Source organism: Cololabis saira, chromosome 21, assembly GCF_033807715.1.
Source record: "Cololabis saira isolate AMF1-May2022 chromosome 21, fColSai1.1, whole genome shotgun sequence".
In the NCBI taxonomy this organism is placed as follows: domain Eukaryota; kingdom Metazoa; phylum Chordata; class Actinopteri; order Beloniformes; family Belonidae; genus Cololabis; species Cololabis saira.
The window spans coordinates 4,922,849-4,992,154 of NC_084607.1; the positions used below are offsets into that span (position 1 = coordinate 4,922,849).

The 69,306-nt window shown below is 40.2% G+C and overlaps 2 protein-coding genes across 2 annotated transcripts; both read left to right on the forward strand.

Moving 5' to 3' along the window:
- Positions 1–21,440: 21,440 nt before the first annotated feature.
- On the forward strand, positions 21,441–43,533 carry LOC133422407 (ectonucleotide pyrophosphatase/phosphodiesterase family member 7-like). Its single transcript, XM_061712383.1, has 6 exons — positions 21,441–21,810; positions 24,158–24,303; positions 27,433–28,062; positions 35,443–35,677; positions 41,967–42,081; positions 42,984–43,533. Exons 1-6 carry the CDS (start codon positions 21,564–21,566, stop codon positions 43,039–43,041), a joined length of 1,431 nt encoding a protein of 476 aa, XP_061568367.1. The 5' UTR covers positions 21,441–21,563; the 3' UTR covers positions 43,042–43,533.
- Positions 43,534–49,295: 5,762 nt separating this feature from the next.
- LOC133421831 (chromobox protein homolog 2-like) lies at positions 49,296–60,474 on the forward strand. Its single transcript, XM_061711611.1, has 5 exons — positions 49,296–49,371; positions 49,464–49,507; positions 56,800–56,865; positions 57,015–57,084; positions 58,871–60,474. Exons 1-5 carry the CDS (start codon positions 49,300–49,302, stop codon positions 60,140–60,142), a joined length of 1,524 nt encoding a protein of 507 aa, XP_061567595.1. The 5' UTR covers positions 49,296–49,299; the 3' UTR covers positions 60,143–60,474.
- The last annotated feature ends 8,832 nt before the right edge of the window (positions 60,475–69,306 follow it).

Below are 69,306 nucleotides of genomic sequence, written 5' to 3' on the forward strand. Positions count from 1 at the left end.
CCATCAGGATTTGTCGTTTAAACCATATGTCAATCAGGTTTGTAAAATAGCATTTTTCCATCTCCGTAATATTGCAAAAATTAGGAAAATCCTCTCGCAGAGCGATGCAGAAAAACTAGTTCATGCGTTTGTATCTTCTAGACTAGATTACTGTAATGTGTTATTAGCAGGATGTCCAAGTAATTAGCTAAATATCCTCCAGCTGATCCAGAATGCAGCAGCGCGAGTGCTGACAGGAATCAGCAGGAGAGACCTAGTCTCTCCAGTGTTAGCGTCGCTCCATTGGTTACCCGTAAAATTCAGAATCCAATTTAAAATTGTATTACTTGCGTATAAAGCCCAAAACGGCTTAGCTCTGCATTATTTGCAAGACCTGATAGTGCCTTATGTTCCTGGCAGAGCTCTCCGTTCTCAGAGTGCAGGTTTACTCGTAGTTCCTAGAGTATCTAAATGTAGATTTGGAGGGCGGGCGTTCTGCTATCAGGCACCATTACTATGGAACCAACTTCCAATCTGGGTTAAGGAGGCTGACACCACCTCCACCTTTAAAACTAAACTTAAAACATTTCTGTTTAGTAAAGCTTATAGTTAGTGTTTAGTGAACCTCTAGTTGGTGTTGGTAAATCTCTAGGTAGTGTAAACTCTAGTGTATTAGAGTCGCTCCTGTAGTTTCTTGTGCTGGCCCCTCCTTCTCTCTTTTTTCTCTTTTGTCCATGTTGCAGCATCCTCTGCCGGTGGCGAAGAGCGTAGAAATTAAGTACATATAAATATGAGGAAACTGGATTTGTGGACAAATATTAATGTCCATGGACCACTGGTTCTTCGTAACTGTACCAAATATTAAAGTCCACTGGTTCTTGGGGTAACTGTACGGGTCACTGTCAAGTCAAACTGCCTTTAATTTAAGCCGATAATCAGCTGTTATCCCGTCTTCTCCACTAGTTACAGCTGTTTTTGCTGATGTTTTGCCACTCAGAGAGAGTAAGGGGGCTGGTCCAGCGGGGAAGTGACGTCAATGCAGACCCTCTATGGATTTCAGGTCAGTCCTGTTCTTCTTCTCTTAACATGATCATTCTAATTTTAAACATTTAAAATAAACAACTAACGCTGAGATAGTGGAGCTAAACTTTGGGTCAAAATGACCTAATTCTCCTGTTCCTTCCTTCTCCCTTGCTCCTTCCTTCCTTCCTTCCTTCCTTCCTTCCTTCCTTCCTTCCTTCCTTCCTTCCTTCCTTCCTTCCTTCCTTCCTTCCTTCCTTCCTTCCTTCCTTCCTTCCTTCCTTCCTTCCTTCCTTCCTTCTTTTTTCCCTTCCTTCCTTCTTTCCTCCCTTCCTTCATTCCTTCTTTTTCCCTTCCTTCCTTCCTTCCTTCCTTCCTTCCTTCCTTCCTTCCTTCCTTCCTTCCTTCCTTCCTTCCTTCCTTCCTTCCTTCCTTCCTTCCTTCCTTCCTTCTTTTCTCCCTTCCTTCCTTCTTTCCTCCCTTCCTTCTTTTCTCCCTGCCTTCCTTCTTTTCTCCCTTCCTCCCTCCTTTCCTTCCTTCCTTCTTTTCTCCCTCCCTTCCTTCTTTTCTCTCTTCCTTCCTTCTTTCATCCCTTCCTTCCTTCTTCTTTCCTTCCTTCCTTCTTTCCTCCCTTCTTCCCTTCCTCCTTCCCTAACCCGAAGACAGCACAAGGGTTAAACACCGTTACACATCAGTGCAGCAGTGGGAAGGGTGAGCGGTGCTGATGTGGGGATGTTTGATGGGAGAGGATGAGAGGATGAGAGGATGAGAGGATGAGAGGATGAGGCCTCGCCGCCCGTCTGAGTCACGGCGGTATTAAAGCCTCCCACGTGGTTACGGGTGTTGAACGGCTGCAGAGCGACCGGCGACGGTCCCGGACACGCCCACGCCGGCAGACGTGGGAACCACCGGCGAGCCGGAGCATCCCAGAGTTCATTGATGCTATTAGATTAAATAACACTCGGCTGATCCCCGAGGGGGAGCAATAACGCCGGGTGAATAATAAAAAGATAAGGTTAAACCTTTAGTCCAAGTGACATTTTGGATTATTGTGAAGGATGTAAAGGCCACGGGGATAAAATCTGCTCATCACAGACGGAAATAAACTCAAGTGAAGAATATGGACATTAACTGCAGTTAATTAGGCCGCGGCGATGCCTTCAGGTACGCGCTAGTTATGTGAAAAAGAGGAAATTAGCTGTGGAACAGGGGTTACAACAAAAGGAGCCCAGCAGGAGGCCAGGCTTTGTTATTCTCTTGAATCCTTCAGCCGGCGGAGGCTCGGCGAACTCGCCGTTATCTCAAGTGAAGCAGCCACACAGCGTTTAATCTCCAGTTTAAATGCAGCAAAATAAATGATTGAACGTATAGCGGCAGAATGGAAATGTCACTGATGAGCACTTTTTTTTTTTTTTTTTTTTAAGCTTTGTGTAAAAACATAAAGGCAGAAAGGGAAATGTTAATGAATTGTCTGAGGAGTGGAAGATCAGAGCAGCCAAACGAATTTCATATCACACCTAAAGACCTGGCATTTAATTAAAGTGGCCTGAAAAATGGCTGCTTGCTTGGCTGACAACAGCTTCTCTTCAAGCAAATTAAAGAAATCAATTACTGCCGTGTGAAAGTGTAATGCCAGCACACTGGAGCCCCACGGCGGCACGGAGAGACAGCAGGCCAAGACGAGGGGGCCGGGGGGGGGCAGGTTCATCACCTGTTACAGCCGCGGAGCCTGAACGCCCCACCAACGTCAGCGTCGCCGCCTCCGACTGTCACCACCAGTACTCGAGTTGTAAAAAAAAATCAGGGGGGATGGTGGATTTGATCATATGGGGACAGATAATTTGTGCTGATTACAAATAATATAATATATTACAAATAATAGCAGTGACCAAAACACCTGCAGAAATACTGCAGGAATGACATAGCAGCAGTTAAATGCAGCCTTCTGTAAGCTTTAAATATCCACTGGGCTTACATCAAATACATCAAAACACAACAATAAAAAACACTTTTCTGAACTTATCAATATGACTCTGTCCTTCACAGGATAAGTAAAATGGATCACTGCAAAAACTCTAAATCTTAACAAGAATATTTGTCTTATTTCTAGTTAAAATGTCTCATTTTAGTAAAAAAAATCTCATTACACTTAAAACAAGACTCATCACTGGAAAAAACAACAATTTTCACCTGTTTCAAGTAGATTTTCACTTGAAATAAGTAGAAAAATCTGCCAGTGGAACAAGATTTTTTTGCTTGTAATAAGAAGATAAATCTTGTCCCACTGGCAGATTTTCCTACTTATTTCAAGTGAAAATTTACTTGAAACAGGTGAAAATTGTCGCATTTTTCTGGTGTTATTTTTCTGGTGACTGGGGGGGGCAGGTCTGACGAGCTGGGCTGAGGGTTCATCACCTGTTACAGCCGCGGAGCCTGAACGCCTCACCAACGTCAGCGTCGCCGCCTCCGCCAGCCCGGACCTCCTCCGCCTCCTGCTGTCACCACTTCAGCTGGGACCGGTCGGGCGCTCCGCCCCCCCGCGGCCTCCGGGGGGCGCCGCCAACCCCGCCCAACATGATGCCTTTAAACCAGTGGTTCCCAAACTTTTTTTGCCAGGCCCTCCTTTTGTACGTAACAGAATTCTTCTGCATTCAAATGCGACTGCAATTTGTTTCATATATTGAACATATCTGTTAAAAAACTGTCCATCTCTGTAAAAATAGATTTTCAACCTGACCAGCTCACAGAAATTGAAACAACAACAATACAAACAACGGCCAAAATCTGAACATTTTCTCTACAAAAATTACACCTTTAATCCCCACATCTTTCCAGTGATGAGTGGGCTTGCTTCATGTGTGCACACACACATTTCTTTTTTTTTTCCTTTTTACTGTACAATACTACGACGGAGTATTAGGGCCAAACTAAGACAAAAAAAATTGGAAATTACGAGAATAAAGTCATAATATAATGAGAATAAAGTCGTAAAATTACGAGAATAAAGTCGTAAAATTACGAGAATAAAGTCGTAATGTTGCGAGAATAAAGTCGTAATATTATGAGAATAAAGTCGTAATATTATGAGAATAAAGTTGTAATATTATGAGAATAAAGTCGTAATATTACGAGAATAAAGTCGTAATATTATGAGAATAAAGTCGTAAAATTACGAGAATAAAGTCGTAACATTACGAGAATAAAGTCGTAATATTATGAGAATAAAGTCGTAATATTACGAGAATAAAGTCGTAATATTACGAGAATAAAGTCGTAAAATTACGAGAATAAAGTCGTAACATTACGAGAATAAAGTCGTAACATTACGAGAATAAAGTCGTAATATTACGAGAATAAAGTCGTAAAATTATGAGAATAAAGTCGTAACATTACAAGAATAAAGTCGTAAAATTATGAGAATAAAGTCGTAATATTATGAGAATATAATTTATGAGAACTCTAACAGGAAGAGCATCTTCTCCCTGTGTTAAAATGAGGAATATTGAGCATCTTGTGAAGTTATATTTATATATTTATAATATATTACGACTTTATTCTCGTAATATTATGACTTTATTCTCGTAATTTTACGACTTTATTCTCGTAATATTATGACTTTATTCTCGTAATTTTACGACTTTATTCTCATTACATTATGACTTTATTCTCGTAATTTCCTTTTTTTGTTTTTTTGTTTGGCCCTAATACTCCGTCGTACAATACAGTATGCATTACTTTCAACATATTTTTTTTCCAAAAATAACCAGCTCCCTGAGGAAAAAAACCAGCAGCAACAGCTAAACAAATAACCAAAATTTCAACAATTGCTCTGCAAAAATGTCAGAGATTACCACATGCATCTTCCTTCCAGTAGCACCGGGTAGTTGTGGCGCCTGAAGCAGCAGGTCCCCGGTTAGATTCCCGCCGGCCAGACCATTACTTCATGTCATTCCCCTTCTCTCTTCCCCATATGTCCTGTCTCTCTCTCACTGCACATATGTGTTGAAGGCAAAATCTTAAAGAAATAAAAAATCTATTTATCTACCTTCCAACCTCGACGCGCCGCCCCCCAGTTTGGGAACCACACCACTGCTTTAAACAAAGAGCGGCTCGTCCGTCTGCACGAGTTCTGATTTGGCGGCTCGGAGGTTTTAATTAAGCCTCCAGAACAATCTCCAGACCAGTCGGATCAATGTGCACGCGGCGCTTCAAGGGAGATGTATCATTCCCATTTTTCACCAGTTGACATAATGAAGGCCTTAATGAACTGCTGCACGGCACGCTTTTGGTCGGAATACGAGAGACGGATCGGCTCTGTTTGAGATTCGGTCCAGACTCATGTTGTTTTTGTCAAACTGTTACTATTTTAGTTTGAGTCTAGTCTTTGGGTCAAGCTATCATTTTAGTTTTTATTCGTTTTAGTCACGTTCATTCTCCTTTTAGTCATGTCAAGTTTCAGTCGACTAAGAGTCTGAGCATTTTAGTCAAAGATTGTATTTAGCCAAACCCATTTTACAATTCAAACAAGGTTATCTTATTATTATATTATTGTTACCTTATAGACTCAAGATACATTCATTCCAGATATAGAAAACTCTTGAGTTTACAACATATTTATTTTTCCCCATCAGCATTTCTCCCCATCTTTTTCTTTTCCGACGACACATTGGGTTTTATTTTCCACGTCTATGTAGGAAAGTGTATCCAAAGATGGTTCTTCTTCTTCTTCTTCTCCCCCCCAGAGCAGATCCAAGAGACAAGAGCTTTAGATGATCCAACATGGCTGGTCTGGTATCACTTCCAAAAGGTTTTTGGGACTAAATTTAAAGTATTTGGACTATTGGACTTGGAGATGTTTTTTGGGGCTTTTAGCAGGACTTTGTTGGACAGTGAGGAGGTCGCAGTTTCAGTCTCATCCTGCAAAGTGAGAACTGTTTGTTTTGGTGACCCGCGTGTGCGTGGCGATGTGTCGGCGAGAAAACATGACGATATTTTGAAGTCGACACGTCAACATCATTGACGCATCGCTGCAGGCTCGGAGAAGCACGACCACATGGGGCGTCTCCACGTAAAACACCTTAAAACGGCCTGAATACCGTATTTTCCGCACTATAAGGCGCATCCAAAAGCCTTTAATTTTCTCAAAAACCGGCAAAAAAATAAATAAATAAAAACCATTTTATATATGATCATTTCGGTAATTTCTGTTGCTGTCGTCAGGGGGATTGTGGGTAATGTAGTTGGTGTCGCCGAAGTAATGGCGCTAAAAACGTCAGGAATCGTCACAGACGTTCAAGACAACAGCAGCGACGCTGACTCGCATAATGGAGACTTTGACGAGACGGAGCAAAGCTGGTTTTTATTTTGTTAATAAGGTTTGACATACCTTAATATGTGTTTTTTTTTGCATTTGCTGTAGGATTTTGTAGCATTTCCTGTAGCGCAGCTCCATCAGGTAGATGCTAACTCAACTCCAGCCACTATAGTCGGTATTTTACCAGATATTTAGTGCGCCTTATAATGCGGTGCACCTTATATATGGACATTTTTTTTAAATACGTCATTCATTGAAGGTGCGCCTTATAATGCGGTGCGCCTTATAGTGCGGAAAATACGGTAGTTTGAATTTCGTGTGTTGTGTCGCGCCAAAAATAATTCCCACTGAAAATAATTAAGAAAAGAAAGTGAACCCCCCTCAGAATCCCCGGCGCCCGTGCAGCTCGCATCCGCCAACAGAGACGTGTCTTAACTGCAATCTCAACATGACTTAAGGCCACAATGAGCCGGGAGGTAAAAGTGCATATGCCAGGCGACCGCTGCACGTTTACGACCATCATGCGTCTTTAGTCGGGCCGATCATTGACCAGGAATCATATTCCTGCCCGTCGTGATGCATGGCTTAATAACCGCCGGTCACATGACCTCTGAGAGCAACAAATAGAGACGGAGCATGTATATTTGATACACTCTTCACGGGTTGAAGAGATAATAATTACATTCTGCTGCCGTGCTCTGCCGGCGGAAGAGCTACTATATTATGGGAATATTTGTTGTCACTTTCCTGCTGTTCAGTTTTAATAATGTATGTTATGTGTGGCGGGCTGTGCGATCCGGGCGGAAATGACTGCCACCCTCTCTATATGTTAATCTCACTGTTATCAAATCAATGTCAACGCACATTACAGGAGCCGCATTCATATATAAGCTTTGTTCAACTGCACAAGCAGCCGCTCAAGGTCAGTCTTGGTTTGAAGAAGCGCTGACACGGACGTTAACGCTCCCCGTCGCCGCGACGACGACTCCGGATTTGAATGACAAGGAGTTTATTTAAAAGCAGCAGCTCTGCTTGTTTGTCCGCCCCGCGGCACCTCTGGCCCTCGGCCCGCCGCCGCCACCGCTGTTTAACATACGGGGGAACACACACACACGCACGCTCGCACGCACGCACGCACGCACGCACGCACGCACACGCACGCACACACACACACACACACACACACACACACACACACACACACACACACACACACACACACACACCTGGAACGGCCTTCGCTCCTTCACGGCCGGCGGCTCAACCATCAGACAAGATATTAGTCACTAAATTTACAGTAAAGTTGCTTTCGTCAAAGAAAATTATGACTAAATATTGTCGTCAACGAACTTTTATCACCTGAGGAAAACGAGACGAGATGCAACGAAAATGCTGGTCATGTGACGATAACGATAATTAAATATATAATGCAATATTGTAGATGGACAAAAACAAACTAAAATGTAGATTTCAAAATAAAAACTCAGCTAAAATGTGTCTTCCTTTTTCAAACTGCGTTACATCGGACGTTCTCTGTCCACACTGAACGCGTTATGGCCCCCACATTATTTTGATTGACAGCTGAAACTCGCTTTTTAAAAGGCTGATTTATGGTTCCGCGTTACACCAACGCAGACCGTACGGCGTAGGCTACGCGGCGCACGCACCGAACGGTGCGCGTCGCCGCGTACCCTACGCCGTAGGCTACGCCGTAGGCTACGCCGTTGATTTAACGCTGAACCATAAATCAGCCTTTATTCACCGCACTACCCGCGCGTGCGCTCCTGAAAGAAACTCCTAAAATAACTCCTAAAAGAGTAAAGAGACAAGTAAAAGATGGGCGAGTAATCTTCCTACGTTTGTAGTTTCTAAACAGAAAACAAGCTTGATATTGTGATATTTAAATGTTCGTCTATTTTCTTCCTGTCGCTCGCGTTGAAAGCCGGTTGAAAGCGCTGTAGGAAACGGTCATGGATGAGGAACGGCTGATACAGTTAGTTGAAAACGAAGTTATCTCTATGATTCCTCCTCATTTCACTACAAAAACCTCAATAAAGTGGCAGAAAGAAATATTATCCTATTATTATCTTATTATTATATATTATCTTATTATCTTATCAGAACCTTCCAGCTCCCTGGCGATCTCCCTCCAGCAGCTGCCACTTTATTGAGGTTCTTGTATTGAAATTATGTTTTTGTCGCTGACGCTCGCTCGCGTCGCATGCAGTTAGGACACGGTGTTACAACAAAAATCCTTAATATCCATTTTTTGAGTAGTTTCCTCTGGTTTAGTTGCTGCTGCTGGGTAACGTTACGTCCTCAATGTTCTCTCTACCCTTTCACAATAAGAGCCCACCTTCTGTTGTGAAACGCATACCTGTACATCTTATGGTGCTTTTCCACCAGCACCTACTTAGCTCTACTTGACCTATCCTCGTAGGAAACCGATAGTGTTCAGAAATAAAAGCAAGATCGCAGGTCGTCAACGTCGTGTTTCTGCTCCGCTTTAGTTTTGTTTTTGGGTTTTAAAACTCAATTTTCCTACAAGTCATCGCAGCGCAGTGAGATGGATTGATTCCTTCTGATCGGCTTGCTGGTGATCAGATGTCAGAGATCCGAACTTATGGAGCTAGAACAGTCTCATAATTCACAAATGCACAGGACAAGTTTCACGAATGCACAGACCGATTTGCAAATACACAAACGTTTCACACGTGCACAGAACAATTCACACGTGCGTAGGACAAGATATACAAATGTATTTTTGATGCACACACAAATATAACCTGATTTACAAACGTTTTTTGTCTGTGACCTGCGCTGGATTTGCGTGTGACTTTTGAAACTCCCCTGACGTGACTCGATCCACAAATACGATTTTTTTAACACAGAAGGATCTGCAACCAATCAGATGTCTTCCTTTGTTTCAGCCAATCATAAGAGCGCACCCCACATGGGGGACGCAGAGCAGTGGATAAAACACGATTTACTCGTAAACCAATCAGATTAAAGGGGCGGATACACCTGCTGTTTGAACTGCGTTAGCGCCGTTTGCTTAGAAAAGTGATTAATATTTCGAGTTGGTGGAGTAAAGATAAATAAACAGCAACAGCGCAGCTCACAGACAAAAAAACGTTTGTAAATCAGGTTATATTTGTGTGTGCATCAAAAATACCTTCGTATATCTTGTCCTACGCACGTGTGAATTGTTCTGTGCATGTGTGAAACGGTGTGTGCATTTGCAAATCGATCTGTGCATTCGTGAAACTTGTCCTGTGCATTTGTGAATTATGAGACTGTTCTAGCTCCAAACGAACTGATCCGTCTGACTGTTGTACTCATCCAGTAGCCAATCAGGGACCAACCTGAGTACACAGATAAGTAGATAAATAAGAAATCAACAGGGTTTCAGCAGGTCTTTACCGTCCCATGATTACGTCTGAATAACTCTCCTGTGTGTGATCGTATTAAAAGTCCTGCGGACCCGTTTCTCCCTCCATCCCCGCGACTCCCACGTCCTTGTAAATTGAGAGGGTGGAGCAGTTTTCTCCCTAATTAACATAAACACACGCCCCAGCAGTCCCCATTAAAGTGCATGAGGCTGCGGGTCGCTGTGCACACACAAGTCACTCAAATTAAAAAGAAAAGTTGACAAGGAAGTCAAGATAAATTAAACATGTTTAATCCTGCCTCATCCGCGTTTTTCAGAGGAATTAATAAGAACATATTCATGTTAAACTAGTAGAAAACAGCCAGGTCGTTTCTTCACCGTGATGCATCTCTCTCTTGATATTAACAGCTCGTTGTAAATAATCCTGCAGTAAAAGTCGTTAATTTTAATTGATCTGCTCATAAAGGAGTCGATATAAGGGGTCTCTTGCTGGAACTTATAATTAATCAGAGATGCGTAACAGTTCGCACCCGCGACCTCGGGGTGGTTGATGAATTATGGGAACCGACGTGAGCAGGTAAATGCAGCGTTTGGTTCAGCGACGGTTGAGCGAGGCCGGTTCTGACCAGGTAGGTGTTTCTTTTTAATTTACCGTATTTTGTGGACCATCAGGCGCAACATCAATTAAAACAGGTCTATTTTCATACATAAGGAGCACCGGGTTGTAAGACGCACGATGAAACATATAAAGAGAAACGTTCAGTTGTAACTAAAACAGAAAAATACTTTCACATTTTAAATCATTCGTCCATGAATCCACCAATAAAAAGAGGAGGAGCTAAGCGCCCTGTTCTCTGATTGGTTCATCGTTGCCAGCGATAGCAGACACCTGAAGTTAGTATGAGGTTGGAACAACGTTGTATTCTAACATTTGATTATAACTGGATTATGATGTAGATTTGAAAACTGAGTTTCCTTTAAAAACCTGACGTTGAGATCTGATTACAGTAAAGTAACGTGGACTAGATGTTGGATGATGGTTGCTTGCAGCGCTACATAATTAGTTATCTAACATTGTCTGACGTTGCAACCCATGTGTGTGTGTGTGTGTGTGTGTGTGTGTGTGTGTGTGTGTGTGTGTGTGTGTGTGTGTGTGTGAGCGTGTATACAGTATGTATGTGTGGCTATGTGTGTGTATGTGTGCATGCCTGAATGTATGAAAATGTATATGTGTACGTGAATGTGTATATGTCTATGTGGCTTTGTGTGTGTGTGTGTGTGTGTGTGTGTGTGTGTGTGTGTGTGTGTGTGTGTGTGTGTGTGTGTGTGTGTGTGTGTGTGTGTGTGTGTGTGTGTGTGTGTGTGTGTGTGTGTGATGGTCCTATCAAAGCTCCACCTGAAAGTGTATCTATAGTGGGGGAGGGGGGGAGGCAACCCCACCACCCGCGAGACCAGAGGCCGGCAAGGAAGAACCACAAAGGCCCCGCCAGCGAGGCCCCCACGGCGCGGGAAGAGGCAGCCAGGGATCCGGCGGCGGCGGACCGCGACCCAGGCAGTCCCCTGCCACCCGGTCCGGGCCGGACACGTGGCCAGGAGGCCCTCACCTTTCAGGCCAACGACCCCCACCCGGCAGGAGGCCAGCCTGCCCGGAGAGACAGAGCCGCCCCGGCCGCCGACGCGGGCAGGAGCACCCGCCCCCACGAAAGTGGCCCTCCAAGACCAGAGGGGCGCCGGGGGGGGGGAGACGGGCCCGGACAGAGGGAACCCCTGGCTGGGGTCCAGCTGGGGTCCAGCCGTGGAGCCGTGCAGCCTGGGGTGCCTTCTGGCACCCCAGGCTGCACGGCGAGCCCCGCCAGGCCCGGGCATCGCGACCCACCTATCCCAGGCCGGCGAGGGAGCGCGGGTGACGTGGGCCCCGCTCCCGACCCTCGTGTTGAGTGCATGTGATTAATGTCATAAAAACAGGGAGGGGGAGGACAAGGTATCGATTTGACACCGACCCCCCCCCTCCCGAACTAAGTGTCCTTGTCAAATGTATTTATTAAGTGTTGAATGTTGTGATTGTCGCCTATGTGCGTATGAATCGTGTAAGGGGGGTAAGGAGGGGGAGCAGAGGCCGAAGCCAGGAGGCAGGACCAGCAGAGCCGGCCCTGGAAGGACGCCCACGCTCCCCGACCGGCCATCCAATTGACGGGGGCCGGCCCTCCAAGCTGGGCCAGGGCGGGGGGAAAACGGTCCAACATCCCCCCATTCATACTGACAACATAAGACATAGACACCTGGGAATGGTGCCACCCCGCCGCCGCGCCCGCCCGCGCACCCTCCGACCAGGGGAGGCCCGATTCCCGGACCCGGCCCCACCCCCCCCCAGGAAAACCGGAGACGCCCTAGCCACAGCTTTCTTTGTACGTTTTGACCGTATAGAAACGTAATTCTCATCAGTTGTGTGAAATAAGACCTGGAAACAGGCATTGTGGCATAGAATTGTCAAATTGGTTTAATTCACCATACAAATTGTTACAGATTACTTTTGTAATACTGTATTTGACCTGGTCTTTGTACGTTTTGACCGTATAGAAAATGAATTCTTGCCATTGTAAGAATGAGATGTACCTGCTGTACTCTACTGCCCTTACTTTCTAACAACTTGTGCTTCTTATTATTTTACCTCTTTTCTTATCATTTTATTTCATTTTGTTTGTTATTTACTGTTTAATTATATCTTACCGCTTTTAATGTTGATGTAAAGCACTTTGAATTACCTTGTGTTGAATTGTGCTCTACAAATAAACTTGCCTTGCCTTTAACGTGCATGAGCAGCAATGGTTGAGTGAGGTTTACAGTAGATGTGGGGGGGGGGGCTCCTGCTGCGACAGCCTGCACGCCTCCTAATGTCTTGGCAGATATTTACAATATGTGTTTCAAGGTCGCACTTCCTGGATTTCCGCCGCAGCACCTGGTTGTGTGCGGCCGACCCGGCGGCGCTGCGCTGCGGCGTCCTGCGGCGTGACAGCTATTAATGCACGACAAGCTGTTGCAGCGTGGCGCTGAGTTTTACGCCTGGACGTACCTGCATGTAACCTGATAATAAGCTGCTCATGCATAAAAAAGTTTTGCCAAACGCATCGATCTGCGCACGCCCGCGCGAGCCTGATGGGCTGCTTCCCGCCGCAGCAGGGAGGCCGGCAGCCCGCCATTCAGCCTCCAGCGGGGGATCCTTCCCCGTATTTTCCACTTGGATCTCACTCAACTTTCATGTGAAGTTTGTGATTTCAGAGTAAAACGCTTCGTGTGCATCCCGGAACTTTGTTTGATGAGTTGAGAAACGCTTTTTAATCTGATCGGTCTTTGTATGTTTTGACCGTATAGAAACTTAATTCTTGCTAAGAATGAGATGTACCTGCTGGACTCTACTGCCCTTACTGTTTAACAACTCGTGCTTCTTATTATTTTACCTTATTCTTATCATTTTATTTGTTATTTACTGTTTAATTATATCTTGCCGCTTTTAACCCTTGTACTGTCTTTGGGTCAAAATTACCTAATTCTCCTATTCCTTCTTTCCTCCTGCTCTCTCCTTCCTTCTCCCTTCCTCTTTCCTTCCTTCCTTCCTTCCTTCCTTCCTTCCTTCCTTCCTTCCTTCCTTCCTTCCTTCCTTCCTTCCTCCCTTCCTTCCTTCCTTCCTTCCTTCCTTCCTTCCTTCCTTCCTTCCTTCCTTCTTTTTCCCCTTCCTTCCTTCTTTCCTCCCTTCTTTCCTCCCTTATTTCCTTCCTTCCTTCTTTTTTCCCTCCCTTCCTTCTTTCCTCCCTTCCTTCCTTCTTACTTTCCTTCCTTCTTTTCTCCCTTCTTTCCTTCCTTCTTTTCTTTCTCCCTTCCTTCCTTCTTTTTTCCCTTCCTTCCTTCTTTCCTCCCTTCTTTCCTTCCTTCCTTCTTTTCTCCCTTCCTTCCTTCTTTCCTCCCTTCCTTCCTTCTTTCCTTCTTTTCTCCCTTCCTTCCTTCTTTTCTTTCTCCCTTTCTTCCTTCTTTTCTCCCTTCCTTCCTTCTTTTCTTTCTCCCTTCCTTCCTTCTTTTCTCCCTTCCTTCCTTCTTTTCTTTCTCCCTTCCTTCCTTCTTTTCTCCCTTCCTTCCTTCTTTTCTTTCTCCCTTCCTTCCTTCTTTCCTTCCTTCCTTCTTTCCTCCCTTCCTTCCTTCTTTCCTTCTTTTATCCCTTCCTTCCTTCCTTCTTTCCTTCGTTCCTTCTTTTCTCCCTTCCTTCCTTCTTTTCTCCCTTCCTTCCTTCTTTCCTCCCTTCTTTCCTTCCTTCCTTCCTTCCTTCCTTCCTTCCTTCCTTCCTTCCTTCCTTCCTTCCTTCCTTCCTTCCTTCCTTCCTTCCTTCCTTCCTTCCTTCCTTCCTTCCTTCCTTCCTTCCTTCTTTCCTTCCTTCTTTTCTCCCTTCCTTCCTTCTTTCCTTCCTTCCACACCTCCGTTCAGCCTCCAGCGGGGGATCCTTCCCCGTATTTTCCACTTGGATCTCACTCAACTTTCATGTGAAGTTTGTGATTTCAGAGTAAAACGCTTCGTGTGCATCCCGGAACTTTGTTTGATGAGTTGAGAAACGCTTTTTAATCTGACACCGCGACAATCTCTACACTTTAAGATGCAAGGATTTCCTCTTTGCCTTTTGTAATTGTGTTTTTGCTTTAAACCTTTTTGACTCCAGACGGAAGATAAACAAAAAAAAAAAAAAAACTGCATCCCTTCATGAATCTCTGGTGACATTTAAATCTAATGTATAAAGATTAGATAAGTCTTTGCATTCGCGCTGCATTAAAGCTGAAACACAAACATTAAGACTTTGCTCGGCTTCACATGTTTGTTCAGAGCTGCTTTGTGTCAAACTAAATGCTGTTTGTCTTTTAATCTACATCTCAGGGGACTAATTCTTTCAAGAGTCAACATCATGTCATCAAATAAATTAAACTTCTGGTAGACTCGTATCAACAAAAATACAGAAAATAACACCAACAAATCTCTCATATCAGCCTCGTTTCTGTTCCTCTTTGACTTCACTTTGTTGAAAGAAGCTAAAACACCAAAACTATTTTTCACAAATACCAACGTTTTATAATCAATGAGTCATTTCGCTTTGGTCGAATATAATGATGTTCTAATAAGCCAAAATTAAAATCTTAAACTTGATCCTGGAGTTTATTCTTCTGCATGTTGTGATGGATTTCTACAGTGGAAGACGTGGATGAAGAAGCTGCGTTTCCTCTTATGTGGATGGAAACGGCGGAGCAGAGGAGGCGCGTGGGAGTTAGTCGCGGGTGTTCAGGGCGTCTAAACATAGAACGAGTGAAGAAACACGACTAATTAGTGGAAGGCAAAGCTCCGCCGGGGCTGCGGAGCGAGTCCTGGATCAGACGCAGCTCTGCGTCCACTTCAGGAGGCTCGGGTCGGGCCGCGGCCGCGGCGCCGTCAGGTCCCGCCGACTAGTGAAACGGGGTCAAAGAGCAACTGAAATCCCTAAAAAGGAGCAAGAAGTCGAGAGAAATGCAGACGTTCTGGCCTCTCGTTGTCACGGCGACGGAGTTTCGAAACTTAATTCTTGCTATTTTAACCCTTGTACTGTCTTCGGGTCAAAATTACCTAATTCTCCTTTTCCTTCTTTCCTCCTGCTCTCTCCTTCCTTCCTTCCTTCCTTCCTTCCTTCCTTCCTTCCTTCCTTCCTTCCTTCCTTCCTTCCTTCCTTCCTTCCTTCCTTCCTTCCTTCCTTCCTTCCTTCCTTCCTTCCTTCCTTCCTTCCTTCCTTCCTTCTGTATGCCATGCATGGGTGCACATTGCGGTTCGAGCCGTATTAACGGACGAAAAAAGCGTGCAGAATAATAAGAAAAGGGAAACCTTTTCTGGATACTAATATATCGCCTTCATTTTTCAGGTTTTCTCGGGCGTGTTTTATTTTTGGGGGATTTTTTTCTTCCATATCAGAGCGGGGTCATGCTGTACACCCGCTGGTGCGCAGTGGGACCTTTGCGACTTTAGCTTGTTAGCAAAATGCTAGCAACATTGCCCTTTGGGCCATTCTGGACGATTGCAATATGGTCATGCCACTACTTGGCATGACCATAACAAGAACAACAACAACAGTAGCACAGCAGGTTCTTTTTAATTTACTTTATTTTGAGGACCATCAGGCGCAATATCAATGAACGGGTCTATTTTCATACATAAGGGTTTTAAGCTACATGAGAAAACATATAAAACGAAACAAAACAGTCTGGCAAGCCGAACTTTCTTCAACTCATTCACAATAACTCAGAATATCGTTCAGTTAGAACTAAAACAGAAATATAAACACTTTTTAAATAATTCGTCTTCCAAGAATCCACCAATAAAAATAGGCGTCGTACTACGTCCTGTTCTCTGATTGGTTTATTGTTGCCAGCGATAGCGGACACCTGAAGTTAGTGTGAGGTTGGAACTATGGAGCTAGAACAGTCTCATAATTCGCAAATGCATACACTGTTTCACAAATGCACAGGACAAAATTCACAAATGCACAGAACAATAAAAGCAAGAAAAGCTGAGCAGTGATCTCCTCTCCATCCCGTGTTGCTGTCTTATTTATTTATCTTTACTCCACCAACTCAAAATATTACAGTTTTTGCCCATTGCTTGAACACATTTTGCAAAATTTCGCTCATTGTGCCAAAACTCTACACACAAGTAAGCATGACACAACACTGTGAAATATACCATTCACATCTGTGTCAAATTGAAACTCTACTATCACTGCCTAAACTCTGCTATCAAAACCTAAAAATACTTGGTCAAAATGTAACTCTGATGACAAAATGACACACACTTGTATCATATGCATACACTTTCAGATCAGGGAGAACACACTAGTCTACTTTATATAAAACACTGCAGTCTTTGATTTATTTTTTTTTATTTTTGTTTATTCAGCAGGCACATTTTCAAGCAACCAAAAAAACCAAACCAAATAGGCCTACTCATTGTTGTACATAGTAACGTGAACAAAAAATAAATAAATAGCAAGTATTTTCTGTCGTAGCTGGTGGAGACGAATGGCATTGTCTGCCCTCACTAGGTTCACAACGGCAAGTTCCTGCTGTTGTGTGAACAGGCGTTGACGTCCTCCCCCAGAAGGTTTTCTAGTCATTCTAGAGAAATACAACCACAAATTGTCATCAGTTTGATTATTTTTCTTGCAGTACTTCACTGTATATACTGTATCATCCACTGTACTGAACCCTGCACTACCCTGTACATGTGATGTGGTAATGTGATATACTGTAGAGTGCTGTAAATACCATCTGAGTAGAAGGTAGAGAGGGGAAGACATACCTGTTTTCCAGTCTGAATGTTCTTACAGTATTATAGATGCCACTGTGAAGCCACTGAGGTGCGGGTGGACTCTCTGCCCAGCTTCCCTCATTGTCAGGCCATGATCTATAACATGATCCACCAAAGTTGCCCTTATATCGTCAGATATGGAGGTCCGTGCATTGCTTCTTCAACCTTGTCCTTGCCCTCCTTGTCGTCCTCTTCCTCGTCCTCTTGCTTTCCCTCTGCCTCTTGCTCTCCCTCCATCCATGCTTGCAAAGTTCTTGAAATGGCTAAACTGAGGCCTTTTTGTAGCTGGCTGATTGGTGTTACATTTAGCAAGCTAGTGCCTTCAGGTGTGTATTTGAATGGTTGCAATTAACCAATGTGTTTTGTATTTTGGAAACATGTGTTTTCCAAATGGCACCCTGAGATTTCATTTGTGAACGAAGTGTCTTATGTATGAAATAGAGTCTAGTATGCAGGACCAAGTGTGTTGCATAAAGGACTAAGTGTGTTGCAGAATTGCACCTAGAGTGCAAAGCAGCGCTTTGGTTTAAGGTATGGGTACATGTGTTTGAGGTATGGTAACAAAAGTTTCAAGTTGTGTCACTTTAGTTTAAGCATGGGTCTATAGTGTTCAAGCAATGGGCAAAAACTGTAATCACTTTTCTAAGCGAATGCAGTTCAAACAGCAGGTGTATCCGCCCCTTTAATCTGATTAGTTTACGAGTAAATCGTGTTTTATCCACTGCTCTGCGTCCCCCACGTGGGGTGCGCTCTTATGATTGGCTGGAACAAAGAAAGACATCTGATTGGTTGCAGATCCTTCCGTGTTAAAAAAAACGTATTCGTGGATCGAGTCACGTCAGAGGAGTCTCAAAAGTCACACGCAAATCCAACGCAGCTCACAGACAAAAAAACGTTTGTAAATCAGGTTATATTTGTGTGCGCATCAAAAATACATTTGTATATCTTGTCCTACGCACGTGTGAATTGTTCTGTGCATTTGTGAAACAGTGTGTGCATTTGCAAATCGGTGTGTGCATTTGTGAAACAGTGTGTGCATTTGCGAATCGGTGTGTGCATTTGCGAATCGGTGTGTGCATTTGTGAAACGGTGTGTGCATTTGCGAATCGGTGTGTGCATTTGTGAAACGGTGTGTGCATTTGCGAATCGGTGTGTGCATTTGCGAATCGGTGTGTGCATTTGTGAATCGGTGTGTGCATTTTTGAATCGGTGTGTGCATTTGTGAATCGGTGTGTGCATTTGTGAATCGGTGTGTGCATTTGTGAATCGGTGTGTGCATTTGCGAATCGGTGTGTGCATTTGCGAATCGGTGTGTGCATTTGCGAATCGGTGTGTGCATTTGTGAATCGGTGTGTGCATTTGTGAATCGGTGTGTGCATTTGTGAATTCTGTCCTGTGCATTTGTGAAATGGTGTGTGCATTTGCGAATCATGAGACTGTTCTAGCTCTATCAAAATATCCTTGGCATAAAATAAACAGACCAACAGTTAAACATGTAGGACCCCCTCGTAAACGAGTTGTTACAACTCAAGGGGCTTATCCTACTAGAAGTAAACAACTTCAACAAACATAAAGTGCCCTTTCTTCCAGGTTTCCACTCAGTAGTTTTTTTTAACTGAAATTTCCGCCCACCGAACGCTTCGCACTGTTTGGAGTGCAAAAGTAAATTGCGATTAAATGCGTTTTTTTTTTTTTGCGTTATTTTTCTGTAATCAATTAATCGTAATTAACGCGATAAAGTCCCAGTCCTAAACGTCTACCTAAAAATGAGCATTTTGTGGCAGGTTTGGTTCAGACGTTCTATCCATGACGCTGGTTTAAGAGATGCAACATTCCTGCAGCATGTAGACTACAGTGCTGCAGTCAACCCTCTCTGGGCCGAGCCGTTGCTTTCAGCGAGCGCTGACGGCGGAAAAAAACTCTGTTTTCTTCTCGGTGAAAATGTGATAATCCCGCCGGAAATTCTGTGAAGGACTGAGAGGGTCAGATAAAGTTTGCCTGAACGCCAAGTTCAGAGCGTGTGTGTGTGTGTGTGTGTGTGTGTGTGTGTGTGTGGGTGTGTGTGTGTGTGTGTGTGTGTGTGTGTGTGTGTGTGTGCTTGTGTGTGTGCATGTGTTTGATAAAGTTCTCATAGCAGAGATCTGAGACTCCGACTGGTCTCGGCTGTCCAAAACACTCCAAATCTTGCTGACGGTGGACGACGGGCAGATAGAGTTAATATGAGAAGGCCGATGAATATGAATGAGGTAAATGAAAGCTGATGAATGTTATCCCTTATCTCCATAAAGATTAGACTTCTCCCTTGAACCTCTGCCAAGGACACACACAATAAAGAACAAATTTCAAGAGTTAGCTTGTCCAGCAATTTGATGGACTTGATAAGATTACATCACAATGCAGTGATACGTAGAACGCCGGGGGGAGAATTCCGAGTACTCTCCGAGCCGGCGAGGGCTGCTCGCCGTCTTTAACAGTTTAGATCAGGGGTCTCCAACCTTTTTTAGCCCAGGGGCTCCTTGGAGGAGAGAAAAACAGAGCAGGGACCCCCGCTTGGAATTCTTATTTTTTCCCTTTTTTTTTAATGTGGCAAGTTTTAAGTCTGGCTTATAATAACTTTTGAATGTGTTTTATTCTGCTGATATCACCTTATTGGTGGAAACTTTGGCCTCGTCAGAAGTGGAAGGAAAACGTTAGGCCAAGCTGAAACGTTACAATCTCCAGCTTTAGGCTTCGTTATTGTCACTAATTTATCCATCAGGTCTAACTAGTTAGATAAATAGGAAATAGCCAAGTCAATTTCGCAACTAATTTTCTGTTCTTAAACAGCTAGCTAGCTGGTTTTTCCGCTCTAAAGTTGACATTAGTCACATGACTCACGTCGGGAATCATTTATGTGGAGTTGTAGACTAAATAGTTATTGTCAAAAGAAGATTATTATCGCCTGTTAATGGATTTTTTTGTTTTTTTTTAAGGAAAAATACTGTATTTACATTTTAATTTTTCTTTTTTACATGTTTTAATTTACTTTTTTCTAAATTTGTTTTTTTTTTATTCATGTATTTATGCACTATTCTCCCTACTTCATTCCTATCTGACCTGCACCTTGTAGCAATAGTTATCTATTAATCTGCACTGTGTACATACATATTTATATATATATATTTATATGTGTATATATGTGTATATGCTATACATTGTGTTTATTTTACTGCATAAGCACTTCTGGTTAGATGCTAACTGCATTTCCTTGTCCTGTACTTTTGACATGTGCAATGACAATAAAGTTGAATCTAATCTAATCTAATCTAAATTCCTGTTAAGTTTATTGAAATGAATAACAATTTTAGTTTATTGTGATTCATTGTCTATTTTTATTTTATTTTCATGATCCATGTATATCGGAGCATTTTTCTGTGTTGTCTTTGTATAAAATCTACAGGACTGTCTCAGAAAATTAGAATATTGTGATAAAGTTCTTTATTTTCTGTAATGCAATTAAAAAAAACAAAAATGTCATACATTCTGGATTCATTACAAATCAACGGAAATATTGCAAGCCTTTTATTATTTTAATATTGCTGATTATGGTTTACAGTTTAAGATTAAGATTCCCAGAATATTTGAATTTTTTGAGATAGGATATTTGAGTTTTCTTAAGCTGTAAGCCATGATCAGCAATATTAAAATAATAAAAGGCTTGCAATATTTCAGTTGATTTGTAATAAATCCAGAATGTATTATAATTTTGCAATACAGAAAATAAAGGACTTTATCACAATATTCTAATTTTCTGAGACAGTCCTGTAAATATTTTTTTAACTCTTTTTTAACTTTTAAAATTGCCTTTATTTCTTTTTAAGTTGGCGGACCCCCTGCAGTCCCTCCGCGGCCCCCCTATGGGTCACGGACCCCTGGTTGAAAACCCCTGGTCTAGTTGTGATTTAAGCTTTGTGGGAATCCAAACAAACACCCAGAGGCAAATGGGGGACATGAGACTTATTAAAATAAGTAAGTCTATTAGGGTCCCTCCGTCCCGGGAGACCACTTTCTAGCTGACGACGAGATATACTCTCTCATTCTCCTCTTCATTTTCCCGGTGTCAGATCAATCATGCACCATCCCAACTCAAGGTGAAACCCATCAAAGTGTCACCCCCACCCTCCTCCTCCTCAATCCCCTCCATTGTTGGTGATTCACAAGAAACTGTGACACACAGACGGGCTGACAGACCGACGGAGAGCCGGCATCAACAACCCAGTTAGGGAAGAAACAGGCAAGATGCCTGCAGAGATTAATCTGCTTTACTGCCAGAGTAAAACGAGGGGGGGGGTCACAGTGAACACAGCTCGCGGCCATAAAAGCAGCCCATAAACCTCATCAGTCCACATGCAGAGAGAGAGCCGTGATAAAGTCCATCCAATCAATAAGATAAGATAAGTCGGAGAAACTTTGTTCGGGAAGTTTTGGCCGCGCGGGTCAGTTGAGATCTGCAAGGCGAAGATGTTGGTCATGTTGTGGACGGCGTGTTGTCTCTGCATCCTCGGGGCGTCCAGCGTCCTGGGAGCCCCGCTCAGCAAGCTCAAGCCCAAGGTGCTGCTGATCTCCTTCGACGGGTTCCGCTGGGACTACGACCGCGACGTGGACACGCCCAACCTGGACCAGATGGCCAAGGACGGGGTGAAGGCCCTGTACGTGACGCCGCCGTACCTCACCATCACCAGCCCCACGCACTTCACCCTCCTCACCGGTACAGTACATTATATATGCTATTATATTTATATATGTAGCAGGCAGAGCCGCCTGGGAGATTTGCGAGGCCCTGTGCGAAATGGCTGGGGGGGGGCCCTCCCGGAAATTTTGTTTTTTTCTGGTTGGATTGGGTGTCTATATGCGCAATTTTAACTCTCCAATTATCAAAATACTGGATACCTTCCCCTGCCTCATCATCATCTCTTGCCTCAACGCGGGGCCCCACGGCTGCTTGAGACCCGGGCAGATCGGTGATTTTTGTAACAAATGTATCAAACGAGCCTTTCAGAGAGGCATTAAACTCTTCCATTTTCTTTAGTTTTTTTCTTTTTTCATCCCCTGATGGAAATTTCCTGAATCTGTCTCGTTCTCTCGACATTGTGTGACAGTTTGTTCCAACTCCACCGTTTGGATCAGAGCAGCTTGTGTCTGCGCTTGGTCTGATCAGTTGTATTGAACAACAGACACGCGTCATCATTGCACATATATTTATTGATATGCACAGACTAGTACACATTTAGGTCTGTAATGGAACGTGACTGTTGATATTTATAAGGGAAAAAACTAAAAAAAAACGGAAAAAAAAAAAACGGCACATAGCGCGAGGCCCCTTGGGGCGCGAGGCCCCGTGCGGTCGCACGGTTCGAGGCCCCGTGCGGTCGCACGGTTCGCACACCCCCTGCTAGTAGGGCTGGGCGATTTTGGACAAAAATAAAAATCACGATTTTTTTCTCTGAAAACCCGAGTTTCGATTTCGATTTTTTTGGTAAAACTACAAAAGACAATGGAATAAATTGTTTCAAATATTTTATCTTTATTTTTAAAGAAAAATAGCAAACAAATTTCCCCATTGGGAATGAAGTGCAATTGAAAGATACTGTAAATCCTCCTTGAGTTTAGTTAAGTGACAACATTTACAATTTTCTTGACCAAACAAAGATGACTAGACGAGCTCTGTCTGTAATGCAGCTGCAAAAAAGGAAAATCCATTTTCCGATTTTCCTTTTTTTAACATCGTCTTGATTAATAAATCCGATTTAGATTTAAAATCGATTAATCGCACAGCCCTAATATGTAGATATATACAGGACTGTCTCAGAAAATTTGAATATTGTGATTTTCTGTAATGCAATTATGAAGACAAAAAAGTCATACATTTTGGATTCATTACAAATCAACTGAAATATTGCAAGCCTTTTATTATTTTAATATTGCTGATCATGGCTTACAGCTTAAGAAAACTCAAATATCCTATCTCAAAAAAATTGAATATTCTGGGAATCTTAATCTTAAACTGTAAACCATAATCAGCAATATTAAAATAATAAAATGTTTGCAATATTTAATCAGTTGATTTGTAATGAATCCAGAATGTATGACATTTTTAGTTTTTTTAATTGCATTACAGAAAATAAAGAACTTTATCACAATATTCTAATTTTCTGAGACAGTCCAGTATATTATGGATATAGATATGTTAGATGTAGGTATGTATATGGATATATTGAGTTGTATTATACGTACAGTATTTGTGTATCTACATCTCTATTAATATATATTTATTTATAGTTATATGTAGATATGTCGATATATAGATTTATAGTAATTTTTATCTATATAATTGGAGGTAAATATATGAACCAGTATATATAGCATATCTACTCTTATATAGTTATTCAAGTATATTGTTATACCATTGCTGTCTATTGTTCTCTATTATATTGTAGTATTATAGTAAAGTAATGATAATGTAATGCTATGCATTATAATTACTTCTATTAGTACATACCTACATAGTAGCACAACTAAATGCTGGGCGTTTGTTTTGTTTGCTTTGATTTGTTTTTATATATATATATTTATATTCTGTTTTTTTTAAAAACTTTTTTGTACTCTTTTTTAACATGCATGTTCGAAATAAGATCTTCAAATCAAATCAAATCAAAGTCTCCACTCGGCCCGAGCTTCAAAACTCAGCACAATCTTTGCAAAGTATCCTCCGAGTTTACTTTGCGAGGATGTAAAAAAGGGCCGCGGGTAAAGGGAATTAGTTGTAATTGAATGTCCTAGGGTCCAGCGGCTTTCATAGCTGAGTAGGATGCTTGAATGACTGAGGGAGGAAATCTCTCCCCTTCTTATTTTGACTCTCAAATCATCAGTGCCTGCCAAAAGAAATTTAACTTCCTTGAAATTAAATTCCTCTAATCTCTGAAGTTGGTTGTAAGACCTTGTCCAAAAGCGTCATGCCACTCAGCCCGCTAAGTTGATAGAATTTTTAATGTGGATGTGTCACGCCGTGAATAATGAGCGCCAGCCGACTGACGGCGTTTTCTCTTCCCCTGCAGGGCGATACATCGAGAATCACGGCGTAATCCACAACATGTGGTTCAACACGAGCACGGGCCTGAAGAAGGGTTATTATGCGACCCAGTTCGTGAACGACTGGTGGGACAACGGCACGCTGCCCATCTGGATCACGGCTCAGAATCAGGTCTGAGCGGCAACATCTCCATCACACTAGTGCTGTTTCTGTCTGTTTCAGTTCTAGTTTTAGTCTAGTCTCTGGGTCAAGCTATCATTTTAGTTTTTATTAGTTTTAGTCACGTTGATTCTCCTTTTAGTCGTGTCAAGTTTCAGTCGACTAAAAGTCTGAGCATTTTAGTCTTATTTTAGTCAGAATTGTCCAGGACCGTTTTAGTCCTTAGTTACATCAAAACACAACAATAAAAAACAGTTTTCTGAACTTATCAATATGACTCTGTCCTTCACAGGATAAGTAACATGGATCACTGCAAAAACTCACAATCTTAACAAGAATATTTGTCTTATTTCTAGTTAAAATGTCTCATTTTAGTAAAAAAAACTCTCATTACACTTAAAACAAGACTCATCACTGGAAAAAACAACAATTTTCACCTGTTTCAAGTATTTTCACTTGAAATAAGTAGAAAAATCTGCCAGTGGAACAAGATTTTTTTGCTTGTAATGAGAAGATAAATCTTGTCCCACTGGCAGATTTTTCTACTAATTTCAAGTGAAAATTTACTTGAAACCGGTGAAAATTGTGAAATAAGTTATTTTTCTGGTGATGACTCTAAATGTTGAAATAGCAGTAAAACCACATTCATTAAACCTGTTTCAATTTTAGTTTTAGTCTAGTCCCTGGGTCAAGCTATCATTTTAGTTTTTATTAGTTTTAGTCACGTTCATTCTCCTTTTAGTCGTGTCAAGTTTCAGTCGACTAAAAGTCTGAGCATTTTAGTCTCATTTTAGTCAGAATTGTCCATTTTAGTCTAGTTTTAGTCAAAGATTGTATTCAGCCAAACCCATTTTACAATTCAAACAAGGTTATCTTATTATTATATTATTGTTACCTTATAGACTCAAGAATACATTCATTCCAGATACAGAAGACTCTAATTTGAGTTTACAACATATTTATGTTTCCGCATTTCTCCCCATCTTTTACTTTCTCGACGACACATTGGGTTTTCTTTTCCACGTCTATGTAGGAAAGTGTATCCAAAGATGGATCTTCTTCTTCTTCTCCAGCCCCAGAGCAGATCCCTGCATTTCTCTATGTAACTTTGTTTTTAATTAACGTGAACCTAGAGCTCTGCGTTAACGGCATCAGCCTCTAACTCTGCAGCTGCAACCGGTGGAAGCGGCGGAACCGGTGTTTGTGACTACATTTACATGCAGTCAAGATTCGGGTTATTGCTAATATTCCGGTTACTGAAACATTCGGAATATTCCGTTTACATGGTAATTAATCATTTGGGATATCTGGATCAAACCAGCGACGCACGGAGAACATCATGACGCAATTCCCGTCATTTCTGCTTCTTCTTCCTGTATCCAAATTCAAAACAAATGCTGCTTCGCGCAACTTTTGGCTCACCTTCTTGTAAATCTCGCTATCCCCGTACTTTCTACCGTCTACAAATGCAGAAATGTTCATATCCTTCATTACATTTATGAAGTGATTAGTCTCCTCCTCACTCCAAAAGTGTGGCCTGGTCTTGCGTTTCTCCGTGTTTATAAGAACTTCCTGGACTCAAAAGACCAGGATTCCTTGCCAACAGAATCAGAATCAGGTTGATTAGGTCAGCTTAGAAAACTAAGGGGGGGGGGGGGGGGGGGATACATCCTCACACTGAATATCAGGGTGTGGTTGTCAGCGTGATAAGTCCTTGAACCTTCGCCCAGAGCTGCTCTCAGCCAAAATGTCCTTGATGTTATCAGGCAATTCGGTACGGTTCTGGGAGGGAGATCCGCAGGTGTTCGTGGGAGAGGGGGGGGGGGGGTTAAGTTAAGTTTACATTCATACATTTGCAGAAAACAAATTCATGTTCCGTTTGATGGGGATATTCCGTTTGGTGTTTACATGACCAAATATTCAGGTTTTAAAAGGAGAAACCCAGGGGTCATTTTCGGGTTTTTAAAAACCCGAATATAATTCGGGTTATTCAAAGGGGTTATTGGTGTTTACATGGCCGTGCAAATTCGGGTTATTGCCAATATTCGGGTTTTAAAAGGTTATTGATGCATGTAAACTAGGGGTGTAACAATATATCGTACCACGAAATTTTGCGATACAAAAACGTCACAATACGTGTCGTGGAGGTGACAAAGTGTATCGCGATATTGGGTTATTAATATTAATCTATTGTGTTGACTAGAAACGCGCATGCGACCGCGACCGCACCTCGACCCGCGGACCAAAATCTTACTCCGCTCAGAAGAAACTAGTCCCGTTTTGAGCTCTGAACTTTTACTGATGTAAGGCTGGTGTAGAGTTAAGCCTTACCTTATTAAACAAACCTTTTTCGGGTCGTGAGTAGGATAAACACGCGGGCAACTCCAGTGTAGTTCCAGTGTACTTCAATGTCCCTCAACAGTGTAGGATTTTAGAACATCAACACAACACCTAGTGCCGTACTGTGGCGTATCACTCCGCCCAATCTAAAACAGACTAATCACTACAGATAAACTGACTAGTGTCATTATAGTCCCTGATTTACATCACAATATAAAGAATATATTTATAAAATAATGAACCCTGAATTAACAAAATAACTTTCTTAACAAAAATAAATCTCCTCTTACACTTATAAGGTGAGTATGAATCAATCTTTTTTATGATGTAAAATTGTATGTATTTATTTACTTTTATTTATTTATTTAATTTTAGTTGTTAAATTAGAAAGAAAAAAGTCAAATCATACATGAGAGAAACTATTCAGTTTGTGGCAAAATATTTGTACTTGTATGAAACTGAAGATCATAATGCAAACCTGACATTTACTTTTAGTTCAGTTTGTGGAAAATGGTTGGCCTGGCTTTCTCTTTAAAACTTAAACAGTTATAAAGCATTACAAACTGGAACAATAGGGCAAACGCACAGCATTGTTTTGTATTTTGTGTCTTTCAAATAAAAGACCATTTTTTCCAGTCATATGTTCCTCATTCAAGGTTGTTAAAAAAATACTGCTATAATATTGTATCGTATCGTTATCGTGACCTCAATATCGTGTATCGTACCGTATCGTGAGATTAGTGTATCGTTACACCCCTAATGTAAACGCAGTCATTGTTAACCTCTCCTCCGTCCCTGCAGGGCCTGAAGGCCGGCTCGCTCCACTTCCCCGGCACGGCCTCCAGTTACCAGGGCCAGGTGGCGTCGGTGCGCGAGGTGGAGCCCTCAGGCTACAACTACAAGAACGAGACGGCCTGGCGCGAGAACACGGACAAGGTGATGAGCTGGTTCAGGGATCAGGACCTGGACATGGTGTCGCAGTACTTCGGTGAGCCGGACCTCACGGGCCACAAGCACGGGCCCGACTCGCCCCAGCGGAAGGAGGTGGTGAAGCAGGTGGACCGGGCCGTGGGCTACCTCCGGCAGTCGGCCGCGCGCCACGGTCTGACGGAGCAGCTGAACATCATCATCACGGCCGACCACGGCATGTCCACGGTGATGCGCGGCGCCGGGGTCAACGAGATCATCCTGTCCAAGATCCCGGGCTTCTCCTTCCGGGACCTTTCCTTCCACCTCGTGGACTACGGGCCGTCGGGGATGCTGCTGCCCAAGCCGGGCCGGCTGGAGAAGGTTTACAACGCCCTGAAGGGCGGACACCCCAACCTGCACGTCTACAAGAAGGAGGAGATGCCCGAGTACCTGCACTTCTCCAACAACGACCGCATCCTGCCCATCATCCTGTGGGCCGACACCGGATACGTCATCAACGGGGTGCGTTGGCACATTTCATTTGATGTGAAAAAAAAATGAAAACAAATATATATATATATATATATATATATATATATATATATATATATATATATATATAGAATAGAATAGAATTGAAGACTTTATTGATCTCCCAGAGGAAAAATTCAGTCGTGCAGCAGCCAAAACACACACGCTTTATACAAAAAATGTAAAATAGAAATAACCAATAAATAGTTAAATAATAAAAAGAGCAATATAAAAAGTAGAAAAAGAGTATGTACAAGAGAGAGAAAAAAAAAATAGTAAACACCAAAAAAAATTGATAATATTTACAAAAAATGTACAAATATTTTCAAAAATATGTGCGGTATTTAGTGGTTATTGCACTTATAAAGAGACAAGTATATATATATATATATATATATATATATATATATATATATATATATATATATATATATATATATATATATATATATATATACATATATATATATATACAAGACACGTTTCAATAAGATTACTTATAAAACACCCATACCTATTTTAATAACTTTTCAATATAGTGATATAATACTCAATTATATGTATATATAAATATAGTCAAAATCAAAGCAAATCAAGGCAAACAAAAGAAAACAAAACATACTATGTATGTATGTACTAATAGAAGTAATTATAATGCATAGTATTACATTATCATTACTTTACTATAATACTACAATATAATAGAGAACAATAGACAGCAATGATATAACAATATACTTGAATAACCATATAAGAGTAGATATGCTATATATACTGGTTCATATATTTACCTCCAATTATATACATAAAAATTACTATAAATCTATATATTGATATATCTACATATAACTATAGATCAGTATATATTAATGGAGATATAGATACACAAATACTGTACGTATAATACAACTCAATATGTCCATATACATACCTACATATACATATCTATATCCATAATATACATCTATATATCTACATATATTAATAAATGTACATCTACATGTTTATTCACATCTGTATTTTGTATAGAATCTCCTCTTTTTTTTAATTTATTTTTGTATTTTAGTTTTTATAGTAACGCAAATATAACACAGATGCACATGCTGATGAACACATGAACACATGAACACATGAACAGACAGGACACCAGGGTCGGCACAAAACTGTGTCTTTTCTGAGTTCATTTCTTGTTTTCTGGGTTACTTTTCCAACATTTCCAACGATAGTAAAGGTGACAGGAGCTTCAATCGGGTCCCCAGTGTGGTTTCAATTCAGTCCATATCCTCCTTAGTCCATATTACTCTTGAGCAGATAGAGAGTTTACCTTGATATCTGATAAATAGGTGAGAAAGAAATAATAATAATTGGGTGCATGTTGAAGTAATTGTTAAAGGAAAGAAAGAAGATAAAAGGTCTTCTTTTACAACATTCATGTGCATCACCCATTTGTACCAATACTTGGTCAAATGTATCTGTCTGAGAGAAAATGTCAGCCTTTCCATGACAATCATCTCCTTTACAATTGTTACCCACTCTCTTTTTGTTGGTGGTGCTTTGTTTAGCCATTTCCTCGTTATTGTTTTCTTGGAAGCTACTAGTAATATTTTAAGGAGGTATTAACACACCTCGTCTTTTAAACGACCTCCGCGGCGGTAATCCTCGTCAGAACGGCGGCTCGCTCAGACCTGCGGCATGCTGGGAAGTTTAAACCCCTGAAAGACACATGGAGCAGCCGTTTTTCTGCCCGCAGCAGCTCTTATTGATTTACCCTTTAAAGGGTAAAATAAATTGTCACTTGTGGCCGCGCGAGACGCCACGTTTGGACGGTAAACATTAACATCTCCTGCTGTAACAGCTCCGCTAGCACATTAACAAGAGTCGGGGAGGTTTATGTAATTGTGGCCGAGCTTAATTGGTCATGAGGAACGGAAATGACAAGCACTTAGACGTGGACGGAGACGATGAGCCGAACGGCTCGTCTGCATGTTCCGAACCATTAAGGCCACGTTTACACATAGCCGGGTATTTACAAAAACGGATATTTCCCCCTCTCCGTTTTGAAAAATACCATCATTTCCAGGAACCTGCATAAATAGCTGTTAAGGTGCTATGAGCAGCCAAACCTACAGGGGGCAGTGTAACGAGAAGATAAAGTCGTGCTAGACCAGGGGTCGGCAACCCGCGGCTCCAGAGCCGCATGCGGCTCTTTAGCGCCGCCCTAGTGGCTCCTGGAGCTTTTTCAAAAATGTTTGACTTTTTTTTCCTTTTTTTCTTTTTTTTCTTCTTTTTTCCCTTTTTTCTTCTTTTTTTTCCTTTTTTTCCTTTTTTCTTCTCTTTTTCCTTTTTTTCTCTTTTTTTCTTCCTTTTTCCTTTTTTTGTTCTTTTTTTCTCTTTATTTTTTTTCTTATTTTTTTTCTTATTTTCCTTTTTTCTTCTCTTTTTCCTTTTTTTCTCTTTTTTTCTTCCTTTTTCCTTTCCTTTTTAATCTCGACATTTTGACTGTCTCGTAATTTTGACCTTTTGCTCGATATTGCAGCATTTTTTCTCAACATTTCAACTTTTTTCTTGAAATTTTGACTTTTTTCTCGACATTTCGACTTTCGACTGCAGGGGGCAGTGTAACGAGAAGATAAAGTCATGCTAGCCAATCAGAATCCTGGAAAAAACATCAACAAATGACACGTGGCCAAACAAATTGTAAACACAGGTCGTACACATGACGCTGGTGTCGTTTCTGTCTCATAATGTGACGTTCTGGAGCCTAAATGTCCGTTTCCCTCCGTTTACAAGCAAACGTGAAGACGGAGTTTTTAAAAATCTCCACTTTGATCGGAATTTTCAGAAATGATGGTTTTTGAGCTTCGTTTTGGTGTAAACGAACGGCCAAAACGCATGAAAACACCACCGTTTTTGCTACGTGTAAACAGGGACTAATCCGATTACACATACCTGTCAAGTCTCCCGTTTTGGCGGGAAACCACCGTATTTTACCTCTCTTTCCCGCCGTCCTCCCGTATTAGCATTTTCCAGTAAATTTCCCTTTTTTAGGTATGGCCGTAAATATCACAAAGTAAAAGCAGTAATATTCTTAACCGCCATCCAGTTTTTTCATTTTAAGTAAACGTATTAAGAGATAAGAAAAGGAAAAAAGAAAGAAAAAACAAATGACACGAGTAACTACCAGTTACTTCTAAGATGAACGAGAGTCTTTCGTTTGGAGTGACAGAGAAGTGGAGTTACATTTAAGTGTGAATTTAGAATATAAAACAAGTAAAATACAAGAAAATATTGACGGTGGCCAAACAAATTGTAAACACAGGTCGCACTCATGACGCTGGTGACGTTTCTGTCTCATAATGTGACGTTCTGAAGCCTAAATGTCCGTTTCCCTCCGTTTACAAGCAAACGTGAAGACAGAGTTTTTCAAAATCTCCACTTTGGCCGGAATTTTCAGAAATGAGGGTTTTTGGTGACTTTGAGCTTCGTTTTCGTGTAAACGAACAGCCAAAACGCATTAAAACACCACCGTTTTTGCTACGTGTAAACAGGGGCTAATCCGATTACACATACCTGTCAAGTCTCCCGTTTTGGCGGGAAACCACCGTATTTCACCCCTCTTTCCCGCCGTCCTCCCGTATTAGCATTTTCCAGTAAATTTCCCTTTTTTGGGGAATGGCAGTAAATATCACAAAGTAAAAGCAGTAATATTCTTATCCGCCAGCCAGTTTTTTCATTTTAAGTAAACGTATTAAGAGATAAAAAAAAGGAAAAAGAAAGAAAAAACAAATGACACGAGTAACTTCCAGTTACTTCCAAGATGAACGAGAGTCTTTCGTTTGGAGTGACAGAGAAGTGGAGTTACTTTTAAGTGTGACGTTAGAATATAAAACAAGTAAACTACAAGAAAATATTGACGGTGGCCAAACAAATTTGTAAACACAGGTCGAGCACATGACGCTGGTGACGTTTCTGTCTCATAATGTGATGTTCTGAAGCCTAAATGTCAGTTTCTCTCTGTTTACAAGCAAACGTGAAGACAGAGTTTTTTTTGCAAATCTTCACTTTGGCCGTAATTTTCAGAAATGATGGTTTTTGGTGACTTTGAGCTTCATTTTAGTGTAAACGAATGGCCAAAACGTATGAAAACACCACCGTTTTTGCTACGTGTAAACAGGGCCTAATCCGATCACACAAACCTGTCAAATCTCCCGTTTTGGCGGGAAACCACCGTATTTCACCCCTCTTTCCCGCCGTCCTCCCGTATTAGCATTTTCCAGTAAATTTCCCTTTTTTAGGTATGACAGTACATATCACAAAGTAAAAGCAGAAGTGGAGTTACTTTTAAGTGTGACGTTAGAATATAAAACAAGTAAAATACAAGAAAATATTGACGGTGGCCAAACAAATTTGTATACACAGGTGGCACACATGACGTTTGGTGACGTTTCTGTCGTATAATGTGACGTTCTGAAGCCTAAATCTCTGTTTCCCTCCGTTTACAAGCAAACGTGAAGCCGGAGTTTTTGCAAATCTCCACTTTGGCCAGAGTTTTCAGAAATGATGGTTTCTGGTGACTTTGAGCTTCAATTTCGTGTAAACGAACGGCCAAAACGCATGAAAACACCACAGTTTTTGCTACGTGGAAACGGGGCCTAAATTACTCCAGGTTTGCTCGTTGGAAGTCGTAAAACTCTCCAATCAGAAACAACATCTTAGTGCATTATAATATTAATTAGTGCATTTGCACGGATGATCCCGGCCCGGCCCTCTCAAACGCTTCGTGAACCATCCAGGCTTCAAAACTCAACATGAGCGTTTTCATCCGGCTTCTGCATCTGCAGCCGGAGTCGTCGAAAGCAACGAAAGCATTTATACCAGAAAAGGAATGAGAGATTACGTAAGGGCAGGAGGTCTCGACCGCTGACGTGCACCGACTCTCCTCTTTCGGCTCTGGCCCTTGTAGCTGGATTTCCATGCAGGAACAGCACGACCAGCTGTTACATAACTTCAGATAAATGGGTATTATACGTGCCGATATGACGACGCCAGACTTTGGTCGTAACGTCCAAAAATAAACCCTCAAAAGGGAGGTTTAATGAGGACAGAAGTGTTTTTGTGATTGAAGCGCTGTGACTGGTTAACAGACGTCAGGAAGCAGGAGACGGTAGCAGGATGAAACCGGCTCTTCTGCCTGGCCAACACCTCCCTCTGCTGGGAGTCTGCCAGGCTGAAGGAGGTTCAATTATCTCTGGTTCAATCATCCCTGGATATAATTATCCCTGGATAAAATCATCCCTGGTAAAAATCATCCCTGGATAAAATCATCCCTGGATAAAATCATCCCTGGATAAAATCATCCCTGGATAAAATCATCCCTGATTAAAGTCATCCCTGGTTTGATTTGATTGATTTGATTTTTATTTTGTACATGTAAAAGACAAAAATACATTCTTACAGAGTTTAAATACGCTTATTTATAAAACACACACAACCAAACACCCCTACTTTAATAACTGTTCTATACAGTGATATAATACTCAATTACGTATATATAAATATAGTCAAAAACAAAACAAATCAAAGCAAACAAAAGAAAACAAAATAAACGCCCAGCATTTAGTTGTGCTACTATGTATGTATGTAATAATAGAAGTAATTATAATGCATAATATTACATTATCATTACTTAACTATAATACTACAATATAATAGAGAACAATAGACAGCAATGATATAACAATAATACTTGAATAACTATATAAGAGTAGATATGCTATATATACTGATTCATATATTTACCCCAATTATATACATAGATATTACTATAAATCTATATATCGACATATCTACATATAACTATAAATCATAGTGGTGGGTATTGGGAAGGACCTCAGGATACGATACTCGCCACGATACGATACAATATTGCAATATCCCGATTATGCGATATATCCCGATATATCGCGATATTCTACATAGTTCACCGAAAAATTTAAAAATGCATTACACATCTTATGATGATAGTGATAATTCATTGGACGGACTGAGTCAAAACAATGTAATTCAAACTTTCCATTTTAATATGCAACATATTTGCATGAAAAAACACACTGAAACACAATGAAAAGTGCAGTGTGCATTATTCTTAGATACAAAATACTCAAAATAAAATGCAGTGTCTCACCCACACTGAAATTGAAATCACAAAAATACAGTAGGGGTGGGCAAAAATATTGATACGGCAATATATCGCGATACATACGTTGAATATCGATATCGTATCGGGAGACTATGTATCGCGATATATTGCCGTATCAATATTTTTGCCCACCCCTAAATCAATATTAGGGGTGGGCAAAAATATCGATAGGGCAATATATCGCGATACTTTTCCAGCCGATTCAATATCGATATTCAAAATTTGAATATCGATTTTTTTTTTTTATTTATTTTTTTTTTTATCCCCGATCTTTTTCCCATTATATAACCCAGTGCTCCTACCTAAGTGACAGTCCTGGGCATTGCCACTCTCTACCAACCCTGGGAGGGCCCTGCACTGAGCTCAGGTTTTATTTCACGTTTTATTTCATTTTATAATTTATTTTTTATATAACACAATTGCCTGTCCTTAAAAAATGAAAAATAATGGACAGAGGTTTATTTATTTATGGATTTATATCTATACTGACTGATCACTGTGCCTGTCCTTGGTTTTAGTACCCATCTTTCTTGTGTTTATTATCATTTGCCACATAATTAAAGCAACCTCATACTAAATTTAATGTTAATTTCATATGATGTAAATAATATGAAAAACATATACAAATATTTTGTAACTTTAGCTTGTATAGTTATAATAAAACATTGTTTTGACTCAGTTTGTCCCATGAATTGTCACTATAATCTGACGTGCAACTCGGATTTTAAGATCCATCACTATCATCTGATGTACATATATAAAACTTGGATTTTAAGATGTGTAATGCATTTTTATATTTTTCGGTGAACTATGTAGAATATAATAATCGGGATATCGCATAATCGGGATATCGCAATGTGTATCGTATCGTGGCTCAAGTATCGTGATGCGTATCGTATCGTGAGGTCCTTCCCAGTACCCACCCCTAATCAATATATATTAATAGAGATATAGATATATAAATACTGTACGTATAATATAACTCAATATATCCATATACATACCTACATATAACACATCTATATCAGAATGATTGTGGTTATTATTATTATTAGTATTATTAGTACTATTATTATTAGTATTATTAGTATTATTGCAGGGCGATTGATTACTCTGAGACTCTGTGATTGATGAGAGTTGATCAGAACAGAAACATCTCTGTCCTGTTGCAGTATCTCCCGGTCCAGTGGAACAAGGGCGAGCACGGCTTCGACAACCGCGAGCTGGAGATGAAGCCGTTCTTCCGGGCCGTGGGCCCGGCCTTCCAGAAGAACCTGCAGGTGGGGCCGTTCGAGACGGTCAACATCTACCCACTGATGTGCCACATCCTGGGCATCCGGCCCGAGGTCAACGACGGGCGGCTGGAGAACGTCCGGCACCTGCTGGTGCCCAGCGCCGTGGTGGAGGGTGAGCCGCCGCCGCCGCCGTCCGGCCATCACTCCTACCTCAATCACACGTCACATTATCTGACCTCCACCGCAGAGTGTCGCCAACTGTGGCGGGATAATGCTAGAAATGCTTATTCTTCACATAAAACAAATATAATTATGTTTGCCTCATTAGCTTCAGTCTGTCCCTGCGTCCCCCCCGTCGCCCGCTCAGGACCAGCAGCCTCTGCCGGGGATGTCAGCGCTTAAACGGAGACACAAATAAGCCCAGTTAGGCCACGTTTACACAGAGTATTTACAAAAATGGAGATTTCCCCCTCTACGTTTTGAAAAATACCATCATTTACACGAACCTGCATAAATATGCTGTTAAGGTGCTATGAGCAGCCAAACCTACAGGGGGCAGTGTAACAAGAAGATAAAGTCATGCTAGGCCAGGGGTCGGCAACCCGCAGCTCTAGAGCTGCATGCGGCTCTTTAGCGCCGCCCTAGTGGCTCCTGGAGCTTTTTTTTTTTTTTGACCTTTTTTTTCAATTTTTTCTTCTTTTTTTTCTTTTTTTCCTTTTTTCTTATTTTTTTTCTTTTTTCTTCTCTTTTTCCTTTTTTTCTCTTTTTTTCGTCCTTTTTCCTTTTTTCTTCTTTTTTTCTTTTTTTCTCTTTTTATTTCTTTTTTTTAAATTTTTTTTCTTATTTTCCTTTTTTTCTTTTTTCTTCTCTTTTTTTCTTATTTTCCTTTTTTTCTTTTTTCTTCTCTTTTTTTCTTCCTTTTTCCTTTCCTTTTTAATCTCGACATTTCGACTTTCTCGAAATTTTGGCTTTTTGCTCGACATTTCGACTTTTTTCTAAACATTTAAACTTTTTTCTTGAAATTTTGACTTTTTCTCGACATTTCGACTTTTTTCTCGACATTTCAACTTTTTTCTTGAAATTTTTACTTTTTTCTCAACATTTTGACTTTTTTCTCGAAGTGCATAATGAAAAAAACATCTTCCCCCAGGTATAGCTAATATAGATACATGCAGCATGTGTTTCCTTAATTCTAAGGCAAATACAAGACTTTTCATTTTTTGCGGCTCCAGACATATTTGTTTTTTGTGTTTTTTGAACAATATGGCTCTTTCAACATTTTGGGTTGCCGATCCCTGTGCTAGCCAATCAGAATCCTGGAAAAAAACATCAACAAATGACACGTGGCCAAACAAATTGTAAACACAGGTCGAGCACATGACGCTGGTGACGTTTCTGTCGCATAATGTGACGTTCTGAAGCCTAAATGTCCGTTTCCCTCCGTTTACAAGCAAACGTTAAGACGGAGTTTTTGCAAATCTCCACTTTGGCCGGAGTTTTCAGAAATTATGGTTTTTGGAGACTGAGCTTCGTTTTGGTGTAAACGAACGGCCAAAACGCATGAAAACACCACCATTTTTGCTACGTATACGGGGGCTAATCCGATCACACATACCTGTCAAGTCTCCCGTTTTGGCGGGAAACCACTGTATTTCACCCCTCTTTCCCGCCGTCCTCCCGTATTAGCATTTTCCAGTAAATTTCCCTTTTTTAGGTATGGCAGTAAATATCACAAAGTAAAAGCAGTAATATTCTTATCCGCCATCCAGTTTTTTCATTTTAAGTTAACATATTAAGAGATAAGACAAAGAAAAAAGAAAGAAAAAAGAAAAACTACAAAGAACTCTATACAATCTGGGAGAGACAGACTATAAACATAAAACCTCCATACAGAAGAAAGATAACATGATTCTCAGTTGGGTGGAGAATGAGATAATAATAAGGATAATGATATGATAGTATTAGTGTCTTCAGATCATTCATGAATGTGAGAGAGAAAGAGGAGAAAAACAAAACAAGTTTTATCTATTCAATACCTCCACAAATTCTGGGCGCAAAAGCTTCACATTTACAACCCATTTCGTCCACAATTTTACAAACAAATCTTTCTGGAGACGGAGGCAAAATGTAATCTTTTCCATCATATATATGTCATTAACTAAGTTTATCCACAGCTGAATTGTGGCCTTAGGGAGCAACCAATGTCTCGTGAGCGTTTTTTTAGCGGCAATTATCAAAATGCCAAATAGATATTCATCATTTCCCTTTTTATATTATAATAATTTTTAAAAAGCATTATTGTGCCTCTCCAAACTGAATTCTTGCCTGGGTGGCAGTTCTCCTGAGGTTAGTGGCGGCAAATCAGAGAGATGGATGGATGTAATGAGAGAGAAGATATTTCTGCTCAAAAAAGCCAAGACTTCGTGTAAATATCTCTAAAAATTGGAATCTTCTGAAAGATTTGTAACTGCGTTTTTAATGTCTCTCACGGGGGGAACGATGTCCGTCAGCAGCACCAGCGCTGGATAATCAGTCATTAATGCCAGAGAGGCACGAGTGAAAATGACAAATAAAAGTAAAATGTAAATGTTTCAATTGAAGACAATAAACGCGTATATAAACTGAAAATATTCAAAATAAATACATGTACTTTAGTTTAGTTTAGTTTGGTTTATTGGTCTTTTCCACAACACAAATAACCCAAAGTACAAGTCTAAATCGTCAGTGTAATACAAAAGAAATAATATTTTTTTTGGTATATATATATATATATACAATTTTAACTAAAAACCAAGGACCAAAACGTATAGACTAAACCTATGGCTAAACTTATGACACCAACCCTTTTCACCTAAAAAAAAGTTAGCTTTTATAAACTAGTACATTTAGGATTTAGTGAATGAAACAAAATACATAATTAAATCCATATGAGAAGTTGCCCGAGTAAACAACATAACTATACTATAGTTATGATACATACTGTATATATATATATATATATATATATATATATATATATATATATATATATATATATATATATATATATATATATATATACATATATATATACACACACACAATTACACACATTAGATGAGAATAAAATTTTTTTTTTTTCTTTGGTTTATCACAATTTGCTCAGGATTGTGAACATTCACAATTTTTCGGACACTGGAAATGTATTCTGTGAGGTCTTAGCTATCCATTGAGACCAAGACGATGCATATTGTCGTTATAATTGTGGAGAAATTGTTAATTTAATTTGGATAGGCCTGTTCAGGTGAAATTCACCTCCAAAATCCCTCCAAAATGCATTTCATTTAGGCTCTATTATAGTTTATAAGTGGTTGGCAGGTAGTGATTTTACATTTCTTGTAAACCTAAAATGTAAGGGATACTGGACCTCGGTTGGGCTGGTGGGACAGCGGGTGGTGGAAAAATTCCCTTATTTTTAAATCCCAAACTTTATGCCGATCACGTCCTGCAACAGCTTCGGATCATATGCATCTCAGACGGGATCCTACAACATCTATTTCTGACAGAAAGATGCTTAAATCGATATGAGGGGGTGTCAAAGTCGCCTAAAATGTCCTGCTGATGCCAGAAATCCATAATTATGAGTATAAACTTTAGTTTTAGCTTAAGTTGTGTTGCATGTTTTTGTAAATCTGGAGCTTTTTTATCTAATCACTTTCACGTCGCTCTTCCCGGTTTCCTCTTTAGTCACCTTGTATCCTGCCGTTTTATTGCTCCTTTAATCTTTATTGCGTTAATGTGTGTGTTAGAGGCCACGCCGTGTCCTCGTGCGTCCTTTTGCATGTTCTGTTTATGATCCTGTTGCGTTTTATTGTCTCAATGTTGTGCTTCTACACGAGGATCATTTAAAACCTCTCTGGGGTTTAAAAACAAGCACTTTGCTCCAAACGTTGCTCGTTTGCTCCTTGACACCGACCCGTAAGCAGTACTCGAGTTGTAAAAAAAAATCAGGGGGGATGGTGGATTTTATCATATGGGGACAGATAATTTGTGCTGATTACAAATAATATAATATATTACAAATAATAGCAGTGACCAAAACACCTGCAGAAATACTGCAGGAATGACATAGCAGCAGTTAAATGCAGCCTTCTGTAAGCTTTAAATATCCACTGGGCTTACATCAAATACATCAAAACACAACAATAAAAAACACTTTTCTGAACTTATCAATATGACTCTGTCCTTCACAGGATAAGTAAAATGGATCACTGCAAAAACTCACAATCTTAACAAGAATATTTGTCTTATTTCTAGTTAAAATGTCTCATTTTAGTAAAGAAATCTTATCACACTTAAAACAAGACTCATCACTGGAAAAAACTACAATTTTCACCTGTTTAAGTAGATTTTCACTTGAAATAAGTAGAAAAATCTGCCAGCGGGGCAAGATTTTTTTGCTTGTAATAAGAAGATAAATCTTGTCCCACTGGCAGATTTTTCTACTTATTTCAAGTGAAAATGTACTTGAAACAGGTGAAAATTGTCAAATAAGTTATTTTTCTGGTGTTACTTTTCTGGTGATGACTCTAAATGTTGAAATAGCAGTAAAACCACATTCATTGATGAAATGACATAAGGGATGGAAAGGGGGGATGGCAGTTTTACAGGGGGGATAATTTTGACCGTTTTTATTTCAGGGGGGGATGCCATCGCCCTCATCCCCCCTCAACCCCAGTACTGCCCGTAAGGCTCTTTATCCTCTTTATCCTCTCACGGCGTGTACGAGACGGCGTAAACCGGCGCCGAGGACAGAAACAGAAACTGTCCCCTGATGCCGTGGTCTGTCTTAGAAACGCTGCAGAAAACAGGCGTGTGATGAAACCCCTTCACCGATGATCGTCACCAGAGGAGCAGTGGGTTCTCAGTTGAGAATCGGGTTCCTGGTAAAGATGCTTTCGTATGACTAAATATCGTCGTCAACGAACCTTTATCACCTGAGGAAAACGAGACGCAACGAAAATAATGGTCATGTGACGATAACGATGATTAAATATATAATGCAATATCGTAGAGGAATAAAAACCAGACTAAAATGTAGATTACAAAATAAAAACTCTGCTGAAATGTGTCTTCATTTTCGTTGACCAAAACGAGACGAAATGTTCCAACAAAGATCCTTAATGTCCATGTTTTCAGTAGTTTCTCTGGTTTAATGTCCATGTTTTCAGTAGTTTCTCTGGTTTAATGTCCATGTTTTCAGTAGTTTCTCTGGTTTAATATCCATGTTTTCAGTAGTTTCTCTGGTTTAATGTCCATGTTTTCAGTAGTTTCTCTGGTTTAATGTCCATGTTTTCAGTAGTTTCTCTGGTTTAATGTCCATGTTTTCAGTAGTTTCTCTGGTTTAATGTCCATGTTTTCAGTAGTTTCTCTGGTTTAATGTCCATGTTTTCAGTAGTTTCTCTGGTTTAGTTCTGCTGGGTGACGTTAGTCCTCAATCCCAGTCGCTGCAGCAGGAATCAGATCCAGAAGATGCAGCTGCAGAGTTAGAGGCTGATGCCGTTAACGCAGGAAGGAAGGAAGGAAGGAAGGAAGGAAGGAAGGAAGGAAGGAAGGAAGGAAGGAAGGAAGGAAGGAAGGAAGGAAGGAAGGAAGGAAGGAAGGAAGGAAGGAAGGAAGGAAGGAAGGAATAGAGAAGGTATGAAGAAACAAAGGAAGGAAGTTATAAATAGAAAGATTGGAGGGAGGGAGGAAGGAAGAAGTTAAGGAAGGAAGGAACAAAGAAATAGAAGAGAAAATGAGAAGGAAGGAAGGTATGAATAGAAATGAAAGAAGGAGGGAGGGAGGGAGGGAGGGAGGGAGGGAGAGAAGGAAGACAGAAATGAAGGAGTACATTAAGAAAAATGTACTCAGAAAAGAAAAAGATGGAGAGAAATGCGGAAAAATAAATATGTTGTAAACTCAAATTAGAGTCTTCTGTATCTGGAATGAATGTATTCTTGAGTCTATAAGGTAACAATAATATAATAATAAGATAACCTTGTTTGAATTGTAAAATGGGTTTGGATAAATACAATCTTTGACTAAAACTAGACTAAAATGGACAATTCTGACTAAATTAAGACTAAAATGCTCAGACTTTTAGTCGACTGAAACTTGACACGACTAAAAGGAGAATGAACGTGACTAAAACTAATAAAAACTAAAATGATAGCTTGACCCAAAGACTAGACTGAAACTAAAATTGAAACAGAAACAACATAGTTCCTGGAGGATCCCGTTCACCACCAATGAGTCTGATCGTTTTAATACTGATAATACTGATAATTAATACCGATAACGATGGTTTTGTCTCCCACCGAGTCTCAAACTGGCACTCGGACCTCAAGAATCCGTCCTGCGGTTCTGACAGTCCAGATGTCTCAGTTAGTGACGGCTTCCCGAAGATCAATCAATAAAATCTGATCTGTTTCTCCTCTCAGACGTGGAACCTGTGAACATCAGGATTAACGCCGTCTACGGCCTCAGTGCAACCGCCGGATTCCTGGCCCTGGTTTTCATCGTGGTGATATCCAACAGACTCATCAAGGGTAGAAGGTAATTAACCACTAATAACCACTAACTAACCACTAATAACCACTAATAACCACTAATAACCACTAACGCTCTCTCTGGGAAACACGCGGGGAACGAATGTTTCAGCACTTTTCTACCATGTTGTAAGTGTCACAACCAGTACTGGAGTTAAAGGGGGATGAGGGGGGATGGCATCCCCCCCTGAAATAAAAACTGCCATCCCCCCTTTCCATCCCTTATGTCATTTCATCAATGTGGTTTTACTGCTATTTCAACATTTAGAGTCATCACCAGAAAAATAACACCAGAAAAATAACTTATTTGACAATTTTCACCTGTTTCAAGTCCATTTTCACTTGAAATAAGTAGAAAAATCTGCCAGTGGGACAAGATTTATCTTCTTATTACAAGCAAAAAAATCTTGTTCCACTGGCAGATTTTTCTACTTATTTCAAGTGAAAATCTACTTGAAATAAGTGAAAATTGTTGTTTTTTCCAGTGATGAGTCTTGTTTTAAGTGTAATGAGATTGTTTTTACTAAAATGAGACATTTTAACTAGAAATAAGACAAGTATTCTTGTTAAGGTTTTGAGTTTTTGCAGTGATCCATGTTACTTATCCTGTGAAGGACAGAGTCATATTGATAAGTTCAGAAAAGTGTTTTTTATTGTTGTGTTTTGATGTATTTGATGTAAGCCCAGTGGATATTTAAAGCTTACAGAAGGCTGCATTTAACTGCTGCTATGTCATTCCTGCAGTATTTCTGCAGGTGTTTTGGTCACTGCTATTATTTGTAATATATTATATTATTTGTAATCAGCACAAATTATCTGTCCCCGTATGATAAAATCCACCATCCCCCCTGATTTTATTTTACAACTTGAGTACTGGTCACAACCACCTTTTTTCTTTGCTGTTTCCAGTTCAAACCGTTCGGAAAGTCCTTCAGACGAAGACGCGACTCCACAAACTTCGTTCTGATAAAGTTCTTGCTCAGTCTCCAAAGTTAAACTGCTCGTGGACCAACGCCGGATGATTCTCCAAATGTGATGAAAACGCCGCTGTGGATCCAGCGAGGAGCCGCTGTAACAGAATATAACCACATATTAGGAGTAAATACAATGACATATTTAAACCGATCCAGCTTAAAAATCATTGTATACTTTTGAAACCACCGATGCATTTTGTGGATTGTATATCTAATAAAAATATTTGTATATATTTCTGAAAAGATGTAAATAAGCGTGAATTAAGCACCAATTTATGTTTCATTTCAGAAAGTTCAAGGATGATTATCTTATATTTGTGTTAAACGCATCTGTAACAGAACAAAACAAAACATCTGTACTGAGGTTATTCATCCTCAAATATATAATAATAATATATACATGTCTGAAACATGATTTGTAAACTTTTATAATCCTGCAACTTTCATTGACAATAAATGAAACACGTTTTTCAGAACTACGGTGGCTGCCGAGGGTCTTATCCCCCCTACACACACACACACACACACACACACACACACACACACACACACACACACACACACACACACACACACACACACACACACACACACACACACACACACACACACACACACACACACACACACACACACACATTTCCAGTTGCCCGCCTCTCTTGGAGCTCTAGCATCAAGTTACACATGGAGGCGCGCTACTTCTGGGTAAGACTTTCAAAATAAAAGCCCTTTGATTCTCACCTTTAGTATTTAATCTATATAAAAAAGAACATAACTGAAACTATTATAACGTCATGATTAAAATTTTCTATGTAAAATGTGGTTTTATTTGATACTGTACTGATCTTTATTTCGGCTTGTACACACTTTCTTTACAAAACAAGATGAAAAGGTAAAAAACAAAACAAAAAACAAAAAAAAAAAAACCCAAAAAAATTATTTTGCCGAAAAGGTGTAGCTGAAGCCGTAGTTTATAGTGCCTACCCTTTTTTCTTATGATCAGCTTAAATATGAGACATTAGCATTACTCCGTGGAAACAAACAATGCATAAAGAAGACAAAAATAAATAAGACAAAATATAAAATTGACGTTTCACATTCTAGAATGTTTTTGATAGTATACTTTATAATTATAGTGTTTTATATTTATTTACAGTATTTTATTTAAACATTTCCTTAAACTTGAAGATAGAACTACACATTTTTAGGTCGTTGTCACAACTATTCCATATTTTTCTAGCCTTAATTGATGTCCATCTCTTTTTAATATTAGTTCTTACTGTCGTCGTCTCAAACATGAGTTTCCCCCTCAGGTCACAGCAGGTTTCTTTTATCTGGAACAAATCCTGAATGCAGTTTGGAAGCAGTTTCTGCTGGGCTTTAAAGGCAAATAAAACAGTTTTCTGCTCGGCTATATCATGGAATTTTAGATTATTATATCTAATAAAGAGATTATTTGTTGGTTCATAATAGTCAGATCTATTAATTATCCTTAAAGCTCTTTTCTGTTACAGGAAAATAGGGTTTGTATTTGTTTTATAGGTGTTACCCCAAACCTCCACACAATAAGTCATGTATGGAACTATGAGTGAGTTATACATGAAAAACTGTGCTCTTTGACAGAAAAAATAATTTGTTTTATTTAATATTGCTAGGGTTTTAGACATTTTTGATTTTACACTATTTATATATATATGATAAACAATAAGTCATAAGAATGAATGTTTTCTGGTTGGGGCTCTGAATGCAGATCTACATCTATCTACTGTACGTCTAGAGCTGTTAACTGGTGAAGGTTCAAGCTGTCGAAAGCAGGTTTATATTCAACTTTAGTCTCTCAGACCTCTGAGTTTTATTTGTTTTCACGAGCCAGAAGGCAGCGACGCCGTCAGTGTGGCACAAAGTCCAGATAACCTGCAGTTTATCACTCACGTGCTGGAGTTGTAGGTTATTTTTAGAATGAGAGGAAACTACTGTTCCAGCGCGTGGACTCTGTACTTTAATTGCACTGGGTAGGGAAATGAGACTAAAGATAAAGATACAATTTAAAAAGGTTAAATGTTCCATGCGAAACATCATTCATTATAATCAGTAAAAAATCAGGGGGGATGGTGGATTTTATCATATGGGGACGGATAATTTGTGCTGATTACAAATAATATAATATATTACAAATAATAGCAGTGACCAAAACACCTGCAGAAATCCTGCAGGAATGACATAGCAGCAGTTAAATGCAGCCTTCTGTAAGCTTTAAATATCCACTGGGCTTACATCAAATACATCAAAACACAACCATAAAAAACACTTTTCTGAACTTATCAATATGACTCTGTCCTTCACAGGATAAGTAAAATGGATCACTGCAAAAACTCACAATCTTAACAAGAATATGTGTCTTATTTCTAGTTAAAATGTCTCATTTTAGTAAAAAAAAATCTCATTACACTTAAAACAAGACTCATCACTGGAAAAAAACAACAATTTCACCTGTTTCAAGTAGATTTTCACTTGAAATAAGTAGAAAAAGATTTTTTTGCTTGTAATGAGAAGATAAATCGTGTCCCACTGGCAGATTTTTCTACTTATTTCAATTGAAAATTTACTTGAAACAGGTGAAAATGGTCAAATAAGTTATTTTTCTGGTGTTATTTTTCTGGTGATGACTCTAAATGTTGAAATAGCAGTAAAACCACATTCATTGATGAAATGACATAAGGGATGGAAAGGGGGGGTGGCAGTTTTACAATAAATGATGTGGTAACTGTAACCTGTGTGCCACCAAACATGGACGTTACAAGGTCGTTACGCATGAGTTACACATCTCACACCGGTTCACACGAGGACTATTTTACTGGTCCTTAATGGTCTGTTTGACATTCACCATCTTCTGCTGTTTTACAAACAGAAAAGTGTCAACAACACAGTCCTGCACTGCAAGCATTAAGGTCACATGAACTTTTATCAATATCAATGAAAGAAAACGCCCCATATAATGGTAGTCTATTATTTCTGAGTGGATTCATTCGCAATGTCAATGATTCGTTTGTCTAATTACAAACGTCACCGCCTGAGACGCTAATTTAGATGTTAATTCCCACTGAGAGTGATGTGATGACAGCCGGGGAACCAGGGGCGTGAATAAAACAAGAAGTAGCTGTGGCTAAAATCAGGGGTGTCAAATGTGCGGCCCGAGAGAGATTTTCATGTGGCCCGCGAGAAGTTTCCAACGCAAAAAAACAAAATGTTAATTTACTAAAAAGGAAGGCATAAATAATTGCCATGAATCGCAGCATATCCGATAATATATTTCTTCTACAAATCCATCCTTATTCCACAAAGAGAGCAGTTTTCAACATTTTTTTTAGTTTTCTAGAATGCATTTGCCGATTTTTATTTCTTTGTAGACGGTCGTTTATTTTTATTAACTGACTATTATTATACATTTTCGCAGGAAAAATATCACTGCTAAAAAAGATGATAGAGATATTTATTCTGAGAATTTCAGTTTTGAATACGAGGATAGTGACAAAGTAAAACAGTTAAAAAAGAAGTGCTGACTTTTTCAGCACACTGGCGTAAATATCCGCGCCAATTTTTAAAAATAAATACTCTTAATTGTACTGGAAAAATCTCTAAATCACAAAGAAACACTCTCAGATGTAATAAGAAAGATTTTGCTTTTAATTAAATTTCCTATAAAAAAGTGAAATATAAAAAAAACATACTTGTTTCTGTTTATCTTTGTAAAATGATATTAAAAGTATCTTACATCATTTGAAAAAAAACGAGAAATTTCAAGAAAAGATCCTGAAGAAATATATTTTACATAATTAGAGTGTAAACAAAGTGCATATTTCCTTTAAAATTAACTAAACTGATATTGGATTAGATAACAATAGTAAAAAAAAAAAAATTAGAGAAAAAATGTTCCGCACCGTTTTTGTTATTTTGAGCGTGCGGCCCGCGAGAAAAAAATATGTCAAATCCGGCCCGCCAAGCAAAATGAGTTTGACACTCCTGGCTTAAAAGATCAGTATTTGGTATTTGATTCCTGTTTTTAAAATAAAACACTCAGTACGTTTACATGCACTGACAGCCGGGCCGAATTGAAGCTCTTGAGATGGAGCTTTTAGTGCCAGATAAATCATCCTAATCCGAGTTATTCCTGCATGTTTACCAACCCACACTTAGCCGAGCTAGCGACCGCCCCGGGACTTCCTTCAGGAAGGAACCGGAAGAACACCAACCTGAATGGCACCACCTAGCGTCACGGAGTCGAACAAACCTCAGTCAATAATCGATTGTTTCCTCATGCATGTTTACTTGGATTTCTCTGAAACTCTAGTTTAATACTGATCTAGATTGTTGCCAATAGTTTGATGTAGATGTGCAGGTAACGGCACATTGTCATCTTTTTGCTCGGTTTTTCTCAATTATCATATTTTTCTTTTTTTATATATATATATATTTTCTGTTTTTCTTCAAGAAAAAGATACATTTTGATGAGGGCAAGAGAAATAAGTCAGCTCGCTCTCATAAACAAAAGCAAGCTCTTCAGAAATAATAAGCGTGAAATAATTAGTAAATTGGTAAAAATTAAATTAGTAAACCGAACCTTTACTCCGTAACTATAGATATGAGTATCTCCCAACATCTCGGCCCTAAAAATCGTTTTTTTTTTATCATATTATATATTCCATAAGATGAAACAAAAACCTGCATAATTGAAAATGTATGTTAATTCAGAAAAACAGAGCTGGAAAGGTTTTTGTAAATAAATAAAATATTTTGACAAAGAAAGATGGTTTTATTTGACCCGCATGTGTTTTTATATTGAAATCACTACACTGGCTTCCAGTGAGTCAAAGGATAGAGTTTAAAATCTTCCTCCTTTCCAAGGATACTGAAAACAAGGATTGGACACATGGGGGGATTGCACATGCGCAGTAATAAATGAAGAAAGTTGTTTCTGGTTCTTTTGTTGATCAGATTGAAAATTAACAGTTTTAGATTTTTTTAATGTTGAAACAGAAAATAAATCAAATATGAAACCTGGGAGTGAAACATGAGTTTAATCTGTAATCTGTCTTCACTCCGTCATGAAACTGCAGTGATGTTGTGACAGTCCGTTCACCTGCAGCGTCCAATCAATAATCAATAACATGTACTGAACTCTAACATACTGGAAACGAATAGGAAATAGAGAAAAGAGTTTTCCACTTGCTGTTTTAATTACCAATTTCGATTTTCAAACACATCAATGAAATCGGATAACGGATAACGGATAACGATCCGTTTTACGATTTTTATTATCAAAACAAAAGATGGGGAACGGATTATTTTGGATTATTTCTCTATTTTTATATTGTCATTTCAAAACAAAAAACGGATGGCCGCGAAGTACACGGACCGAGATGCAGCCCTAGTCATCATTTTCTAGAACCGGCCCCATGGGTGCAGATCCCAGGGGGACGGGGGGGACATGTCCCACCCAATTTCTGAAAAACATGAATTTTCCCCCCCAATAAAAATACCCTAAATTATTCAAAATTGGAAAAATGTATTTTCAGATTTAAATGTTGAATATGTAGAATATTTATTAAAAATATATTTCTAAAAAAATAATACATCCACGGTGCGTTTTGAGGGGTACAGAATGAAAGCAATGGGTCCTTTTTTTTAGAACTGTTTACCACCATAACTGTGTTAAAACATGATCAGTTAGTTTAAACAACTTGTTTAGGGCTCCATATTTCATCCATATATGAATTGATCGTGCATAAAGTAGTCCCATAGGATAAAAGGAAGATGGTGAGAAGAATTTGAGATGAGTAGACACTACATGCCCAAAACCCTTAAAATGATGATTTACGAATATAACAGTTAAGTAAGCAGTGACACACACTGTTGGCTGTTTAGGACAAATAAACAAGAAAGGTAAGCACAATAAATGATTCTCTGTGCAGTATTTTTTGGCGAGCCTTTACCAATTTATGGCATGGTATGAGTTGCATATTGTCAAAAAATTTTAAATTAAAATCACGTTGGTGTCCCCCCCAATCCTGACATCGGATCTGCACCCCTGACCGGCCCTGTGTAAAGCACTTTGAATTACCTTGTGTTGAATCGTTGCCTCGCCTTATTTTGAAGGGCTCGGCCGGCACTTCCGGCGCTGCTCCTGCTTGCCGCTGATTGGCTGCTCGCTCCTCTCGTGGTTGATAAAGAAGCGTCTCGGAGCGGCGGCAGACATGGAGGAGCTGAGCGCCGTGGGAGAGCAGGTTTTTGATGCCGAGTGCATCCTGAACAAGCGGCTGAGGAAGGTGAGCTCCGGCCGGTGCTCCTCTCAACACCTTCCCCACCTTTAGCTGCGGATTCAAACCCGCAACTCTCTGTTCTGTCCCCTCTCCTGCAGGGAAAGTTGGAGTTTCTGGTGAAGTGGAGGGGATGGTCATCCAAGTAAGTGCAAGTGCTGCAGCTCTGCAGCCCAAACAATGAAAAACAACAACAACGTGCCGCTTGTTGCCTGGAGGGAAACCAGCGCCTAAAAAACTTACTTTTACGCCCCAAAAACAGCCAAAAACTGCAGAAAGTCGTGATATTTCGTCGCTGTGGGCGGTTTCTCCACAAATTGTGCATTCATCCTTGCTCTTTTGTTTATTACAACCGAGCCAGTTTAAGTTACAATACACCCACACAGAAACACACATGCAGGATTTACTACCCTTAATCTCATTTAATACTTAAATACTTAAAAAAAAATAATTTTTAAATGTGTTTTTGTTCAAATTTTAAACCTGAGATTTTAAATTTTAAACACAATTTTTGAGTTAATGGCAAGTTTATTTGTATAGCACAATTCAACACAGGGTGATTAAAAGTTTTCACTTTCTGTTTTCAGAGCTATCATTATTATTATTATCATTATTATTGCTATTATTATTATTATCATTACTATTATTATTATTATTATTATCATCATCGTCATTATTGTTATTATTATTATTATTATTATTATTACTATTACTATTATTATTATTTTGTGTAGACTTATGATACTTAATTTGTTCTTTTTGTATATTTTATTCAGTTAAAAGGTGGGCAAGATAAGCTTTATGCTTCAAGCCCAGACCTTTTCGGTCAAATATGACAAAGTTTGTTGATTTTTGTTTGTGATTGACCGAAATAAATATTAACTAAAGTGCTTTACATCAACATTAAAAGCAGCAAGACACAATTAAACGGTAAATAACAAATAAAATGAGGCAAAACAATAAGAAGCACAAGTTGTTTAAAAGTAGGGGCAGTAGAGTACAGCAGGTACATCTCATTCTTACAATGGCAAGAATTACGTTTCTATACGGTCAAAACGTACAAAGACCAGATCAAATACAGTATTACAAAAGTAATCTGTAACAATTCATACTTTATTTATTTATTTATTTATTTATTTATTTATTTAAAAGGGACAACGCACATTAATTGACATGAGCACTTGAGTCCATCATGTAAATGTGCCAGATTTAGCCGTACAGGCTAATTTACATCTGCATTCCCTGGCAGGTTGATGGTATATATATATATATATATATAAAAAACATTGAAAGAGAACACACTAAGGCCCCGTTTACACGGAGCAAAAACTGTGGTGTTTTCATGCGTTTTGGCCGTGCGTTTACACGAAAACGGAGCTCAAAGTCACTAAAAACGATCATTTCTGAAAACTCCGGCCAAAGTGGAGATTTTCAAAAACTCAGTTTTCACGTTTGCGTCTAAACGGAGGAAAACAGAGATTTAGGCTCAGAACGGCACAGAAACGTCACGAGCGTCATTTGTGCGACCTGTGTTTACAATAAGTTTGGCCACCGTCAATATTTTCTTGTATTTTATATTCTAAAGTCACACTTAAAAGTAACTCCACTTCTCTGTCACTCCAAACGAAAGACTCTCGTTCCGTCTTGGAAGTAAAGCCTGAATTATGGTCCCGCGTTACACCAACGCAGAGCCTACGGCGTAGGGTACGCGGCGATGCGCGCCGTACGGTGCGGGTCGCCGCGTACCCTACGCCGTAGGCTCTGCGTTGATTTAACGCGGGACCATAAATCAGCCTTAACTGGAAGTTACACGTGTCATTTGTTGGTTTTTTCCAGGATTCTGATTGGCTGGCATGACGTTAACAGCGTTTTCATGCGGGTTCGTGTAAACGAAGAGATTTTGAAAACGATCTCGTGTAAACAATGGAATTTTTCAAAACGTAGAGGGGGAAATATCAGTTTTTGTAAATACCCGGCTATGTGTAAACGGGGCCTTAGCCTTACAGGCTAATTAAATCTGCATTCCCTGGCAGGTTGATTTTATATATATATATATATATATATATATATATATATATATATATATATATATATATATATATATATATATATATATAAAAAACATTGAAAGAGAACACACTAAAACACTTGAGCACAGAGTACAAACAATTGGTAAAACCATGACATAACTCCGAATAATGACAAACAACATAAATGAAGAACTATAGCACACAATAACATTAGCTCACATAAAAGCACATAAGCACAAACGGGTAGTAAAAACAATAACCTGAGCCTATACCAGATTATAACATTGTGTTTGATTATCCAGTAACCACTGTTTTGTGTTTTTAGAGAAGGAATGAAGAGATGTGATGTTCCTTAGTTGTACGGGTTTAGTGTTCCAGGTTTGAGCTGCTCGATAGGAAAAGGCCGACTGCCCAAAGGAACTTTTTCTATGTGCAGTTTTGCAATCTCCTCTGGTGTAGGGATGCAAATTATCGATTATTTCATTAATTGATAGTTGATAACCTTATCGATCGATCATCGATTAGTTGATAAGCGGCGTTTTTCCCCCATCTGAGATACAAACATAATTTTTTTTGCTTATATAAAATACAAAGGACATTTTAATGTATTCCTTAATCAAATATTTATTTGATACAAAAGTAACAAAAAGACATTTTTGTACCACAAGGAATATAATATAAAGTGCACTTCAAGGCTATTAGTAGTAACAGCAGCCATAATAGTGTCATTTGTGTCAAGCAAATTTGAAGTTCTAGTTACATTTTAAGTTAGAGTTTTGGCAGTGTTCAAAATAAAATTATGAGACCTGCTGTATTGGAGCACATTTTCTTTTAGTTAAAACTGTAGCGGGAACAGATGTTTAGAGAAACCTATGTATGTACCGGGTGAAGGCTGATTTATGGTTCCGCGTTACAACAACGCAGAGCCTACGCTGTAGGCTACGGCGGCGGCTCTGCGTCGATTTAAGGCGGAACCTTCAGGCTTCAGGGGAACATATCGGAGAAGAACCAGAAGAATATAGAGTGGATTAAAAATAAAAGTTAAGCACTGAGCTACATGTGTCTCCCGTCTGGGCCATTGCAGACTCATGGCCTGAGCACGTTACTAAAACCAAACATATCCGCCTCTTTCTTCTAACTTTATGTGCGCGGCGCAGCGCGTTGTGTCACATTAAATGTGGTCCGGGCGTAATACCAGCTGGTGAAATTAAACGAAAAAAATAAATAAATAAATAAATGGATTAATTGTAATCGTTAATTTTAATCGGGTAATTTCATAACGGCAATTCATCGAAAATCGATTAATTTTTAACATCCCTACTCTGGTGGCAACTGTGGTAGATGAGTTTAGATTTTGCTTAATAAACTCATTGAGTGGAGGCGGGGCCAGACCATGAAGGATTTTAGGTACGGTGAATTAAACCAATTTGATGATTCTACGTCACAATGCCTGTAATAGATAATTAATGGATCTGACGGCCAGTAATGGGCGATATTTTACCGTTCACGATAAACCGTCAAAAAAATGTCTCACGATAAGAATTTGTATCTCACGGTAAAAACGATAAATTCCTGTTGATGACGTTTTTGTGTAAAGATGATTTATGGTTCTGCGTTAAATCCATGCACAACGTACGTGAAGGAAGGGGGAGAAGGAAGGGAGAAAACAAGGAAGGAAGGAAGGGAGAAAACAAGGAAAGGAGGAAGGAAGGGAGAAAAGAGGAAGGGAAGAAGGAAGGAGAGAGCAGGAGGAAAGAAGGAAGGAAGGGAAAAGGGAAGGAAGGAAGGAAGGAAGGAAGGAAGGAAGGAAGGAAGGAAGGAAGAAAGAAAGAAAGAAATGAGCCAGAAAGAAAGAAAGAAAAAAGGATAAATTCCCGTTGATGACGTTTTTGTGTAACAAACATGGCGGATCTGAGAGCGAGATAGATTTATAGTTGAAAATGTGGAATTGAATCGGTATTTTTTTTGATCGTCATTTTTATTGTTATCGGGATAAATGGCAGAAATTATCGTGATACATTTTTTAGTCCATACCGCCCATCCCTACTGACGGCCCCTCCATACTTTGGCTTCTTGTCACTTGTTTCTGTAATCCAGCACCAGTGTGCACCGCTGCTGCCAGCTCCAGGGTTTTCTGTTGGAACCACATCCTGTATGTGTGCGTAGGAAAGGGGTTGGGGTCGATCACTTGGGCGGCTGATCAGAAGTCGTCGCCGGTGCTTGAACCCGAGTCGCTGGCAGGACGACCCGTTTCTGCTCCTCTGCAGCACGTTTCCCTCTCCTTCAGAGATCCGTATCACGTTCATAGACGAGACGCAGAGATAACAACGCCGTCGTACCCAGGAAGGAAACCAGCACAAGCTTTAGTTTTTAAGATCTGGAAAAAACAAAGTGAAACGGAGCGGAAAGAACCTAAAAATGAGACGCGAGTAACTGCAGCAACAGGGCCGGAGAGAAAGTTTGAGGAGTCTCACCCTGATTTATTTATTTAATTTAGATTAGGTCTGTGTTGAAAAAAATAAATTTTCCGATTCTAAATCGATTCTCATATTAATTCCTGAAAATTGATTTGTATGTCTAAATATTGATTTGTTTTTTCATCATTACAACTTTTGGTATTTTTTTGTTTATGCCCTTAAAAGGAATGTTTTGTTGGACACGAGAATAACTGGTGCCATGTTTTTGCCTTTAAATCTGTTTAAACGTATGAAAACATTAAAGTTTTCAGTTATAATTGCATAAATTGTCTATATTTCATTACTTTATATACTGTTTTGGGGTTTTTGGACACAAAAACATTGTGTCCAACAAAACATTCCCTTTTTTTGGGGCATAAACAAAAAAATACTCAAAGTTGTAATGTAATGATGAAAAAAAAAAAAGATCTTTAGACATACCAATCGATTTTTTTTTGGAATTAATGAGAATTGATTTAGAATCAGAAAATCAAATTTTTCAACACAGGCCTAGAAGGTGCAGATGTTTTCCTCCCGATATTGTATGGGCAGAAATATGTGCCACTAGAAACTGAATTTGAATCATAGAAACTGAATTTGAATCATTTATATTTGAATTTGAATTGCTCAACTTGAATAATTGCATTAAAAAACTGAATCTGAATCACATAATTTGAATTTGTATTGTTTAATTTGAATCATTGCATTGAAAAACTGAATCTACATTCCGAAAAACTGAATCTACATTCAGCTCTCACAATTCAAATTCAGTTCTTGAAATTCAATTTCAATTCTACTGTGCCAGACATCCGGGTCTTCTGGAGGAACAGCAATCGAGTGCAGATACAAAGAACTCGGGTATCAGTCACGTGACGTTTTTTGTTGTCAGCGCCATCTTGAGGACCGACCGGGGACATGTGTTTAATGCGTGTGTTTTATAATAGATCCATGGTTTAATGGTGCCTGTACTGCTTAAACAACCTTAACTTGCTCAATTCTCAACAGATTTTCAAACAGTTTGGTTTGTTATGAACGTCGGAGATGTAGTTATGACACTGCATACTTGTGAATAATTATAAACATTGAAAAACGTACTTTTGTATGAAAATAACAAGAAACAGATAGCTATGACATGGTATTTATATTAAATGAACATTTCTATAGTATTCTTAGTAATATTTATATTTACATTATCACATATATTATTACCTTATAACATGTATGTATATATATATATATATATATATATATATATATATATATATATAATGACATAACATGTATTTATATTATTACATTATAACATATATATATACACACACACACATGTTATAATGTACACATATACACATATAATACACACATTATGTCATAATATAAAAACATCATAATGTAATAATATATAAACATGTTATAATGTAGTAATAATATATATATATATATATATATATATATATATATATATATATATTATAAGGTAATCATATATGTGTTATAATGTAAATATAAATATTACTAAGAATACTATAGAAATGTTCATTTAATATAAATACCATGTCATAGCTATCTGTTTCTTGTTATTTTCATACAAAAGTACGTTTTTCAATGTTTATAATTATTCACAAGTATGCAGTGTCATAACTACATCTCTGACGTTCATAACAAACCAAACTGTTTGAAAATCTGTTGAGAATTGAGCAAGTTAAGGTTGTTTAAGCAGTACAGGCACCATTAAACCATGGATCTATTATAAAACACACGCATTAAACACATGTCCCCGGTCGGTCCTCAAGATGGCGCTGACAACAAAAAACGTCACGTGACTGATACCCGAGTTCTTTGTATCTGCACTCGATTGCTGTTCCTCCAGAAGACCCGGATGTCTGGCACAGTAGAATTGAAATTGAATTTCAAGAACTGAATTTGAATTGTGAGAGCTGAATGTAGATTCAGTTTTTCGGAATGTAGATTCAGTTTTTCAATGCAATGATTCAAATTAAACAATACAAATTCAAATTATGTGATTCAGATTCAGTTTTTTAATGCAATTATTCAAGTTGAGCAATTCAAATTCAAATATAAATGATTCAAATTCAGTTTCTAGTGGCACATATTTCTGCCCATAATATTGCTTCGTTTTTAGAAATTAAAAGGATAAATAAATATTATCTAGTGGTAAAAACCTGAACTCGAGCACATTTGACGGTTATAAATGCAAAAAGAGACAAAAGGTGGCGTGCAACAATAAAAGAAAGGGTTTTGAGGGACTTTGGGGCCTCGCCGGCTACCTGTGACCCGAGATGAACCCGGGGGGGCTGAGCCCGACGCTGCCGGGCCGGCGGGTTAATGGGCTTTAACCAGCGAGTGTGATGATGAGTGGCAGCTGGCGGGACGGGAGGCGGGAGGGCTGAATAGTGTTATTATGATGCCGAGGCCCGGCGCTCTCCTGCACCACTGGGGGGGGGGTCGCAGCTCCAAGTTGGAAATGTTTTCTCAGTTTTGACGAGACAACATCAACATCAGTTGTTGTTTGATCAAGTAAAACATTAATGGATTCTTACTTGGTGAAGGATTTAAACCCATCAGTTGGTTTGAGGTAGGAATGGGCGATATTTTACCGTTAACGATTTACCGTCAAAACAATTCCCCACGGTGAGAATTTGTCATCTCGCGGTAAAAACGATAAATTCCCGTTGGTGACGTTTTTGTGTAAATCCTGATTTATGGTTCTGCATTAAATCCACGCACATGTCTCGCTGGGTTTTCAGATCCGTTTGAACAGAATCCTTCGTCCTACGTAAAATAACTTGATAGTTTTGCAAGGTAACCGCGGGTTGACTGTGCTGAAAGGTCGGCTGGTAAATCTGGGGTCGCCGCTGAGGCGTCTACTCTGGCGGGGCGTCCTCGGCCTTTTCTGCTCGGTGGTGACGATGTTCCTGTCGATGTTTCAGACACAACAGCTGGGAGCCTCAAGAGAACATCCTGGACCCGCGGCTGCTGGCTGCCTTCAACAAAAAGTACGTCCATTATTTTCACTATTCTGGGTCCCGTAAACTTCAGGGGAGAATATAATGTGTAAAGATTTGTAGTCAATACCACCTAAACAAAGTGGTCTAGATTGGCTGATGAGATCTCCTCAAATCTTCTCTTTTCTCTTGAATAAAAGAGAGCAAGAAAAGGAGCTCCTGATGCTTAAACGAGGAAAACGGCCCCGAGGACGACCGCGGAAGATCATAGTGAGTACAAGTCTGACGCCGCTTCCTCGTTTCTGGAGGTTTGGTGAAGATGGTTTTTAATTAGAGCTGGGTATCGATTCAAATGTCAAGAATTGATTCGATTCCGATTCTTAAGATTCAGAATCGATTATCACCATTTGATTCGATTCAATATTGATTTGGGTTAGTGTTGCCTAGATTATATGACTGTAAAATAACTTTTGAAATAATAATTTCACAATAATTATTGTGAAATAACTAAGAAATAAATAACTCAAATAGGCATTTCAATATCCATTTAAAGTGCAAAAAAAGAAGGAAATTGAAACAGCTCAAGCAGTAACAAATTATTTTAGCTTGTCTGATTTATTCTGTCACCAGACACAGCTGGACATGAAGCACCCGGCATTTTTCAGGTATTTCATGACAAACCGTGTCCGATAACAGAGAAACCAAACAAGCTATACACGAATCCAGCAAAACCCGGAAGTCGAGCGGCCGCCATTACTGTGGTGGCGGCTCCGCTCCTCCGCTCCCATGGATCTATTACTCCGCTCCCTGCCAGGCTCTCTTAATGTATTTGTATCATCGGAAAACTCCTGTCCCGTCACGTGCATTTGTTTTGATAGTGAATGAAGACGGGACGGACTTTCAAAACTACTTTTCTGTTTCACCAAGTGAACAGACGGAACGCAAAAAAAAGATGTTAAACTGCTGGAAAGGAACTGGAATTTACCGGGATACCTTAAACAAGGAAGCCAGGGAGCGGTATATGGAGAAAATAATGATTATTAACGGTCTGGATCCATATGAAATCACTACTAAAGAGTGGAGCTCCGATGAGGATTTACTGCTGCAGTTCTGCAGAACCCACGTTACTACCTTGTTTAGTGTTTGGCAGCTGCTTTGGTAAATGTTTGACTCGCCATGTGTTTCAATAAATTAGTATAATAGTACAACATACAGTACATGTTTTGTATTACTCTTACTTTTCTTTTCTTTTTTTTTGACTGCTATATTATGGTGAAGAGGCTCCGAGGCGTGAGCAATATTTTTCTTTTCCTCGTGAGATTATTTTTTTCTTCTGCAGCTACAAATAGAGTTGATATTTTTTCCTCAACAAACTAGTTTTATCTGCAGATTGGGGTTATGTATGTATGTATTCTGTATCATCTGGAGCTGAGATAGTTCTGCCCTTCAATTAGAGACCTGTAATTGTGTTTTTTTTGGTCATCGGACGCCAGGCGATCAATAAAATATTCTTGGATACCTAAAATAAAACAAAACATAAACAGGTGTTGTTGTTGTTCTTTTTTTTAATCACGTAGCCTTTCCATAATGATTAAATGTCGCGCTGCTAGCTTGCTAACGTCAGCACACGTAACGTATGCTATATTATAGTGTTTAATCATACACTCCCTTATCTCCCTATTCCTCTATTCTTTCCTGCTTATCGCTCAAACAAATCATTATTTATAAATTAACATCAGCATTAATTTAAGATACCTTCATTATTTATGGAAGGCCACTGTCTAACATCATCAATCCAGCTATAATGATGCTGTAGAGCGTCAGGTTACAATAACAGCGCTGCGGTGGCAGATTGACACCTGCCACCGCTGAAATGTCCAGCATTTTCTCTAAAGAAAAGTTAATTTAGTTCAGGAGTTTTCAAAACTACTGGGATTAAAGTTCACCAGGCAAAAATGTAATGATGGGAAAAAAAAAAATGTAATAAAAAAAAAATTTGAAACATTTTTTTTTTTCAACACAGGCCTATTTTTAACATTTGCTCTTTGAACTCCAGGAGAACGTTCCGGAGACCCCGAAGTCCAGCAGCTCCTCGTGCTCCTCGTCCTGCATGAGCTCCAACTCCTCGTCCTCCAGCTCGTCCTCGTCGTCGTCCTCGGAGGAGGAGGACGATGACGACGAGGAGGACGGGGGGGGCCAGGCCACGCAGGCGAGCCCCCCCGTCCGGACCAGAGACCTGCACCCCGTCCCCCAGCAGAAGGCCCAGATCGTCATGGCCAAGCCGGAGCCGCCCAAGAAGCGGAGCAGGAAGCCGGTGTCCCCGCCGCCGCCGCCCAAGGACTTCCAGCAGCTCAAGGGCCCGCGCCGGGTCCTGAAGGCCACCAAGGACGGGGATCTGCCCGGCGCCATCAAGAAGCCCGTCCACCCGGCCAGCTTCACCTTCATGGGCTTCCACCGCGGCTCGCCCCGGGAGGCCGTGGCGGGGCCGACCCGGCCCCTGCCGGCTCAGGGGGGGGTGGGCGCCGTGGCGCCGGGCAGATCCCCCGTTCAGACCTCGCCCCTGAGCAAATCCAGCCAGGGCCGGAGCGCCCACGCCGCGGGGAAGCTGCCCGTCTCCGGGCCGGGCCTCGCTCTGAAAGCAGCCGCCGGCAAATCCAAAGGCGTGGCGGCGCTGAATCTGAATACTTCCAAACATCCCACGCAGGGAACCACCCAGCACACGCTGAGCCCGCCCGGCGGACTAAAGAAGGCCCCGCCCCCTTCGCCGGCGGCGCCGCGGATGCTCGGCGCCAAGGCGGCGGCGAGCCTGCCGTCGAAGGGTTCTGGATCTCAGCCCCTCAACCTCCAGAACAAACTCTCCCAAGGCGCCGACGGCCCCGGAAACGGAGCCGCCGCGGCGCCGGACCAGAGGAACCCGGCGCGGAAGACCGCCGCCTCGCTGAGTCAGGGGGGCGACCCTCCGAAAACGCCCGGGAGACCGCCGGCCAGGAAAGCAGACAAGGCGAATGAAAACCAGACCCCCAGAGTCCAGGCCCGGCTGGACAAGTCCTGCACGGAACTCCAGAGCCAGCAGGAGAGGGCGGCGGTGGTGCCGAAAGGCGGCAAGAAGGCCAAAATGACCGACATGAGCACGGGCGAGGAGGAGAGCAGCTCGGACTCGGACCACGACTCCTCCTACGCCTCCGTCGCCGCCCAGATCCAGGACTGGAAGCCGCCGCGCAGCCTGATCGAGCACGTGTTCGTGACGGACGTCACGGCCAACCTGGTCACCGTCACCGTCAAGGAGTCGCCCACCAGCGTCGGCTTCTTCGGCCTCCGCAACTACTGACGGGTTGGATAAGCTCCGGGGAGCAGCGTCCTCCGGGCGCCCGGTGGAGCGGGTCGGGGGGTGCGGACCGCCTCACGGCGGGACGAGTGAATCCGGACCGTGTCACGGGTGGATCAGGGACTGAATTACAGGGTTCATTTATTCTTCATCTTTTAGTTGAGACACATTTTAGACGTTACAAAATAGCTTAAAAATACAGAGTCAGATATTGATTGTAATTATTTATTTGTTCTCGTCTAAAACCTGCCCCCCCCCCCCATCATATCAAGATCAAGAGTCCTCCACTAAGTCCTCCACACGTCCATCATGTCCATATTTCAAGCATCATGATAAAAGTTGCTGATGCCGCATTGATGTTTCATTGATGCCGATTCGATGTTTCATTGGTGCCACATTGATGTTTCATTGGTGCCACATTGATGTTTCATTGGTGCCACATTGATGTTTCATTGATGCCACATTGATGTTTCATTGATGCCGCATCGATGTTTCATTGATGCCGCATTGATGTTTCATTGATGCCGCATTGATATTTCATTGATGCCCCATTGATGTTTCATTGATGCCCCATTGATGTTTCATTGATGTTTCATTGACGTTGCATTGATGTTTCATTGACATGGCATTGATGCCGATTTGTTGTTTCATTGATGCCACGTTGATGTTTCATTGACATGGCATTGATGCCGATTTTTTTATGTTGCATTGATGCCGATTTGATGCCACATTGATGTTTCATTGGTGCCACATTGATGTTTCATTGATGCCACATTGATGTTTCATTGATGCCACATTGATGTTTCATTGATGCCACATTGATGTTTCATTGATGCCACATTGATGTTTCATTGGTGCCACATTGATGTTTCATTGGTGCCACATTGATGTTTCATTGGTGCCACATTGATGTTGCATTGATGTTTCATTGATGCCACATTGACGTTTCATTGGTGCCACATTGACGTTTCATTGGTGCCACATTGATGTTTCATTGATGCCACATTGATGTTTCATTGATGCCACATTGATGTTTCATTGGTGCCACATTGATATTGCATTGATGTTTCATTGGTGCCACATTGATGTTTCATTGGTGCCACATTGATGTTTCATTGGTGCCACATTGATGTTTCATTGATGCCACATTGATGTTGCATTGATGCCACATTGGTGTTTCATTGGTGCCACATTGATGTTTCATTGGTGCCACATTGACGTTTCATTGGTGCCACATTGATGTTTCATTGGTGCCACATTGACGTTTCATTGGTGCCACATTGATGTTTCATTGGTGCCACATTGATGTTTCATTGGTGCCACATTGATGTTTCATTGGTGCCACATTGATATTGCATTGATGTTTCATTGGTGCCACATTATGTTGCATTGATGCCACATTGATGTTTCATTGGTGCCACATTGATGTTTCATTGGTGCCACATTGATGTTTCATTGGTGCCACATTGATGTTTCATTGGTGCCACATTGATATTGCATTGATGTTTCATTGGTGCCACATTATGTTGCATTGATGCCACATTGATGTTTCATTGGTGCCACATTGATGTTTCATTGGTGCCACATTGATGTTTCATTGGTGCCACATTGATGTTTCATTGGTGCCACATTATGTTGCATTGATGCCACATTGATGTTTCATTGGTGCCACATTGATGCCACATTGGTGTTTCATTGGTGCCACATTGATATTGCATTGATGTTTCATTGGTGCCACATTGATATTGCATTGATGTTTCATTGATGCCACATTGATGTTTCATTGATGCCACATTATGTTGCATTGATGTTGCATTGGTGCCACATTGTTTCATTGATGTTTCATTGACGCCACATTGATGTTTCATTGGTGCCACATTGATGTTTCATTGATGCCACATTGACGTTGCATTGATGTTTCATTGACATGGCATTGGTGCCACATTGATGCCACATTGGTGCTGCTCTCTGCCTCATCACCACAGACTTTATAACGAAGCTGAAGCCACAACTTGAGATCAGTATTAAAACATATCTTGCTTTTTTTTTTTTAACCAGTGAAGCTTGAGTTATGGTTCTGCGTCAAATTGACGCCGTGCACATGCCGTCGCCGTGACGTGAACCGTTCGGACTTCTCCGTCAGTACCCCCAATGACCGCTAGTTCGCAATCTTTTCCTGAATGGTTTATCCAACTTTTTCCGGTCACAGTGAATCAAAGAGATAAGGACTATTGTGCAAAAAACCCACCCAAAAAAAAATCTCACATACACGAAGAAAAGAGCGCTGAAAGTTCACGACTGCTTCAAACCGGAAATCACAGCCCTCTCGTCTGCGTTTGGTCTGCGTCGCCTCGACGCGTAATTACAATTTTCGGGAGGTGCGTGTCAACGCGTTACACACGCCGTAGGCACGGCGTCGTTTTGACGCAGTACCATAACTCAAGCTTAAGTTTTGACTGAACGACGGATTTGACAGAATCATAAAATCCCCCAGAAAGTTAGTCCTGGTTTATCGTCTGTTTTTCCCGGAGTGGGCTGTGACTTTGTTAAGTTGACCTTTTAAACTTGTGAATAAGACCCTACATTTATTTGAATATAGTCTGGTTGTAATGTGACGGCAGATAAAGGGAACGTGAGCCGACGGCGGTTCCGTCTCTGCAGGAGCCAACTTCAAGTCTTACGTGTATTGAATCAATAGCACTGTTTATATTTTTTTAGCATTTCATAAAATAGCTACCTCCTTTTTATTCTCAGCATTGGCTGCGTTTGTATATCGATGTCTGTGCGTGGCTCTGAGAGTGTGGGACTGCCGTGTTTTCACCTGGAGGAGCAGGCGGCGGCCAGTTCCCGGCTGCAGCTTCCCAAGCGGGTCGAGGCATGTGGGGAGTTCAGATATCTGAGATAAGACCGGGGCCCGGCTCGGGTTCATCACCGCCGTCCTCCGCGGCTCCAGACACAAGCCAGAGAGCAAGTGTTTGTCTCCATCAGGGCTCCGTCGTCCGTCACCGACACCAACAGATCATGATTTTGTACTAATGTTTCATAGATACTAGTCTTCCAGTACTGGGACTCTTTTATTAGGTCTTTTTTTACTATTTATTTTTCTTGTTGGTTACTTACTAGCAGCTGTTTACGTCTCATCCAAGCCCGCATGCGTGAGGTCGGGAGCTGCAGGCGTCTTCCTGCCAGAAAAGAAGTCTTTATCTGATGTAACGGAACAGAAACCACCAGGATGTTTCGCTCCTTCCTTCTCCCCCGAGCGGAGTTCAGCAACCAAGCACTTGGAGTTCCTCCGTCTCGTCCAGGTCTACCGACGCTGTGCCTTTCTCCCCCTCAGAGACTTAAAGACGTTACCCAAAGATGGTTGGAGGTTCAGGTCGACTCTCCCCTTCGTTTCACAGATACCGGACCAATCAAAGCTCAGATACTCGACGTGAAGCGCGACGGGTCGTAGACGTAGCTCAACTCGTCTCTAACGGGTTTACGCTTCGGTGCAAAGAGTCGCAGCGCGTTGGCACCAGCCATCTCAACAGGATCCTGTTCTCTTTGCAATCTATTTATTTCAAATTAAAAGCCTTTAGAATAGTGTCACCAATCCTTGTATTGTGCCACTTATATTTACTAATAAATAATAAAAAAACATGTCTCACTTTTTTGATTTGTCATGAACATAACAGTCGCTTGTTGTTTTGGCAAAATGACATAAATACATATTTCTATTTAGTAAATCAATGCAAACTAATCATTTTAATTGGGTTTCCTATCAAATTAGTTATTTAATGACACATTTCAGCGCTCGTGCAGGTTCAGATGAAACACGTTTCACCTCTAAATGCCGCATTGATGTTGCATTGATGCTACACCAGGGGTCGGCAACCCGCAGCTCCAGAGCTGCTCCTTTTTTTTCTTTTTTCTTTTTTTTTCTCTTTTCTTCTCTTTTTTCCTTTTTCTCTTTTTCTTCCTTTTTCCTTTTTTTTTTTTCCTTTTTTCTTTTCCTTTCCTTTTTAATCTCGACATTTCGACTGTCTCAAAATTTTGACTTTTTTCTCGACATTTCGACTTTTTTCTCAAGATTGTACTTCAACATTAATCTTGAAATTTCAACTTTTTTCTAGAAATATCAACTTTTTGCTCGACATTTCGACTTTTTTTCTAAACATTTCAACTTTTTTCTTGAAATTTTGACTTTTTTCTCGAGATTGTACTTCAACATTAATCTCGACATTTCGACTTTTTTCTTGACATTTCAACTTTTCATGAAATTTTGATTATTTCCTCGACATTTCGACTTTTTTCTCAACATTTTGACTTTTTTCTCAAAGTGCATAATGAAAAAAACATCTTCCCCCAGTTATAACTAATATAGATACATGCAACATCTTTTGTCTTCATTCTAAGGCTGATACAAGACTCAGTAATTTTTTGCGGCTCCAGACATATTTGTTTTCTGTGTTTTTGGTCCAATATGGCTCTTTCAACATTTTGGGTTGCCGACCCCTGTGCTACACTGATGTTGCATTGATGCCGCGTTGATGTCGCATGAACTTGAGTTCCACCAGCCATCTCAACAGGATCTGGTTCTCTTTGCAATCTATTTATTTCAAATTAAAAGCCTTTAGAACAGCGTCACCAATCCTTGTATTGTGCCACTTATATTTACTAATAAATAATAAAAAAATATGTCTCACTTTTTGTTATTTCTATTTAGTAAATCAATGCAAACTAATTGATTTTTTTTTTTTTTATTGGGTTTCCTATAAAATAAGTCCTTTAATGACACATTTCACCGCTCGTGCAGGTTCAGATGAAACACGTTTCACCTCTAAAAGTCAGTCATTGAAACTTTCTCAGTGTCCAGTAGCAGAAAGTCGTGTGCAGCCCCTGAGCATGCTTTGGGAAATGCCAGGGGCCCGGGGCCCCAGGGGGGTCCAGAGAAGGTGAAACACGACCTTCGTCTCACCTTTGTTCACCGAGCTTTTCCTCGGTTAAACACAGTCGATACTTAGTTCAACTCAGGTTCCTCTTCTCACACCAGGAAGCGTCTCAACAGTCAAACTGTTGCAATAGATTTCCAAATCTGCTCCAACTGTCCTGCAGCCTGTGGACTTATTTTTGCTTCTTCTTCTCCGTCTGAGCCCCGGAAACATTTTGTTCTTTGGTGATTTTGAATATTTGATGAAAATATTCAATTTGATAAACTTTTTTTTGTGCCGATAACAGGCCAGGTCTGCATATTTAAACACTTGACGTGTTTTGATGGATTTCGGACAGGTGGGTTTATGTAACATGTATGTAACATAATGTTTTTGAGACTAAAAAGGGCTCTTTTTTAAATTGTTTTAAGCATTTTTTCCTTTTTATTTTTGTTTTGATTTTTTGGGGGGAATTTTATTGAGGTAAAAAAAATCAACACTGAAACACGAGTTGCAGCTGTATTTCAGACGGGATAATATACAGGACTGTCTCAGAAAACTAGAATATTGTGATAAAGGTCTTTATTTTTTGTAATGCAATTAAAAAAACAAATGTCATACATTCTGGATTCATTACAAATCAACTGAAATATTGCAAGCCTTTTATTATTTTAATATTGCTGATCATGGCTTACAGTTTAAGAAAACTCAAATATCCTATCTCAAAAAATTAGAATATTCTGGGAATCTTAATCTTAAACTGTAAACCATAATCAGCAATATTAAAATAATAAAAGGCTTGCAATATTTCAGTTGATTTGTAATGAATCCAGAATGTATGACATTTTAGTTTTTTTAATTGCATTACAGAAAATAAAGAACTTTATCACAATATTCTAATTTTCTGAGACAGTCCTGTATAAGCTAGCTGATCCAAAATATAATTAATATTATCTTTCTCTTTTTTTTTTCAAAGGCTGAGTAGTTTTGGCCTCGATTAGCACTGTTTCTACAAAAACTGTTTGTTCAGGGAAGAAAAAATAAACCCAAGTCCAGAACCTGGTTCCCTTTTTTCTCCAGCTGAGACGTGCAGTTGACTAAAGCCGCCACTAGATGGCGCCGTTGCTCTGGAGCGCCAGTTTTTAATAGGTTTGCACGTTTACCTTTGAAATTTAAGTTAATAATCATAAGATATGTGTCATGATATCCAACAGAAACCTTTAAAGTCCAAAATTCCTTAAACTGTAAATTGAAATTTTATTCCCTGTAATATAAAAATCAGGATCAAACATTAAAACATGCCATAAACGTGTCACAAAACCGATGCACCAGATGGGTTTTTCTCAGCTCTGACTGCTGTTTTTAGAAACCTCCGACCACAGTTTCTCTAATGTCAAGTGTGTGCCAAGATAAATGTGGATCTCCTATGTTTCCAGCGTCCCCTCGCCTGCCGATCTGCCGCCCCGCTGAAAGCCTTTCAAACGTCGCCCAACAAGCCCACATTTCCACTTCATGGCCAGTTATCACATTTCAGCCACTCGTCTTCACGTGTGTGACTTGGCTTGGCCCGGCGGCAGCTTGTGTCTCCAAAGCCGCAGAATTGTGTTATCCATTCAGAACAGTGGCGGGCCGTCACCGGCGGTAACCGCAGGATAACTCCAGCTTTTCATCCGCCAACGAGGCGTTCAAATCGAATAATCTCTCCGTAATGGCAGCAGGGGCTGCTTTACAAGGCGGAGGGCAACGTGGCCAGCGTAAGTAGTTTCACATCGCCGCTCAGACGCGCTCGGCTGCCAGGAATCCACATTTTCTCCTCTCGCTTTTAAGTACAAATGACCTGCAAACCACGACACATGACAACAAAACCAGATCCTAAAGTTGTTTAGTGAAAAGACTTAACTCCATAACTTGCAAAATAAGAGTTATTACTATCCGTTATGCGAAAAACAACACTTAACCGGTTTCACCAGCTCGTTGCAGCTAAGTTGTCTCCAGGATGTTAACGTGAGAGCAATAAAACATTTCCAAAGAAATGCTGATAAATGTCAAATAAACATGGTGATCTGGGGGCAGACTTGTAATCTTTTATTTCATACGCTAATAATTACACTAACAAATGTCTGTGTCATGTGCAGAGCATGTAAATACCTTCCTGCTGGCACCGAGGCCGAGCACGTGAGTGTTCACCGTGATTTATTGGGAGTTGAAGATTTAATGGAATACCATCATTTTAACGGTTTTAAAAATGGTTTTAGCACGTTGAGAGTCTAATGTGGCGAATACCAGTGTTAGTTCTGATCTCTGTAGACGAGACACGAGACTCCAAACTCTACAGGACAGTCGGCACTTGGGGACAGAGGTGTCTTCAGTATTCACATTCATTACTCAGGTAGAAGTATAGATACTAGAGTTTAAAAATACTCCTGTAGAAGTTAAAGTATCAACTCAAGTTTTTTACTCAAGTAAAAGTATAAAAGTACTGGTTTCAAAACTACTTAAAGTATAAAAGTAAAAGTAATGTAAGGGGGAAAAAAGCCATTAAGGACAAAAGCCATTGAAAATGAATGTATCTTAGTATAATGCAAATATATTAAAGAAGCATATATGTGTCCTATTGAGCATTAACATGTGTTTCAGAGAGCAGCAGATATGATGACTAGTTGCCTATAAGTATTGTAATGGTGCAAAAAGTCAAACTTCATGTTCATGTTATCATTTATCCTAACCTTTATTGGAATGTACATCCAAGTTTAGTTGCAGGAATCTGAGGGAACGGATGTAAGAACAAAACTGGACAAGAACATCTGAAACAACCACAACCAAATTCACTCTATCCGGATGGAGCAATTTAACTGGATAGTTTTTATTTAAAGACCGAAATGAAATAGAGTAACGAGGCTGTTTTTAAAATGTAAGGAGTAAAAAGTACAGATAATTGTGTGAAAATGTAGAGAGTAAAAGTAAAAAGTCGTCTGAAAAATAATTACTCCAGTGAAGTATAGATAACCAAAATTTCTACTTAAGTAAGGTAACAAAGTATTTGTACTTCGTTACTTGACGCCTCTGATAGATAGATATGTGTTTATTGTCCCTGTGGGAGATTTGTTTGCAGCAAAAGACACACATGGCAATTTGACAAACAGCATAAAAACAGGAACACAGAACAGCAACACAGACACGGAGCATCCACTTGTACATGGTATTACCAGCCGGCTAGGGGGCTATTTCCTAGAAAGATTTAAAAGTTTAATGGCTTGGGGTATAAAGGACTTGTCTGACCTGTTTTTAGTGAACAAGGGGGGGCAATAAGGCCGAGCTGATGGCAACAGTTTCAAACTGGAGGTAAGTGGGAGCTTCTCATCACCCACAATGGCCTTTACCTTGTTTGTTACCCGTCTCTGTATCTGCTTTCGAGGCTGTGGTTCCTAACAGTTTGCTGGCTGTTTTTGTGCTTTTGTGCTTCAGAATCATTCCCAAACCAGCAGATGATGCAGGAAGCTAAAACACTTTCAATAAAAGCACAAAACATGTGGACCATTTTGCCATTAACATTAAACGACAACAGTGTCTTTAAAAAGTACAGTCTTTGTTGGGCCGTAGTGCCCAGGCAGTCAGACCAATAAGTTTGTGATCAAGCACAACCCCAAGGTACTTGTATTCTGGATCACCTCTCTGTTGATAAAAGTGGGCTGAAATGAACTTTGCTTCCTGAAATCAATGGTCATTCCCTTTGTCTTAAAGGTGTTGAGGACAAGGTTTGCCCTCTCACATAATTTAAGAAAATGGTCCAGAACTGGCCCATGCTCCTCCTCTCCATCATGCAGAATCATCGTGGAACTCCTGAGGTACGTGGGGCAGTATCTGACCTGTAGGTATACCTGCATACTTGTACTGTACAAGTACCCGGGTGGTCTCTCAGACGGGCCTGAAGGTTGAGTGTGGAGCGCTGGAAACCGTGCTGTGAGGCTCGTGTCCCTCGTCCCTCCTTCTCTCCTCTTCTTCTCTTCTTTCCTCAGTTCAACCCTCAGATATTAGCTAGAAGTATCTCACCACCATCATTGTTTTTGTAGTTTGTTGTGCTGGTCTGACTCCCCCACTCCTCCCCTGCTCTTTTTCTCTTCTGTGCACGTCTGCAGGCCAGAGCTTCAAGAGCTGCATGCTGACCTGCAGCCCCCCCGGCCCGGTTCTACGAGGGTGCATCAGCATCAGTTTATGTGTTTGCATGCTCAGTTGAAAAGACAAAAAGAATACTGA

Excerpts from the sequence above, each read along its gene's own strand:
- LOC133422407 (XM_061712383.1), top strand. The coding sequence starts at position 21,564 with ATGTTGGTCATGTTGTGGACGGCGTGTTGTCTCTGCATCCTCGGGGCG. Across the intron at positions 24,304-27,432 it reads GGATCACGGCTCAGAATCAG|GGCCTGAAGGCCGGCTCGCT; the intron begins GTCTGAGCGGCA and ends CCGTCCCTGCAG. Across the intron at positions 35,678-41,966 it reads GCCCAGCGCCGTGGTGGAGG|ACGTGGAACCTGTGAACATC; the intron begins GTGAGCCGCCGC and ends TTCTCCTCTCAG.
- LOC133421831 (XM_061711611.1), top strand. The coding sequence starts at position 49,300 with ATGGAGGAGCTGAGCGCCGTGGGAGAGCAGGTTTTTGATGCCGAGTGC. Across the intron at positions 49,372-49,463 it reads TGAACAAGCGGCTGAGGAAG|GGAAAGTTGGAGTTTCTGGT; the intron begins GTGAGCTCCGGC and ends CCTCTCCTGCAG. Across the intron at positions 56,866-57,014 it reads CTGGCTGCCTTCAACAAAAA|AGAGCAAGAAAAGGAGCTCC; the intron begins GTACGTCCATTA and ends CTTGAATAAAAG.